This window comes from Camellia sinensis, chromosome 7 (assembly GCF_055761805.1).
Source record: "Camellia sinensis isolate YWXY chromosome 7, ASM5576180v1, whole genome shotgun sequence".
Lineage (NCBI taxonomy): Eukaryota > Viridiplantae > Streptophyta > Magnoliopsida > Ericales > Theaceae > Camellia > Camellia sinensis.
In genome coordinates, this window is record NC_138967.1 from 87,495,046 (window position 1) to 87,567,134 (window position 72,089).

The window sequence follows — 72,089 nt, forward strand, 5'->3', positions numbered from 1 at the left end:
GCTGAACTCTGCTTTCAGGCTTGTTTCAAATTCATCAATCACTTTCTTGAGGAATTCATCATCTTTCTGTTTAATTTCATCAATAATTGCCGGTTCGGCTGAAATAGCGGCTATCAATCCACCCTGTTCACACAACACCACTTCAATTTCAGACTTCTTAAAATCTTGCAAGATCTCTTTCTGTTCAAAAAACAAACAAGCCATACTCCCCTTTCTGTTCAGTAAACAAACAAGCCATACTCCCTGCTGATTTTCTGCTCAAGGCATCAGCAACTGTGTTAGCTTTCCCAGGGTGATACTGAATCTCAAGATCATAGTCTTTTATTAGTTCGAGCCATCTCCTCTCTCACATGTTCAACTCCTTCTTTGTAAAGAAGTATTTCAGACTTTTGTGATCCGTGTAGACTTCACACTTTGCCCCATGCAAATAATGCCGCCAGATTTTCAAAGCAAAAACAACTGCGGCCCATTCTAAATCATGTGTTGGGTAGTTCTTCTCGTGTGGTTTCAATTGTCGGGAGGAGTAAGCAATAACCTTTCCGTTCTGCATTAGTACACAACCCAAACCTTTATAAGATGCATCACTAAAAATTACAAAGTTTTCCGTACCTAAGGGCAATGTCAATACTAGTGCAGTGGTCAGTCTCGTTTTCAGTTCATGAAAGGCAGATTCCCTTTCGTCATTCCATTCAAATGATTGCCCCTTGCGTGTCAACTGGGTAAGAGGTACAGCTATCCTTGAAAAGTTTTTCACAAACCTCCTGTAATAACCGGCTAGGCCCATGAAATTGCGGACCTCTGTTACATTTATCGGTGTAGGCCAATTCACAATTGCCTCTATTTTCTGTGGGTCCACTAAAATCCCCTCTTGTTTGATAACATGCCCTAAGAAAACAACTTCATCCAACCAAAACTCACATTTCTTTAGTTTAGCAAATAATTTCCTTTTCGTAAGTATTTGCAGGACAGTTCTCAAATGATGCTCATGTTCAAGTCTATCTTTAGAGTATATCAAAATGTCATCAATAAAAACCACAACAAATTCGTTAATGTAGGTTTTAAAAATTCGGTTCATTGAGTCCATAAATGCTGCCGGAGCATTAGTCACTCCAAATGGCATAACAAGAAATTCAAAATGACCATACCTTGTTCTGAATGCGGTTTCTCAACATCTTCTGCCTTTACTTTCAACTGATGATACCCAGATCTCAAATCAATTTTGGAAAACACTTGCGAGCCCTGCAACTGGTCAAACAGGTCATCAATACGGGGTAAGGGATATTTATTCTTTATTGTTATCTTGTTCAATTCCCGATAATCGATACACAAACGTAAGGTTCCATCTTTCTTTTTCACAAACAACACTGGTGCTGTAATGCCCTCAAAATAATACATAAAACCCATCACTTTAGACATGCATTAATATAAAAGAAACCAACCATTTCTATTCATCAGAGTAATTCTTACAACTGCATTACATGTTAACAACAAAAGCAAATGCCCTATGGGCTTATAGCTTTCCAAGTTAACACTTGGTTACAAAAAAGAAGAGTGCTAACTTAATACATATTAAGCCCTTGGCTTGAATTTACATGTAATACATCAAAATAAACAAAAAAAAAAGTCTTCAACTCTCATCATCACCCAAGCTATGACCATGGAGGTGGCATACTACCTGTACCTGAAAATAATGTCCCATATAGGGTGAGCCAACGCCCAGTAGAGATATGCTAAACACAGTATGAGCAATAACTAAGATATTGGCAATTGACAAATGATCAATTTTCATAAACCAATTCATAACCCATTTCCATTTCATGACCACTATGTTCATGTTTCATTTCAATTTCCATTTCTTATCCATTTCACAATTTACATCAACGGCTCAGAACCTGGCCAACCACTTATATGAGACAGTGACTCATATTAAACATTTCCCATTTTACAATAGATAAACATACTAGTTGTATCAACATCTCAACAGATAAGCATACAAGCTGTATCCACATTTCAACAGATATGCATATTAGCTATATCAACACTCCCAATGATAAACATATGAGCTGTATCAACACTTCCAAAGATAAGCATATGAGCTATATCAACACATTATCTAACAAGCATATGAGCTGTATCAGTGGAGTCCATCCCTATCTCCTCTCAAACAACATCCGGTTTAGAGGTCTATCCCCTATCTTCCCCAAAACCGTAGAGTATATCCCCTATCTCCTCCCACACACACAACGTATATACACAAAGGTCATATATACAATCAAACAATACATAACGTTAATGTATTCTATCAACCGTCATACTCTATGACATATCCAATTGATTAGTTTTAGTTTGCCTAATCATCATGCATTGTCTACAACAATCAAAACTACCCTCCACCAGTAGCCCAAGCAATTATTTCTAATCAGATAATAAAAGCTCCAACAGATAAAGTATCAATGTTTCAAAAGTGAGCGATTAATAAATCTAACTCCACTATTCTACCATATAATGAACCAATTTCATTATTTCTAACTCAATTCCATATAGCTACAATTTTTCTGAATTAATTATACCAATTAATTTTAAACAACAAATTAAGGCTTTTACCCCCAACTCTCAATAACAACTCAAAGGTTCAAATATGACCAACCAACAACTATATCATCATTTTGAAACCCCAAATACATATTATGAGCCCAAAAATCACAAACCCTCTTTAACACATTTTGAAACCCTAAGTCCCAAAATCAACCATTTAAACAATAAGCTCAAAGTCTATGTTAAAACCCATAAGAGTGAGTAGGAATCCCTATCTCAAATTTGGAGCCCAAGGAAAGAAGATGACGAAACTCAATGTGCTCCAAAACTCGAAATTTTCGGATCAAGGTAAAGCCCTCGACGATCAACCCAACTTTTGTGAAGACCAAAGGTGAGAAAAACACCCTAGCTAGATCAATACTTAGAGAGAAGTTATGGTTTTAGAGAGAGGAGCTCTCAAATGGCTTCTTCGGAAAAGTAAGAGAGAGAAAGAATGAGAAAAAGTGATTTTAAAATGCCCAGCTGCCAACTGATATATGACATTCCCGCTCGAGCGGAGAACACAACGCTCGAGCGCCAAGAACAAAAATTTGGACACGCTTGAGCTCAAGAAGGCCTGCTCGAGCGCCAAGACACAAGAATAAAGCACTTCTGCTCGAGCGCGAAAACCAGTCTGTTCGAGCGTAGATTTCTCCCTCTCAGAACTTATACCCAGAAAGTGCTACCCGCTCGAGCGCCAACAAATCTGCTCGAGCGTAAAGAAACCCGCTCGAGCGTAAAAATCACACCTGTAGAAGTTTTGCAGGGACACGAAATATTGGGGGTGTGCAATCTCCGCTCGAGCGCGAGAAGACCCGCTCGAGCAGACCTCCAAAAAACTGGGCAACAAAGAATTGAAACCAAAACCCAACCAACCTGTAACAACTCTGCCCAATACATCCTAAAACTCAAACAAATGGAATTTAAGGACGACAACAAGATAGATACCACTACCAACTCCACGGAACCGAGTCCGGAATACAACAGAGCAGTAAAGGGACAACCGGGATCGCTATAACCTCCCCCCCTTAAAGAATTTCGTCCCCGAAATTAAACACAAGTTTTTCAAAAACAGGTTTTCTCCATTCTCAACAATATTACAACATAATATTAAACAACCCGACCCATTACCGGTCAATCCCATCTCTTTTCAAGAGGCATTTCACATTACAAGTAACAACCTGTATTATCAACATGCATTCCTTTGAAATTTACCAATTTCAACTCATTTTTCACAATTCCAGAATACATGCAACATTAATATCATGCCTGCTTTTCCACAATATACTTAACATACGCAATGTTAAAGCAAACTTCCATTAACCAAAACATTCACAATGTTTTAAAACTTAAGACACATATAATGTTCTTAAAGTTCAACGATATTACAAAATTACCAATACATGGTTACACATCAACAAACAAGTCCGGACATTTCTCACGGACTTCCAACTCACGTTCCCAAGTGGCTTCCTCCACTCCATGATATTTCCACAAAACCTTTACCAAAGGAATGGTCTTGCCACGCAGGATCCCGCCTATCCAAGACCCAAACCGGTCTCTCCTCATACAAGGCATCCTCATCTACCTCCAAGTCGGTCCAATCTAACACATGGGATGGATCCGGCTCATATTTCCGAAGCATACTCACATGAAACACGTCATGCACTCCGGACAATTGCGGCGGTAAAGCTAAACTGTAAGCAACCTCGCCAATCCTCTCAAGGATCTCAAAGGGGCCGATAAACCGAGGGGATAACTTCCCACTCTTCCCAAACCTCATCAAACCTCGCCTAGGTGATATTTTCAAGAAGACATGATCACCTACCTTAAACGCCAAAGGCCTCCTCCTACGGTCGGCATAACTCTTTTGGCGACTCTGGGCTGTAACAAGCCTCGTACGGATAAGCTCAACTTTCTCCGTCGTCTCCCTAACCAATTCCGGACCCAAAAAAGGTGCATCACCCACCTCGGCCCAACACACTGTAGACCTACACGGTCGGCCATACAAGGCCTCAAACGGTGCCATACTGATGCTAGACTGAAAACTGTTGTTGTAGGTAAACTCCACCAAGGGCAAGTGCCTCTCCCACGTCCCACTAAAGTCGAGGACACAACCTCGAAGCATATCCTCAAGGATCTGAATAGTACGCTCAGACTGCCCGTCAGTCTGAGGGTGATAAGCCATACTAAAGGTCAACCTGGTGCCCAAGGCACTCTGCAAACTCTGCCACAACCTAGCAGTAAAACGAGGATCTCTATCTGAGACGATCGTCACTGGGAACCCATGCAATCTCACTATGTCCCGAATATACAAGTCGACAAGATGATCTACCGAATCTCTCACGCGCATAGGAATGAAGTGCGCCGATTTAGTCAACCGGTCTGCAACCATCCAAATTGCATCACTACCCCGCTGAGTCCTCGGAAGACCTACAACGAAGTCCATAGTGACATGCTCCCACTTCCACTCGGCAATAGGCAAGGGTTGCAACAAACCCGTTGGCCTCTGATGCTCGGCCTTCACTTGCTGGCAAGTAAGGCATTTCGATACGAAAACAGCCACATCTCTCTTCATACCCCGCCACCAAAACTGGCGACCCAAATCCCGATACATCTTAGTGCCTCCCGGATGCACCGCAAGGTGCGAATGATGGAACTCTCGGAGTACTTCCTCTCGGCAAGACTCCGGCACAAACAAACGGTCTCAGTATCTCACACTCTGGTTGGGATACACCGTCAAACCCTTCTTAACTTTCCCACTGGAGATCTTCTCTCGGAAGGACTCCACCTCAAGGTCACCTCTCTGTGCCTCTAACACTCGAGTCACAAGTGTAGGCTGCACAACAATAGAAAACAAAGCCGCAGCCTCAACAGATTCGCCCAGAAGCAAATCAAACTCACCAAGCGCACCCAACATCTCCCATTCCCGGATAGCTATACAAGCTACATCACTAAAGGATTTCCTACTAAGGGCATCGGCCACAACATTGGCCTTTCCTGGGTGATAGTGCAACTCAAAATCATAGTCCTCAATGAACTCCATCCACCTTCTCTACCTCGAATTCAAGTCTCTCTATGTGAACAGATACCTCAAACTCTTGTGGTCCGAGAACTCCTCGAACCTCTTACCATAAAGGTAATGCCTCCAAATCTTCAAGGCAAAGATCACTGCTGCTAACTCTAGGTCGTGTGTAGGGTAATTCTTCTCGTGTATTTTCAACTGACGTGAGCCATAAGCTACCACTTTTCCCTCTTGCATCAACACACAACCTAAACCCTCTCGTGAGGCATCACAATAGACTGCATAACCTAACCCTCTCTCCGGAATAACCAAAACTGGAGCGGTGGTCAATCTAACCTTCAACTCTTGGAACGACTTTTTGCAAGTCTCACTCCACACAAACTTGACCCCTTTCCGCGTCAATCTAGTCAACGGCGAAGCTAGCTTGGAGAAATCTTTCACAAACCGACGGTAATACCCAGCTAATCCCAGAAAACTGCGGATCTCAAACACACTCTTAAGCTATGCCCAATCTTGCACTGCCTCTACCTTGGATGTATCAACAGACACCTCTTCCCCGGATACCACATGGCCTAAGAATTTGACCTCTCCTAGCCAGAACTCACACTTCCCAAACATGGCATATAGCCTATGGGCTCTAAGCAACTCGAGCACCACTCTCAAGTGTTCCTCGTGCTCCTCCTCAGAAGGCGAATAGATAAGAATGTCGTCCATGAAAATGACTACAAATCGATCCAAGAATTCCCAGAAGATCCGGTTCATCAAGTCCATAAAGACTGCCGGTGCATTGGTAAGCCCGAATGGCATCACCAGAAACTCATAATGGCCATACCGCGTACGAAATGTCGTCTTAGGAATATCTTCCTCCCTGACCCTCAACTGGTGGTAACCCGATCTCAAGTCTATCTTAGAGAAACAACGGGAACCCTTCAACTGGTCAAACAGATCATCTATACGGGGCATAGGGTACTTATTCTTAACCATAGCCCGATTCAACTTTCGGTAGTCGATACACAATCTCAAGGCACCATCTTTCTTTTTAGCAAAGAGGGCCGGTGCTCCCCATGGCGAAACACTAGGGCGAACAAAACCCTTGTCTAGCAATTCCTGGAGCTGAATCTTCAACTCACTCAACTCGGCTGGGGCAAAACGATAAGGTGCCATAGAAATCGGCGCTGTGCCGGGCACTAAATCAATAGAGAACTCTACCTCTCGGTGGGGTGGTAAACTAACGAGATCCTCGGGAAAAACATCCGAATACTCACAAACCACCCTTGGCAATACAATCTGGGTCTCATCGCACTCACTATTCAAGAAGCTAGCAAGCAGACCACTAAGCTCATTCCGCCCTCGCGGACCATACATCGGTGGCAACACACTACCAACCTGATCCTCCAAGAAATGGAAACACTCCCCACTTAAGGTACAAACCGTGACCCTCTGGCGGTAGCAATCAATAACAGCCCGATATGACGATAGCCAGTCCATACCCAAAATAACATCAAAAACCTTCATGGGCATGACCACAAATGGAAAAGGAAGCCTATGGTCGGCGACCTCTATATCACAACCTCTAACACCTTGTTTCAAGATCAACTCACCACCAATAGGCGATACCACACATATAGGAGATGCTAACTGTGCTAACTCAAATTCCAAAACAAATGCAAATGCAGCAGACACAAAAGAATGAGATGCACCCGTATCAATCAACACACTAGCAACCGAGTTACAAAACAGAAAGGTACCTCTCACAACTAACGGAGTCGGTACTAGGTCCTGCGCGGTAACAACATACACGCGCCCTGTAGGCCCCTGATCTACCTGCTCACCTCTAGGAGCAAAAGACTGCTGCACTGACTGGGACGACGAAGCTCCCGGATTGGCCCTCAAGGCCTGCACAGACTGAGCTGGCTGATAACTCTGCGTCTGCCTAGAACCAGACACGCCCGAAGTGGCACTCAACTGTGGGCAAAACCTCTTCAGGTGCCCAGGCTGACCACACTGATAGCAAGACAAAGGCTGGCCCCTGCCTTGACTCTGGCCCTGAAGTCTAGTTGAAGAAGAAGCAGCTCGCTGACCCCCACCCTTCTGCGGGCAAACCGAAGACTTGTGACCCAGTTGGCCACACGCAAAACAAGTCAAGCCTCACTGACTACCTCTCCCAGAGCCCGCACTCGGCACCGGAAAGGTCGATCTAGCCACACCACCTTGAGACTGCTGAGGTTTAGAACCCCTCTGTCTCCTACCGTCACCCTGACCATCTTGGCTCCTCTTGGAGCCTCTCTGCCCTTCATCCTCCTCCTGCATCATGAGCTCCATATGAGCTGCAGCATCCACCAAACGTCTATACTCCCGGATAAACGACCCTTCAACCCTCAGCTTGAGTCCACGCCTCAACTTCCGCTCAAACTCAAAGCAACGACGTTCCTCGGACGCCACCAGTTCAGGTGCACACCTGGACAGACGAGTAAAAATAGCTTCAAACTCGGCCACTGACAAGCCCTGCTATTTAAGCTGGCAAAACTGTTCCCTCAGCTTCTCCCTTGCAGCTGAAGATAAAAACTTCTCCTGGAAAGCATTCACAAACGCCTCCCATGCACCACCAACACTGCCCTTCTCGTACTTCCACCATTGACCCGCATCTCCCTTCAGCTGGAAGGATGACAAGGTCACCTTTAAGGTCCCGTCCTCGATGCCAAGCATCTTGAACGTCTTCTCCATCTGTTCCAACCACTCGTCAGCCTTCAATGGCTCCTTTGGATCCCCGACAAACTCGTCCGGATTGGACCGGAAGAATTCCCTCTTCAAGAAGGAAGGCCCTACCTCAACAACCTGGGCCTGAACTGGAGCCTGAACTGGATTCTCAGCTCGAAAAATACCCACAGACTCCCTCAAAGCATCGCCTATCCCTCAGGCTAAAGTGCCCCTAGCCTCCTGACCTGCTGGCTCGGCCACATTGGCCTGGCCAACCCCCTCCTACTGTGTCGGAATATCATCTGGTAAAGGCATCTCCTGCCTACCACGCCTGCCTCGTCTACCACGTCCTCGTCCTGACATCCTAATAAAGGTAACCAAGACCATTAGCACATTCACAAACGTGCCGAAGCTATAACACTCGCGTCCTAATGCATGGACAACTGTAATTCACTCCACGTAAGCATATAAACACATAAGCACTTACGAATTTCATTTCCGGATAATGATAGTCCCAAGGTGTTACTAGAGTTCCGGTTAGAAACAGCATTGATCAAGTGCTTTTCCAACAAGACTCCCAGAAACCCAAGGATCCAATCAACATCCTAGAAACTACATTCCATACCCACATAGTCACATAAGCATGTTATCAATTAAGCACATAGCATATGACACTACATCTAAGTCTTTATCAAGCGAGACAAACCCATTGTGATCCGAATCACTTCCCACGTACCCAAAGTATTCAAACCCGGTACGCTCTGATACCAAGTTGTAACGCCCTCAAAATAATACATAAAACCCATCACTTTAGACATGCATTAATATAAAAGAAACCAACCATTTCTATTCATCAGAGTAATTCTTACAACTGCATTACATGTTAACAACAAAAGCAAATGCCCTATGGGCTTATAGCTTTCCAAGTTAACACTTGGTTACAAAAAAGAAGAGTGCTAACTCAATACATATTAAGCCCTTGGCTTGAATTTACATGTAATACATCAAAATAAACAAAAAAAAGAGTCTTCAACTCTCATCATCACCCAAGCTATGACCTTGGAGGTGGCATACTACTTGTACCTGAAAATAATGTCCCATATAGGGTGAGCCAACGCCCAGTAGAGATATGCTAAACACAGTATGAGCAATAACTAAGATATTAGCAATTGATAAATGTTCAATTTCCATAAACCAATTCATAACCCATTTCCATTTCATGACCACTATGTTCATGTTTCATTTCAATTTCCATTTCTTATCCATTTCACAATTTACATCAACGGCTCAGAACCTGGCCAACCACTTATATGAGACAGTGACTCATATTAAACATTTCCCATTTTACAATAGATAAACATACTAGTTGTATCAACATCTCAACAGATAAGTATACAAGCTGTATCCACATTTCAACAGATATGCATATTAGCTATATCAACACTCCCAATGATAAGCATATGAGCTGTATCAACACTTCCAAAGATAAGCATATGAGCTATATCAACACATTATCTGACAAGCATATGAGCTGTATCAGTGGAGTCCATCCCTATCTCCTCCCAAACAACATCCGGTTTAGAGGTCCATCCTCTATCTTCCCCTAAACCATGGAGTACATCCCCTATCTCCTCCCACACACACAATGTATATACACAAAGGTCATATACACAATCAAACAATACATAACGTTAATGTATTCTATCAACCGTCATACTCTATGACATATCCAATTGATTAGTTTTAGTTTGCCTAATCATCATGCATTGTCTACAACAATCAAAACTACCCTCCACCAGTAGCCCAAGCAATTATTTCTAATCAGATAATAAAAGCTCCAACAGATAAAGTATCAATGTTTCAAAAGTGAGCGATTAATAAATCTAACTCCACTATTCTACCATATAATGAACCAATTTCATTATTTCCAACTCAATTCCATATAGCTACAATTTTTCCGAATTAATTATACCAATTAATTTTAAACAACAAATTAGGGCTTTTACCCCCAACTCTCAATAACAACTCAAAGGTTCAAATATGACCAACCAACAACTATATCATCATTTTGAAACCCCAAATACATATTATGAGCCCAAAAATCACAAACCCTCTTTAACACATTTTGAAACCCTAAGTCCCAAAATCAACCATTTAAACAATAAGCTCAAAGTCTATGTTAAAACCCATAAGAGTGAGTAGGAATCCCTACCTCAAATTTGGAGCCCAAGGAAAGAAGATGACGAAACTCAACGTGCTCCAAAACTCGAAATTTTCGGATGAAGGTAAAGCCCTCGACGATCAACCCAACTTTTGTGAAGACCAAAGGTGAGAAAAACACCCTAGTTAGATCAATACTTAGAGAGAAGTTATGGTTTTAAAGAGAGGAGCTCTCAAATGGCTTCTTCGGAAAAGTAAAAGAGAGAAAGAATGAGAAAAAGTGATTTTAAAATGTCCAGTTGCCAACTGATATACGACATTCCCGCTCGAGCGGAGAACACAACGCTCGAGCGCCAAGAACAAAAATCTGGACACGCTCGAGCTCAAGAAGGCCTGCTCGAGCGCCAAGACACAAGAATAAAGCACTTCCGCTCGAGTGCAAAAACCAGTCTGCTCGAGCATAGATTTTTCCCTCCCAGAACTTATACGCAAAAAGTGCTACCCGCTCGAACGCCAACAAACCTGCTCAAGCTCTACCGCACAAGCGTAAAAATCACACCTGCAGAAGTTTTGCAGGGACACGAAATACCGGGGGTGTGCAATCTCCGCTCGAGCGGACCTCCTAAAACCTGGGCAACAAAGAATTGAAACCAAAGCCCAACCAACCTGTAACAACTCTACCCAATACATCCTAAAACTCAAACAAATGGAATTTAAGGACGACAACAAGATAGATACCACTACCAACTCCACGGAACCGAGTCCGGAATACAACAGAGCAGTAAAGGGACAACCGGGATCGTTATAGGTGCACCCCATGGTGAAGTGCTAGGTCGGATAAACCCTTTGTCAAGCAGGTCTTATAACTGTTATTTTAGTTCTTTCATTTCAGCAGTAGCCATTCTGTAAGGAGTTTTGGAAATAGGCTGGGTGCCTGGCATAATCTCAATTGTAAACTCTATCTCTCTGTCCACCAATTCTCCTGGTAGTTCATTTGGAAACACATTTGAAAATTCTCTAACAATAGGGATACTATTCAATTCAACATTTACAGATTGTTTAGACAATACATAACACAAATAACCCTGGCACCCTTTCCTGATCAGTTTACATGCCTTCATTGCAGATATTAAATAAGGTGGAGGTATTACCATGTTACCTACAAACACAATTTCTTCCTGTTCTGGTGGTCTAAACACAACCCGTTTTGTCACACAATCAATGGTGGCACAATATTTAGTTAACCAATCCATGCCCAAAATTACATCAAAGTGCCTAAAGTTCAAGGGCAACAAATCCACATATAGGACGGCATTCCCAACATGCATGTCACAAAAACGATATACAGATTCACACAATACAGATTCCCTGGATGGAACAGATACACATAGCAGATATGGCAATAATTCTAAAGGTCTACTTAGTCTAGATGCAAATGCACATGTCACAAAAGAGTGTGTTGATCCGGAGTCAATTAACACAAAAGCATCCTGATTACATATAGAAATAGTACCTGAGACAACTGCGTTAGCATTCCGTGTATCGCCCATAACAAGTGCAAAAACTCTCCCTTGCCTCACAGTATCTTCGGTGGTAGTGGATCTCATAGTATTTCTCGATTTTGGGATCGATGCAGTGGAACTAGCAGCTATATTTCCACTGTTCTGGTTACAATCTCTGGCCATATGCCCTTGTTTACCACATTTAAAAAAAGCTCCTGACACACGGTAACAACCCCCATGATGCCTTTTACTACAAATATTACACATAGGAGATGTATCTCGGGAAGAATTCGAAATACTTGAGGAGCCCGTGTTTTGCTTTTTCGAAAATTTCTTCTTCAAGAAGAAGCCTTGCCTTTTATTGCCTTTCCAGTCAGTTGTTGACTTAGTCTATCTAGCTATGTTAGCTTCTGATATTATGGCCCTGTCTAGCACCCCAATATAGGTTTCCAGCTTCAAGACATTCACTCTTTCTAAAATGTAGCTTCGAAGCCCACCTTCAAAATGCCTCACTTTCTTATAATCAGTATCAATCACATATGGTGCAAACCTAGCCAATTCAGTGAATTTGGCTTTATACTCAGCTACAGTCATACTGTCTTGTTTGAGTTCCATGACTCTGATACCTTCCTGTCCTGAACACATTGCGGGAAGTACTTATCATAGAAAACTTCTAGGAATTTCGCTCAGTCAACATCCTTATGATTTTCACGCATTAACATCCACCATCTTCTTGCTTCGTCTTCAAGCATAAAGGTGGCTAGAAGTACTTTCTGTGTCTCCGAACAAGGGAACACTTCAAATAGCTTCTCGATGCCGAGGACCCATGCTTCGGCTTTCAATGGATCTAATCCCCCATGGAACTGTGGTGGTTTCATTTTCTTAAACTCTTTGGTGAGAGCTATTATTCGATCATCATTTTGATTATCTGGCACGGGTGGTGCCGGAGGTGGAGGTGGAGGATGTGGTTGTTGCTACTGTTGTTGCCACTGTTGTTGTTGCCTCAATGTTTCTGCCATTTCCTGAATCAACCTTTCCATTCTATCTATTTTGGCAGTAGAAGACTCCTCTATCTCATCACCTCTTGTTCTCCTCTAGAGAGCATACATATTCAAATAATTTACAATGCAAGCAACTCACAAACTTATAACACATAGTTGTTCACATTAAAACATTTAAGCACATTCTCGATGCTTCCAAATTCATACTTATTACATGAATGCATCCTAAATCTTTTCTAGACGCTTATTGCTCTTTTGGACAAGTGCGTGAGTTATTAACTCATGCTCTGATACCACTCTGTCACGACCCGAACCCGCCCCTATGGGTTAAGGACATAACCGGCCAGTAATCTTGAGATTACCTACAGCCTTAAACCAAACCAGACATAACTCATCAGAGCAAATGGGCCAAACGGAAGCAAAATTTAAAACTTTGTCCACAGAGCTGTGCTTACATGGCACGTTATAACAAACCATACATATACATATTAATAACTCACATAAGAAAATACAGTAACATAAAGTTCTGTGCAGACAGGATCATTCAAGTCTAGGTCAGCCAATCAAAACTATATATAATCATGAACCAAAGTCCTCGCCAACATGACAAAATAAAACAAGATAGCAAAAGGGCGAAGACGTATCTCGTACGTGAGACGCAATGGCTGACTCTTCAAAACCTTGGTTATTCTACACAAACTTCACTGAAGCTGGGTTTGGACCTCTCTTGGCTCACCTACAAACACATGAATGAGCGTGAGCAAAAGCCCAGTGAACAATATCAAATAAAGAAGATGCATTAGAACAACATACATCAGACGGCCTTGGGCCCAATCCGTATTTCTATCTAGTATATATATATATATATAGATCAAGTGACTGCGGTTCCAAACACATCGAACGGCCTCGGGCCCAATCTATTCATGTCAAACTGGCCTTTGGCCCATCTATCTTTCATTCATGTCAAACGACCTTCGGCCCATCCGTTCCTTCATTCATGTCAGACTGGCCTTTGGCCCAACCATTCTTTTGTTCATGTCAAATTGGCCTCTAGCCCATTCATTCTTTCATTCATATCAAACTGGCCTCTGGTCCATTCATTCTTAGCGAATGGCCTTAGGCCCAACCATATGGCATAGCAAACATTTGTCCACAATTCAAATCAACAGACTCATAAAACTTATAGAGAAATAAGCGGTTGGACAAACAACATATCTCAAAATATCTTCATTAAGATATTACTCACAGTGATCGGCTAGATGATTTGCCCTGGAGCTCGACCCTACACATTCCATGAACACAATGGGTCACAAACAATCCAATTTGTTCTTAATTCACATATTCCTCTTTAGGCTTCTTTCTTATTCTTTTAATTCATTCATAATGCTCAATGCATGCCTAAGAGTACTTAGAAGTGAAAGAGAACGGAAAATGAAACACAGAACATCTTTACAAAATTTCTGAAACAGGGGTCCGCGCTCGAGCGTGGACTTCCCCGTTCGAGCGGACCCATGAGGTCTGCAACAGTACTGGTTACATCATTTTTACGCTCGAGCGTGAACTCGGATGCTCGAGCTGAAGGTCATTCTACATAGCTCCCCCGCTCGAGCGTGAACTTCCCCACTCGAGCGAACATCATGTCTGCAAAATATTCTGGGAGCTCGTATTTTACGCTCGAGCTGCGGTTCCCCCGCTCGAGCGGACATCAAGAATTCCAAGTTTTCCAGAACTTGTTCTTGAGCTCAAGCTCGACCTCCAAAGGTTCAAAACTCATAATTTTGGTTCCAAAACATGCAAATACATTATATATCATGAGTATACAAGCAAGATGAGGTCAATTGCTCAAAATCATGGTCCAATTCTTCAAAATAAATCAACATTTCTTGGTATAATCAAGGCTCATGCATTCAAATCTCATATGAGCTCCATATCTCCAATAATCAAACATGCATGTCAAAAATATGGTGCAAATGGTGTTCATTCTCATGAAGCTCAACTAAAACCATGCTTGCATGTATGATTCAACCCATAATCTTTCATAATTCAGATATTACATGCTAGATTATGTAATTTCATAGGAATTCTCTACATGCATGCACACATGGACTTCAATCTCAACTTAATCAACTCAATTCATGATCTAACTCACCATTTAAGCTTCAATTCACAAAATCACAACTCAAACTCATGAATTAAGGGTTGATTACTCACCTAGGAGCTTTAATCTTCCAAACTTATGCTTAATTCTTGAGTGTAGCTTCAAAATTCTCAAGCTTCTTGATCAAACCTTCAATCTCCTACACTCTACCTCTCTAATTCGGTTCTCTCACTCTCTAGAGAGCCAAAATCAGCCAAAATGAAATAAAAGAGAGGAATTGAGTATATAAGGGTCCTTTGTATAGGCTCTCATAAGCACAATTAATTAAGATTAAATAATTGAGCACTTAAGCACCAATTTAATCTATTTAATTTGATCCGAATCAATTTTCAATTAAATTTCACCGTAGGCTCTAAAAATTACGCCCATCACAATGGTGCAGTCAGTTTCGGGTTCCGTGGCCGATAGGGCCTTCAATTTAAATTCCAAGGCAGATAATCAAACAGATATTTCTACGGTGAACATATAGAAATTCAAAACCACATATTTTCACATAAATGGAACACAAAATCATATCACACAGATAATCACATTCATAATAAGGACCAATTAGCATAACACGGAACATGGTTATCACAGTTAAGTTGCTACATCTAAAAATTTTTAATAGATGTTGCAAAAATTCACTCACGATGTTAGGCACTTTCCATTGGTGAAACGGTTTCATGCTCTTACAATGAGGCTAAATAAATAATTTGAGATTCGGGCCTGGACTATCAAAAAATACATGTATGCAAGAACGATTGTGTACTTTTTTGGATGGAGTATGAAAATGAAGACGAGTGTCTTGCTTGCAAAGCGCCAAGATACAGAGTTCGTAAAGGTAAAGATAAAGGTAAAGGTAAAAAATCTCTCTCATGGTTCTGCAATACTTTCCTGTAAAACCAAGGCTACAAAGGCTATTCATATCAAGGAAGACGGCAACTGATATGAAGTGGCACAAGAATAAATGTGTAAAGGAGGAAAATGTATTGCATCATCTGGCTAACTCTGAAGCATGGAAAGATTTTGACAAAAAGCATGAGTCATTCGCCAAAGATCATTGTAATGTTAGGCTCGGACTAGCTAGCGACAGTTTTAACCCGTTTGGAAACATGAGTAACTCATATAGCATATGGCCAGTTTTTCTTGTCCAATATATTTACCACCATGGAAATGTATGAAGGATCCATTTTTTATGATGCATTTGCTTATTCTTGGGCTTAGGGCTCCCGGATTTGACATTGATGTGTTTTTATGGCCATTGATAGATGAATTAAAGGAGTTATAGAAGGAATGGGTAGAGACATACGATGCATCAAATGGCCAAAATTTTTAATTGCGTGCCGCATTATTAAGGACCATCAATGATTTCCCTGCGTATGGTAACCTATCCAGTTGGAGCACCAAAGGGAAATTGGCTTGTCCTTCACGTCAAACACAGTGGTTTAAATATGAAGTGCTCCAATTCTTTGCAAAAACATTGGGTTTTAATTCTATTTTGTGCATTTGATCTGAAATCTCTTTGGCTTGTGGATTCTTTCTCTTTTTGATTTTGACAATTTCCTTTTCTTTTCTTTTTTCTTTTTTTTCTATTTGATGATATAACCCATTTTTGCTCACTATTATTATTTTTATTTTCACTAACATTTTCATTTAAATTAAAACTTTTAAGAAGTAAATGTTGCTTGGTATAAACCATTGTTTAGTTTTGTATGCATTATAAAGTAATACAAATTCTTGGAAGAATTAAAGTTTCAGATTCAATATACGACGAATGAGTATTTCTTCATTCATTTCCATCCAATCAAAAAAAGATTTTTTTTGACTTGGAGTTGAGTGTATCTCAATTTTGCTTTTGGTTTTTTTTTTTTAATATATTTTTTTAATTTTTTATAATTAAATTGTCAGTGTTCATTATCCTCAGCATAGGGATAGCTACATTCTGTAATCTTCCTTGCACTTTTACATTTCCTTGGACTTGTGAAGGGATATTGGTATATAGTGTTCTGCTTTTAGATATGCTACCATTTTTTTCATGAAAACTAAATATTTTTTTCTTCCAATATTTTGTTGCAGATTGTTGATTCAATCATATCTCATGATAGTTTCTTAAATAATTGCTTTATAGAGCATAGTGTTGTTGGGATCTGTTCCCAGATAAACTCCAATGTGCACTTAAAGGCCTGCTCATGATTCATAGATGATTATATTCTTGACCTCATAATTGCAAAATTACATAGACAATTTACACTAACAGATTTTATGTAGAATATAGAAACTTTCTCATTACATCTTATGAAATGGATTTAATTTCTTTACTTTAGTGCAAATATCATTTCATCGTTTAAATATGGTTATTATCTTCTCTGTTGTACGATCATATTTCATTATGTTCTCTAAAATGAGTTGGAACATGATGATGATGCAAGACATGGTAATGCTTGATGCAAACAACTATGAAACCGATGGTGAAATTGCAGCAATGTTAGCTGAGGGAAGAGTTCCAATTGGAATAGGAGAAAATACAAGAATCAAGTACGGACTAACTTAGACTTTTCCACTTCCATTATTTTCCTGGAAAATCGTTTTCTACAACTTTTCCAATCTCTGATGGCCATTTGTAGGGTCTTATGCAGAGAACGAAATTGTCTTGTAAATTTTTTTTTTTAAAAAAAATTAAAAAAAGAAAAGAAAAGAGAAAACATGTCATTCCTCTCAAGTTATATTTCATTCAAGGGTAGTAGCTCAAACCTGTTCCCAAAGCAACTAATCTTAAATGTGATTTGCTAGTGGTATGCCACAAAGGCAATCTAGGAGACGTGGCTTGGGATTTTTTTTTTCATAGAACAGTTCTATCATTTAATTAATAAAAAATAAGTTTCATTTTGTCATGTTTATTTTGTATGTTATTATTCACATGATAAGTCCATATAGGGCCAGCCTTGGGGTAGGTTAAAAAATGAGGGCCTAATCCAACTTCTTCTAGTCTACAATCTTATCTTTGATTAATCATGTCACTAGAAAGATTAAATGGATTAATTATGTTGGCCCCATTCGGCATCACTTACAAGTTAGTTTTCAACCTTATCTATGATATGTTGGCCCCATTTGAATTGAATCTTCTAATGTGATATTGAAATTGTAAGCATATCCATAAAGTGGCACATATGTCACATGTTTTATTTATTATTTAATTATATTATTATGTAATTATTATATATATTTTAATCAGTAAACAATTGGGTAACTAACATAAAATAAAGTGGTTGCATGGGAAGTTACAACTTCCCTGATGGTGAAAAGTTATAAAGAGTTACACTTGGATCATAGGTCCAAGCCTATCTATATATGCCAGTGATAACTATCAAAACACAAACGTTTTTGTGGATAGAATAGGTTTGAAACTCTATTCCTTCCACTTTTTCATATGGTTCTATGAAAGTGTTTTGCAAGTGGTTTTGTTTATATATTCAAGACTCGATCAATCAAAAATAAGATTCAAAGGTTTAAACATCATGGCAGGAGGTATTTTTCTTTTATTAAATTATTTTAGTTCTCACAATTGGTATCAGAGCATCCTTCTATTATGTTATTCAACATTATTGTAATTTTATGGAGGTCAAATCTTGTTCTCACAATTGGTATCAAAGCATCCTTCTATCATGATCCTATGTTTCACTTTGTTTGATGTTACCTGTATATTGTGAAAACATGTTCCCTACTTATTATAATCATGGCTTTGTCTTTATCCTTGATAGCCTAAAACTTTGTTACGTGAACTGTGATGAGTCTTAGAGAAACAAAAACAAGAAATTGTTTTAATATCCATTCGCAGACTTTTCGTCTACTTTTTCATTGTTTGAAATTGATTTAGCCTAATGATCAAAGATATTTGGGTTGGTTTTATTCAAGCACATCTTCCCTATCTTGCTGAGTAAAATTAAAATATATATATATATATATATATATAAAGGGTTTCTGAAACTTGCTGGATTGCTTTTCTCACTATTAAAGATGAATTATTGCTTGATGTATATTAATTAGAGGCAATAGAATTCATCTTATTCTATAATAGTAGTGTTTACATTAATTTAGAAGTGTTCCTATTCTAAATTTGCTATGTTTTGGAAACCTACTGTATGTCATTAAGTATGAGTTTTCATTAATTGACACACATTGAAGACCATTTTGTATAAAGTTTAAAAATTCTCATGCTTTTCTTTGGATTTATTCAGTTAATTTTACAAGGCGTAAAAGACTTAAATTTATTTCTAGATTTTTATAAGGACATGATATTAAGGATATTTTGTTTATTATTGTTGCATGTTTAAATATTGAGTACATTCATTTGAATTTCATACAGTGAACTATTTTAACTTATCCTTTGTAACGCCCCAAAAATAATACCAATAACCCAATTTACACGAGAAGTGAATACAATAGAATTAATATACTTTCATTCATCAGAGTTTGAATCACAAAAGGTATTACATGCGTCATACATTCATAAATACTCATCCTGAATCTACAGCATGTGATACTAGATAATAACAATAAAATAAATGCCCTACGGGCTTACATCTTTCCAAGGCTTGCTTGGTTACAACAAAAGAGAGTCATAAGCTCTTTACATTTCATAGCCCTTGGCTTGAATGAACATATAAACACAAAACACCAAAAAGAAGAGCCTTCAGCTCCTAAATCCTCCCAAGCTACGCTCTTGGAGGAGGCATATCACTGGTACCTGAAAATGGTGTCCTAAATAGGGTGAGCCAAAGCCTAGTAGAAACAGTGTAACACAATATATAAGATTTAACTAAGATATAAGTGTCAAGTATGTATATTCAATACTCATAACCAAAACACATCTTCTTCACGTGACCACACGATGCCAACATTCCCATTTAGATCCATTCCCATTCATTCATTTCAAATTTGTTCACTTCATTTTAATTCATAGGCTAGATTTATAATTCATCGAATAACCCTAACTGAGACTACAACTCAATGGTTTTCAACCAACATAACAAACATATAAACACTTCAATGTTTCCATGTTACGAAAATTTTGTCCGCTGGATCGACACCCATGTATATATATAATTTCGGGACTTCATCTTGGACACTCCGACCAACTTAATTTCAATGTAGTCCATCCCCTATCTCCTCCCAAAATATGGAGTACATCCCATTTCTCCTCTCAAAACATTATACATATACAATATATTTAAAGATACCGTCATATTCAATGACATTCAATTATACATATTCAATGTATTTAACACACTGTCATATTCATTAACATAGTTAAATGATTAGTTTTAATTTACCTAATTCTCATGCAATTTCTATAACAATCATAACCATCCTCCACCGATGGCCCAGTATAGTTATTTCTAAATAGATATACCATCTTTGTAATAGATAATTCATCAAATAATAGGTGAGTGGTTTAACAAATCCAACTACATCATTCATTCATACATTTTCTCAATTTCACATTTCTCATACTAATTCCATTACTTATACAAAATAATTATTCAACACATATTAGGGCAAATTTCCCGCTTTACCAAATATCACTCCCTAGGCTATATTTCATCATTCTAACCCAAGGTAACCTCATATTCAAAACCCCATGTTCATTTATAGAACCCACATAGAAACCCCTCTCTCAATTTGGACCCAAACCCTAACTTGGCCCAAATCACTCCCAAACCACATAATTTATAAATAACAACAAATATCTTGGTTAAAAACCATATTAAGGTGTATAATATCCCTACCTCAAGAGTAAAAGCCCAAAGAGGGAGAAGAAGAAGTTCAAAAATGCACAAAACCAAGCTTTGTTCGGATGGAACAGAAGCCCACAAGATGCTCCACCTTTTTCTCAAAGGAAGTAGGGTAGAGATGTTTAGATCTTGGAGTATTTGTAGAGAGAATTCAAGTTTTAGAGAGAGAAGGAGCCAATTTAGGGTTTTGGGGTGAAATGATATAGAATTTCTGTGTGAAAATGGGCTGCTGAGGACTGATATACGCAAGGCTCGCTCGAGCGAAGGAGTTGTCACTCGAGCTACCAGATATAACAAGCGACCTCGCTCGAGCGCAAGAATCGTCGCTCAAGCGTGGAATATAAATCCCCAAAAGTTTTGCAGACAGAAGACCGTCGCTCGAGCACAAGAGTCCTTGCTTGAGCGAACAACGACACCCTCCCAAAACATTTGCAGGTCTGAACCAAGAACTGGGAGATCACAAATCTCGCTTGAGCGCAGGAGTTGTTGCTCGAGCGACCAAACACAAAAGGATGTCCTTGTTCGAGCGCAAGCAGCTTCGCTCAAGTGAAGGGACCAAAATCTGGACAACAACAATCTAGTCTAACTAGCAACCAACCTGTCCCAAACATGCCCAAGACATTCCAATACTCCAACTCAAAGGGTAGAAGGAAGAAAAGACATGTATAATAACATTCAAACCATGAAACCCGGGTCTAGAATGCAACAATAGTCGGGTCAAAACCGAGATCGCCATATCCTTTACAATGTAATATCATGTTACATGTATTAAGATTATTTATGCTATTAAAATTTATGTGAAATAAGAGCATGTATACACTATGTGTTAGACTTATGGAATTTATTTTGGTCCAACTTTTTCTAGTATAACGTTGAATTACATGTGTTGGGCCTTGGGATTTTTCATGTGATATTACTCTGATTCCATGTATTAACATTATGTGCATTAAAAGGTTATGTACTGGTTCTGATCATAAGGATTTGCTCACATTAATAAATTATGCCATAATTAAAAAAAAAATTATTCTATTTTAAGAGTAGCCACAGAATCTTAAGATATAAAAAATGTAGTGATCATCAGTATTTTGATCACATAAAGGTAAAAATTAATTTGACAATTTTGTATTGCAATTATGTTTTATAAATAATTTCTCTGTTCCATCGGAAAGTAGTTATCTATGAAATTTAATTGGAATAAGATAATGATTTGGGTATTAAAGGGATTGGACGCTCTGAACCCACAGGTATGAGTTTTCTTTTCCTTGAATATTTTGGAATTCATTAGTCTTATTATAAAGTAATAGCAAATCTAATATAGTTTATGACCTCTGCCCACAAGGAGGTTTAGATTTGTTACTGAATTTGACATTGGTTGATTTAGACTATAGTTATTGTTTCAAAACATTAATGATGTTCTTGGTAATTGCAATGATTTCTACATCTATACTGTCTAATGAGGCTTTCGTATTCCATTCTTGAACGGCGATAATTTTTCAGACTGGAAGGACAAAATCCTTTTGACATTAGGGTGCATGGCAATGGCTCTGTTTGGTGTAATTGGGAGAAGGTGATTATAGATTATGACTTAACAAATTATAGATTATAGCTTTGAACATAAGTTGTTAACATGTTTGATGCAGCTGTGAGATTATATATTTAATCAGTAGAGTAGTGTTTGGTTGAATAAGCTGTAAAATAGTTTTTTGTTGTGTAATGTCCTTTTTACCCTTATAAGATATAAAATTTGTGATTTTATTTACAATACCTTTTTTTTTTCTTTTTATTCATTTTATTTTATTCTATTTTCTTTTTCTCCTTATTTTCTTTTCTATTCTTTCTTTTTTTTCTTTTCTCTTCTGTCTTTTTTTTTTCTTCTTCTCTTCTTTTCTCTTATTTCTTTGTTAATTTTGTTTAATTTATTAATTCATAATAATTAATATCAATTAATATTCATGTATTTATATTAATGTTGTGATTTTATTAGTATCAATCAGCAACAATTGTTAATTTTTCCTTTTCTTCAATTTTAATTTAAAAAAAAATTGTGATTCTTTTTTATTAATTTTTTTTTCATTAGAATACCAATTAATAATATAAAAAAATTTATTTTTTAATTTATTAATTCATTACAAAATATACCAATTTTATTAATTTATTAATTTTTTTTAAACAAAACCTAGCTACTGCTACTGGTGGCTAGGGTTTCACATCGCAGATCGCGATCGCGATGGCAACAAACAACGCGATGGTGGTGGAATGAGGATCATTCTGGTTTGAGATCGCAGATGCGGTGGTGAGCTCTAATTCGTCACCGTTAGACTATCTCACAATGCCTGCAAGAGCATAAAAGGTCGATCATCACGTCGTCAATGGCGGTGGTTAAGGTTAGGGTTGTCGATCGTGACGCTAGGGCATTGCCCCTCTGGATTGTGAGAGAAAGAGAGAGAGAGATAGAGAGAGAGAACAACTCAAAATCCTAGCCGAAAATCTTAGACACGGCACAATGCTGGAGAGAGAAAGAGAGAGCTCTGGTTCACCGGAAAAGAGAGCTTTTGTTCATCATCAATTGCGATAAGGGATGGCGGGGCGACGACGAAAGCGACGAACAGAGAGAGGAGAGGGTTTCTTGATCATAACGGAGAGAGGAGAACCTCACCGGAAATCACGATCACCCACCAAAAATTGCCTCTCTCTCTCTCTCTCTCTCTCTCTCTCTCTCTGAGTCTCAATGAACAGTAAAGAGAAGATTAGGATTAATATATATACAGCGGTATAAGAGTAAATACCTTCAAATACTAAGGATATTTAAGTAATTTTGAAGCCCTCTTCCGCATAATCCACATGTGGAAGCGGCTGGGAGCTGCTTCTAATTTTCAAACGAATTTACCTTTAAAAAAAAAGCTATAGAAGTTGAACTTGTTGCCTTTAAGTTTAACCAAACAGTCTGTAATAGCTTTTAAAAAGCCAAAAGCTATAATCTGCTCAAAGTAAGCCAGACCAAACAGGCCCAATATAGCGATCCTGGTTTTCCCTTCCTTATTTACTGTAATCCGGACTCGGTTCCGTTGATAGTTGTTGTTGTCTTTATTTCATTTCTGTTCTTTAACTCTTTGTATTTGAGTTTAGAATTGTCTTGGGCGTGTTTCGAACAGATTGGTTGAGCTTTTGTCCCAACTCTTGTTGCCCAGATTTTTAGTGATCTGCTCGAGCGGGTCTTCTTGTGCTCGAGCGGAGTTTGCATACCTTCAGTAAATTGTCCGTCTGCAAAAATACTGCAGATGTGTTTTTCACGATCGAGCGGATTTCCTTATGCTCGAGCGGGTATTCGATGTCTGTAAAAATACTGGAAGAGTGTAATCTACGCTCAAGCGGGTGTTCCTTTGCGCTTGAGCGGGTGGAGTTTTGCAGTTGTGTCTTGGCACTCGAGCGGGTCATACGTATATCAGTTGGCAACTGGGTCATTTCAGATCACTTTTTTAACTTTCACTCTCTCTCTTACTTTTCAAAAACCTATTTTGAGAGCTTCTCTCACTACATTTCACCTTCTCTCTAAGGTTTGATCTAGTTTGAGTGATCTTCTACCTTAGTTCCTTTGCATAAAGTGTAGAGCTTGGCTTGGGCTACCTATCAATCCGAAAATCTTGGGATTTGGAGCACTTTCGATTTTCTTCACCTTCTCCTTTGGGCTTCGAATTTGAGGTAGGGATAACTATTCATATTTATGGTCTTTGACATAAACTTGTGTTCATTTTGATGTAATGTTGTAGTTGGGAAAGTTTGGGAGTTAGGGTTTCAAACCTTAAAATATGAAAAGAGGGTTTTTCGTTCAATTGAACTACATATGTGTATTTGAGCCTTAAAATGAAGTTATTTGAGGTCTATTGATGATATTTGGACCTTTGGGTCAATATTGGGAGAAATGGGAAAAAATGCCATATTTGGGTTATATTGGGTCATTTGTGTAATTAATGACTTTCGTTGTGAAATAGTGAAATTGGGAAGTTATGAGACAGAATGGTGGGGTTGGATTGATTAATCACTCACTTTTGAAAATATTGATAACTTATCTGTTGATGTATTTATTATCTGTTTAGAAATAATTACTTTGGGCTATCGGTGGAGGATAGTCTTGCTTTGGGCTATCGGTGCATGATGATTAGGTGAATTAAAACTAATCGGTTGAATATCTCTTTGAATACGATGGTTGGAATAATACATCGAATTTGTGTATTGATTGATCATGTATATGATAATTGTTTATATACATTGTATTGTGTGGGAGGAGATAGGGGATATACTCCACGGTTTGGGAGGAGATAGGGGATGGACTCCTAAACCGGATATTATTTGGGAGGAGATAGGGGATGGACTCCATTGATACAACAAATCTATGTATCTATTGTGAAGTATGGAAATGTTTTAACATGAAATTGATACAGCAAATACGTGTATCTATTATGAAGTATGGAAGTGTTTGTTATGAATTTTAATTCATTTGAGTTGTTGATATTGGAAAGGTTTTTAACATGAGCCGTAGTCTCATGGGAATTGTTTGGCCAGGTTCTGAGCCTTGTTTATAAATCGAAATTTGTTAAGTAAAATGAACATGGACATATTTGTCATGGGGTTGGATGGTGTTGTAAGTTGGTTGACCAGTGTTCACATTTATCGAATGCTCATGTTTTAGTCATTGTTTATATTATGTTTAGCATATCTCTATTGGGCGTTGGCTCACCCTACATGGGACATCATTTTCAGGTGCGGGTGATATGCCGCCTCAAGGACTTAGCTTGGAAGGTTTTAGAAGCTAAAGGCTTACTTTTGTAATTATTTTGTGTATTACATGTAATTCAAGCCAAGGGCTTATTTTGTGTTTTGAGTTAGTACTCTTTTTTTGTAACCAAGTGTTGGCTTGGAAAGTTGTAAGCCCGTAGGGTATTTACTTTTGTTGTCAACATGTAATACCTTTAGATTAAATACTCTGATGAATGGAAATATGTTTATTTCTCCTATGTTTATGGATGTCACGAATGTTTAGTTTATGGGTTTATTTTGAGGGCGTTACACCCAATGTGTGTTAACTGTGCTAGTGGTTTGGCATTGACACTAATTTTTGGATTTGGTCAGCCCAATAACACTATTATGAAGACAAAAGTGATTGTGGCTGGCTAAAAAATTAGCCACTGACATTAGCACACCCACTAGTAGCTAATTTTATATTGGTTATGGTGTGCTAGTGTCAGTGGCTAATTTTTTAGCCTGCCATAATCACTTTTGTCTACACAATGGAAGTGTTAATGGCCAAACCCAAAAATTAGTGTCAATGGCTAAACTATTGGCCACAGTTAACACACACGTGGCCAGCAGAGAGAGAGAAAGAGAGAGGGGCTAACCCTTTTCAATTATTATTTATTTTATTTATTGTTTATATATATATACACTCTTAACACACATCTTAACACATACTTTAATATATTTATTACACCACCATTCAATTTCTAAAATTAACAAACTCTTAACATATATTTTTAAATTCCACTTTTATCATTTTTATTATATAACAAACCATTTTTTAGTTACTCTAGTGTAATGTTCTAACAACACCCTTATTTTTTATGCATTATTATGAGTGGGTCCAAAAGACCAACGATTTTCAACGTGATAGGACTGGCAGAGTTCAATCAAAACGACTTCGTGCACTTCATTTTACTGGTTAGACCATTCTACCCCTCAACTTTTCTCAAAACTCTTCAACTGTTGATTTTCAACTGATCAAAATAAATCTCCAAGTGGGTCCCAATGCTCTTATCCACAGCAGATCTTATCTATCACTCTCGATTTCTCTCTCTCCGACCGTCCATGGCTTGTTTCTCTGCAACTCAGCTCTACTCTCTTTCGTGGAGGTTCTCTGTTAAACCTAGACCACAAAACCTTAAGGCCATGTTTGTTTGGGCGGACTGGATTAGCATTCCCATGACTAATAGTCCTAGGACTACCAATCCGTTGGATTATGTATCATATCTTAACTAATAGTCAAGTTTAAAATAATTAATCCGTAATTTAATTGTTTAACCAAACATTGGATTAATCATTTTATTGGACTATTAGTCCAATCCCAAGCTCATGTCCACCCAAACAAACATGGCCTAAGAGTGTGTTTGTTTTGAAGGATTATTTCATGGGATTAGACTATTAGTTTAGACTAATAGTTCATTGTTTGGTTCAATTTTTTTGCTCTAGATTATTAGTCCCGCTGGACTATTAATCCCATATGAGGGATTATTGTATCCTAAGGGGAGGGATGAGATTATTTCCATGGGATTGGTATCCCCATAGGACTAATGTGTAAAATGTCCATTTTACCCTCATGCTATTACTTAATAAACAATTGGAAAAGGGTAAAATAGTTGTTTAAAAATCTTAAAATTATTTTTTTAGTGTAGTTAATTTAAAATCGTATATTAAATAAAAATGATAAATTATAAATTATAAATTAAAATTAATTAAAAATAATAAATTAAATTTAATTAAAAATAATAAATTAAAAAATTATATATAATTTTAATAGTGTTGTTAAAAATTTAAATTTATATATTAAATAAAATTATTTTTTTAGTGTTGTTAATTTAAAATTATATATTAAATAAAAATAAAAATTATAAATTTAATTTAATTGAAAACAATAAATTAAAAATTATAGCCTTATAAATTAAAATTTTTAGTGTTGTTAGATTATAAATTATAGATTATAAATTTAAAATTATATATTAAATAAAAATTATAAATTAAAAGGGTAAAATAGTTTTTTGAACATTTATCCTTATTCAATTCGTCCAACCAAATATTGGATTCACTAAAAATAATTTAATCCAGACATCTAATCCTATGACTAAACAAACATAAGATACAAATCCAGTCCAACCAAATAGTCCGAAGACAATATATTCCAGGACTCACAGTCCGATGGATTACAATCCTCCCTTATCTAGTCCATCCAAACAAATACACCCTAAGGGAGTGTTTGATTTGATGGATTAGAATATGGGATTATGTTTATTAATCCGTGGACCCAATTATTCTATGTTTATTTTAACATTTTAATTTAAGATTATTAATCTAATGAATAATTAATCCAATAAATTTGTAGAATTATGAATAATAAGATAGGAGTAAGATTATTAATTCAATAAATAATTTATCCTATTAATTCAATTAAATAATAAATACACACTAATTTAATAGAATTATTAATACCTCCCTTTTATCCCATTAATACCTCACTATTAATCTGGTCACGTACTCGCTCATGGTTCGTTAACTATAGAAATCGGACTCTCAGCCCTCTATCCACTTTTCAATCACAGGCCTTTACAAACTTCACTTGATTCTTCATGTGTTGGAATCGAAGCTGATATCTTAGAGAGGGCTTCGACTATCCGAGAACTATGTGAAGATCACATTCTAGATCATATATTGCGCAGGCAAGTTTTCTTTCATTTTCCTTTTTCTGGCAATTTAATGGGTCTGTTTGGTTCTAGAGAAAATTCGGGAAAGGAAAAGGGAAAGCAATATGAGCTCTTTCTTCTATTTTTTAAGTACTAATCAAGTTTTGTTCTTGATTTACTAATCAAAACAATTGAAACCATAAGTTTTGAGGGTAATCATTTCCTTTTCTTGGAAAACAATGGGTCTTGCCTAAAAATAAAATACCTGAGAAAACGTAGGAAAAGAAAAGGTAAAGCAATATTACGTCTTCTGATTTTCAACAGCTAATTAAGGCTTGTAAATCAAAACACAAAACATGCAGCGGATAAAATGTTTAGATCATACCTTCTTGATGATAGAACCTCGTGGATAAATCACGTGCTTCCAGAAACTGATAAACCAACCCAGCAGTGAAGTGATATCACAGATTGAATATCACCCACACAAATCACAGTGCAAAGGACTTGATTGTTGTTTTTGGGAGAGAGTCAGTATATGGGTAGAAACAGATCATACGTTGTTTTTCTCTTAATCACCCATAACCATATATCAGATATATAATATATTATTATTATCTATCCATATCAGTTAAAACTGATAATATCTGTATCCTGAGTGGTTATCCTAAATAGGTTTGAATTCAATTTCAAAACCTATTTGGATAAGGTTCAAATTCAAATTCAAATTCAAATGGTCATGCCACATGGGCGCCCATTACTAACATCTCCCACTCGCACATGAGTTGGCATGACACTGCCACATCTCTATCTCAATCTCCTCAAAAATGAACAATCTCATACTAGCCAATATACCGTGCGACCGTTGAGAACACCTGCATGTGGGAGCTCTATACTAGAAACTCAATATGAGTTAGCATAGAGACATCAACCCAAAAAGAACAGAAATAGTGTCTCATGTACCCAGACCCATCTAGCTACATCAGTCCAAAAACATCTCTAATCCCTCAAAGAGCATGTTTGACTCTCCTAGGTCCCGCATTATATTCACACCCAATCAGCATCCTATAAAGAGCGATGTGAGTTGTCGACAGTGAATATAGAGCAGAGATGTAGAACTAGATGATCTTCCCTTCACCCTTATATCATTCAATTTAAAATTGACCGCTTTCCCAGTAATGTCCCTTAAAGCCGAATCATACATGACCGCAGGCAACATACCAAAGTAGCTGAACATCAACTCCTCATCTTATGACATAGTCAAAGGTCACAAAAAGGCACAAAGTGAAGTCATTTAGGAAAAAATGACTTTTAGGACTCACACGGTGAAGAAGCAGGGATCCATTCTTTCACCTCGCTAACGGGTCGATAAGCACATGCAGTATGAATGCATGTTATAGTGGAGTTACTCTTCCAAAGAGTGATGTTAAACTCACACACCATACAGATCTTAGTCTAGTCGCTCTTAAGCGCACGAGTCGCTTCCTAGTGTCTAACTCGAATTCTCTATTTGCTCGCCTCTCAGGCATCAAATGAGATCTCGCATCTGGCTATCCATAACAGACATATCATGGAAAAGTGGGTACTCTCATATCCATGGTCGGTCTCTAACAAGACCTCATCTTGGCTCCAACCAAGGCGACATAGCTAGTGGATAATTTTAGCTTCTAGTCTCATCCTTACTCGCTACCTAGCGCTAAGGGCGATTGCTCGTGTGAGTGAGCCAATCTTGCCTGCTAACATCAATTTAATTATTTTGTGTATGCTAATTCACAGACCATTACTAAAAGTAGTAAACATAAATGTGTAATAGAAACAAGTATGAATACTAATGGCATAAATATCCCCAAAAATGAGTTCAACTGAATACACATAAAAAATATCACCACCTACGTAGTCCTAAAGCCCTAACATGAGTAAGATAAACATCTCTAGCAATGGGCTTAGTCAAAGGGTCCGCAACCATGCGACTCGTAGGGATGTGCTCCAGGATCACTTCTTTCTGCGCCAAAATGTCTCTGATAAAGTTGAACCTCACATCAATGTGTTTGGTTCTACCATGGTATTTAGGATCCTTAGCGTAAGCGAGTGCAGCCATGCTGTCACAATGGATAGTCACAGGGTCTGAAGTGTGTGTGACAACATCCAAATGCTGAAGGAACCTCCTCAACCATACGGTTTCCTGAACGGCAGATGAACAAGCCACAAACTCAGCCTCCATAGTCGATAAGGCGATACAGGATTGCTTCTTACTGCTCCAAGAAATAGCACCATCGCTAAGCATGAAAGCATATCCTGAAGTAGACTTACGCTCATCTAGGTCTCCTCCCCAGTCAGCATCACAATAGCCAACTAGATGTAGATCTGAACTCTGGTAGCAAAGTGTGTAATCTGCAGTTCCTTTAAGATATCGTAATATCCTCTTAACTGCTTTCCAATGAGCTGGTCCTGGGTTGGATTGGTAACGACTCACCAATCCGACTACATAACAAATGTCAGGACGTGTACACATCATAGCATACATCAAGCTTCCAACAGCATTTGCATAGGGAACACGGGCCATCTTTTCATTTTCTTCTTGAGTCTTAGGACCCATATCAAGGCTTAGGCTCTCGCCTTTTGCAACAGGAGTGTCAATGGGTTTGCAGCTCTGCATCTGGAACCGCTCTAGAATAGTCTTAATGTAAGTCTCTTGAGACAAACCAAGAAGTCTCCTAGAGCGATCCCTAAGGATCTTAACACCGAGCACATAGCTCGCCTCACCCATGTCCTTCATTTCAAATGTAGAGAACAACCACATTTTAGTGGCGACAATCATCTCCTTGTCATTTCCAGCCAATAATATGTCATCTACATATAATGACAATATCAGAAAAATGTCCTTGGACCGCTTAACGTACACACAGTGATCTTCATCAATCATCATAAACCCATTCGAAACAATGGCTCGATGAAATCTCAGATTCCACTGTCTGGATGATTGTTTTAAGCCATAAATAGATCGTTGAAGCTTGCAAACTTTGCGCTCCTGACCTACTGTCACAAAGCCTTCTGGTTGATCCATATAGATCTCTTCATCCAATTCTCCATTGAGAAATGCAGTTTTAACGTCCATCTGATATAGCTCTAAGTCCAACTGAGCTACTATGGCCAGGATTAGGCGAATAGAGGCAAACCTTACAACTGGTGAAAAAGTTTCCTCATAGTCCACACCCTCTCGTTGGGTGTAACCTTTCGCCACTAGGCGAGCCTTATACCTTTCTATGGAACCATCCGCCTTGCGCTTGATTTTGAGAACCCATTTGTTCCCAATAGTCTTGCGCCCTAGCGGCAAATCAACCAAGTCCCAGACATGATTTTTCTTCATAGACTCTATTTCTTCATCCATTGCAGTACTCCATTCTTTACTAGCAGGGGATGAGAGAGCCTCTTTGAGATTCTTAGGCTCCATCTCATCACTCGGAGCAATCATGAATGCTTCCCCTTCAATCTCAAAACGACGACGGGGTATAGCTCCATGTTTGCTTCTACGTAGTTGAGAATCCTGAGATTCCTCATCCATTGGATCTAATCCATGGGTAGGTAGATCGCTCCCACTATCCCTAGGAGCTTGAGGAATTATTTCCTCATTCTCTACTAAGCTACTAGGTGCGCCTTCAAGTGGATCCTCCATCTCGTAGAATTCTACTTCTCTAGTTACCTCACCTCTGCTAGGGAAATCCTCCTCTAGGAAATCTACATCTCGCGACTCAATTTCAGTCACACTTCCATCCGGATGCTCCCCAATAAACACATAGCCCTTAGAATGCTCACTATAGCGAATGAAGATACACTTCTTTCTTCTAGGGCCCAACTTCCCAAACTTATGAGAAGCGTTGTGTATGTAAGCTGCCGAACCCCAAGGCCGCAAATTGCCCAAGTCAGGCTTTTTGCCAGTCCACATCTCATATGGGGTGGAAGGAACTGATTTGGAGGGCACACGGTTAAGGACGTAGGCAGCAGTCAACAAAGCATCTCCCCAATAAGAAATTGGAAGATTAGCTTGCGCCATCATTGATCTAACCATGTCAAGCAATGTGCGATTCCTTCTCTCCGCTACACCATTTTGTTCCGGAGTCCTAGGAATTGTCAATTGCCTGATAACTCCTTTTTCCTCACAGAGCACTTTAAATTGCTCAGATAGATACTCACGTCCTCGGTCAGTCCTTAGAGCTTTAATGTTCTTGTCTAATTGATTCTCAACCTCATTAACATACCGTCTAAAGCAATCCAATGCTTCTGACTTGTGAGAAATCAGATAGACATGACCAAAACGCGTGCAATCATCTATAAATGTGATGAAATAAGGGGCTCCATGCCTTGCCCTCACATTCATTGGTCCACATATATCAGAATGAATAAGTTGCAATGGGATAGATGCCCTTATGGCTTTCCCAAATGGTTTCCTTGTTGCCTTTCCAGCAAGACAGTGCTCACAAGTAGGCAAAGTAACTCTAGCGAGTGGGCCTAAAAGACCTTCTCTAGCCAATCTAGTCATCCTGTCTTGCCCTATGTGGCCTAATCTAGCATGCCATCTCATAGAATCATTATCACAAAAAGATGCAATATTAGAAATAGAGCCATTGGCATTTTTATTAATACTAGAATCATCCACATCCAAAACTAAAAAACCATCTGAAAGATAACAAAAACCATAAAAAATTGTTCCCAAATAAATGCTAACACCATTATTCTCAAAACAAAAACTAAAACCAAGGCTCATCATGCTAATAACTAAAACTAAGTTTTGCCGAATATCCGGAGCATAAAGAACATCATGAAGATACAAGGTGCGCCCTCGTCGCATTTCCAGCTTGAATGTGCCAATGCCAAGCACCTCCACACTGGACTCGTTCCCCATGTAAACTTTTCTGCTCCCAGCAGGTACTCGGCGATACTCAACGAACCCTACTCTGTCCCTCGCGATGTGGTCTGTTGCTCCGGAGTCTACAACCCAAAAATGAGGAGAATGAGCAATCAATGCTTGACTAGACACAAAGCATTGAATGCAAGAAATTAAGTAAGGAAGTACCTTCTTCTGCTCAGGGCAATCCCGAGCGAAGTGTCCTTCTTTGTTACAGTTAAAGCATGTCAATTTAGCATTTGCCTTCTTACCACCTCTCTTGCCCCTACGCTTGAAATTTCTAGCGCTATTGGGCTTAAGCGCAGCCGCTGCTTGCTTCTTAGGGGCACCTTTTGCTTTTCCACGTTTGAACTGAGAAGTCCTACGTGAGCTTGACTCAACCACCATAGCAGAACCATCAGACTTAGCCGCCTCAAGGCGCTCAGCCTCTAGCTCCAAATGACACGATATGTCTTCGAATGTTTTCACACTCTCATTATGCATCATGTTCTGCTTCATCTGCTCCCAAGAATTTGGCAGAGAGCGTATCACAGCCTGTACTTGCTGCTCTTGAGTCAAATTATGCCCAGCAGCCGCAAGCTCACGTATCATGGCTGACATGACTCTCAAATGCTGCTTCATCGAGTGATGTGCCCTTTTCTGATATGAGTCAAACTTCATAGTCAGCCCACGTAGCTTTGCCAAAGAGGTAATACCAAACTTTTGCTTGAGAGCTTCCCACATCTCAAATGCAGTCAGGCAATGCTCAAACTCACTAATCAAGTCGTTGTGCATGCTGCTCAACATAGTAAAGCGCGCACACCGATCTTTGTTACGCCAAGTCTGAAAGGCTTCAAGATCACGACGATGTTGAGCTGTATTGCCCTGCTCTGGCTCAACCATCACTTGTTCAAGTGTGGTCAACACTTCTTGCTCATTGAGGAGGTATTGGATCTTACGGCGCCATATATCATAATTTTCGCCATCCAATTTCTCTTCCTTAGTTAAGTCTGCCACCACTGTCTTAGCAGCCATTTCTACATACAGAGTAAATAAATGCGCAGGGGATATTAATGATAGCAACACAAAACAAAATATTTTGCAGCAAAAAGAATCTAAATTAAATAATGCTCGTAATCATCTCTTGCGCCTCTAGTGATAATTATCAAAAATTTAATTTCATTCCATGCGCAAAAAAAACAATCAAACAATCTCCCACTACTTATGGCATATACAAAGCATGATAAATTCCATACAATAGCATCTCAATATAAATTTACAAACAATTCATGCTATATTTATTTAATGATGGAATTCAAATAAATAAATAAATAAATAATCATGCTTCTTTAATTGCAACAGATTAAAAACCAAAAAAAAAAATGTTGTATTCAATATTCAGATTATGCCATAATTAAAGTGTACATCATTTTTTAATTTTTTTGGAATTTTAAATAACTAAGAAACACACATAAAATTAGAAATAAAAAAATCCAGAAACTGATAAACAGAAACAATATTTAGATTATGCCATAATTAAAATGTACATCATTCTGAAATATTCTGAAATTTTTCTGAAATATTCTGGAATTTTAAATGACTAATAAATACACATAAAATTAGAAATAAAAAAATCCAGAAACTGATAAAATGAGACAATATTACCAGTAAATAATAAAAGCTTTCAGAAGTCTACAATAAATATTTCAACCCCAGAAAATTATTTATGCAATACCAGAAGCATTTTAAAGCATAAAACATGAATTATTAACACAGAAAAAATATTTTATATTTTCTGAAAATTTTCAAAATTTTACAGAATGTAGAAAAATTAATTCTGAGTTTAACAATACAAGCCACGCATAAAACAGATATGTAATGAATTAATTATGACCATTTAACGCGATTCAGAATTAAAAACAAAACAAACAGTGCCTAACACGCCAGCAGCCAAGCCAGTCGAGCCGGCGGAGGAAAACGGCACGGCTCAGCACGCGGCTCGGCGAGCGGCCCAGATCACGGCTCGGCGCGCGGCTCAGCCCGCGGCTCAGAGCGCGGCGCGCGTGCGTGGCTAGCACAGCTGACGCGCGCGTGAGGGCGCGTGCAGGCGCGTCGGTAGAGCATCTGGAGCGTGGGTGCGCGTGGGTGCGCGTGGGAGCGCGTGGAAACGGCGCACGTCGTCAGGTGGCGCGTGCAGACCACGCGCCGCCTTTCAGGGTGTTTTCTGGTTCGATTTTTGTACTGCCGGACTCCTTTTTTCAAAATAAAACTATTTATGGTTTGAAAAAAGACATTAATGAACATAAAAAATTTATTTATGCTCCTAATCTGATAAAAATAATTTTTTTTTTCTCCTCTACAAATATTCATGTGTATAATGTATACATATACATATAAAGTATGCACATGATTAAAGGAAACACGAAAATATCCATAAACTACGCTCTGATACCAATGTAAATCAAAACACAAAACATGTAGCGGATAAAATGTTTAGATCATACCTTCTTGATGATAGAACCTCGTGGATAAATCACGTGCTTCTAGAAACTGATAAACCAACCCAGCAATGAAGTGATATCACAGATTGAATATCACCCACACAAATCACAGTGCAAAGGACTTGATTGTTGTTTTTGGGAGAGAGTCAGTATATGGGTAGAAACAGATCATACGTTGTTTTTCTCTTAATCACCCATAACCATATATCAGATATATAATATATTATTATTATCTATCCATATCAGTTAAAACTGATAATATCTGTATCCTGAGTGGTTATCTTAAATAGGTTTGAATTCAATTTCAAAACCTATTTGGATAAGGTTCAAATTCAAATTCAAATGGTCATGCCACATGGGCGCCCATTACTAACAAGGCTTGCTCTATATTTGCTAATCAAAACAATTGAAACTATGAGATCTGAGTGTAACAATGTTCCTTTTCTTCTAGTTCTCATACTTTCTCAACAACCAAACTGTGTAATCAAGTATTTTTCTTTTTCTTTTCTCATTTAACTGATTGGTATTGAAGTAGATGATGAATATATTGACCAATGATTGGTTTAAATGCAAGTTTTGGTTTTATGGTTTTCTGGATTGCTTTTATTGTCTTTGTTTTGTGTGTGATGATTAACACACTAGGATTGCAGAAATGTACAATACAGGTCTTTGTGAAATGTGCTGAAAATGGATCGTATGAAGGATACTGATCAGAGTTGGTTTAATTTGATGTAGGGTGGAAGAGGTTGGATTTGTTGTGCCTATAGATGTGCAGCGAAAAGCTTTGCTGATTATGCTTTTTGGGCGTGATTGCATAATTCACGCTCAGGTTAATTTGTGCTTCAAGTTACATTCACAAACTTTCTATCTGTCAAATTAGCTTACCATATTACAAACAAACTCATGCTTGGCCTAATTTTGTAAATCCCATTTTCTGGATACACTGTATCACATATAAAAAGTATACCATAGTTAGTTACTCTTCAAACTTGTCTTCCGTCAGTAATCTTCTGCTGAAAGGAATATAATGACACACATGGTTAATGAAATCTGATGATACTGAGTGCTCCGGATGGAATGGGTTAGGTTGATCCACGCTTCTCAAATCATTGCCCGAGCGTCGTACCCACGGAAAGACCTGTACAAGAGTTCAACGGGGAACGGGTAGTCCCCCAGCAAACCCTCCCACGATCAAGTTAGAGAAAGGAGAGGCTGATCAAATGTAGAAATAGAATGGTGATAGAGAACTTAACATTCTCCTTCTCCTTGTCGTTGAAGCTTGCTTATATCCTTTGTTCATCATTTCCTTGTCCATTCCGAGTTCTCATGTTGGTCGAAAGTCTATGTTCTAGCTTACCTTGTTCATGGTGAAGTTGTTCTGTTACGACGTGAAGGGTTATCGTAATAAATGCTGCAGGGAAACTCATTAATGGCTGATGTGTGGTGCACTAACTCTGCAGGATCTTTGTCTGCTGATGTGGCTGGTTCTTCACTCGTCAAGTGTTTAGATGTCATTAGTGCTTAGTGTAACGTTGGGCTTCAAGAATGTTGGGTTTTAGTATTTGAATCATGGACTGGGGCTTAAGTGGTGGGCCATGTCCTTTATGGGCCCACCTATGTCAGTAGTCCCTCATTTCCAAGTGCAGCTTTAGTCTAACGAAGGGAATAATGAAGAAAACAGGATGTTGTGAGAGGTCGACGGGGAGAAGACCGACTGGGATGTGGGTTGACCGCGCGGGTTGGCTGAGTGGAGGGACTGACCGTGAGGAGAACCGATCGCGATCGTGGCTGAGTGGAGGGACCGACCGCGAGGAGGGCCGACCGCGAAGGGTGGACGAGTGGAGGGACTGACCGCGAAGGGTGACTGAGTGGGAAGGTTGAAGTGGCGGCGCGCGGGGCTCGAGGAGCGGCGAGGCACGTGGTGAAGTGAAGTGGAATAGACAGGGTAGGGGAAGGAGGCAGTGGATCGTGGTCCTACACATGGCGGAATCCCATGGTGGGGAAGGCAATGTGTTTAACAGGAAATGAAGGGATAGGGTAAAAGACAGGTTTGGAATTTATTTTTTTTTTAAATTTTCAAACTGGCGAAATTTAATCTTGACCCTTGGAATATAGGCAAACTGTAGACGTTTGGAGTTATTCTCTTTACCTATCTTTTTGCAAAAAACCAACACACCCCAGAGGTAAACTCGTTTGTTTTTAGTGATACACCTCTGCAACACTTTGTGAACTTCCTTGTGCCTGCGTCCGAATCAATACGCAGATACGTATGAGAAATGGCCCAAGAGGAAGTGCCAGCTGTAAGGCTTGACTCGTTAAGTGATGACAATGCGGTGGAGTTGGCGGAACAGTATCGGGTGGAGTGAATGGAAGGTAGGGTAGTTAGTCAAGTGGTGCGGGCTCGCCCTATGACAATGATCGCAGCCGCGAGGCCCATTAGTCAAGCAGAACCAGACCATTGGCACACCAAGCCAGACAGATCCACATTTACGGCGGAAGAGTTAGGGGGAATAAGAAGGAAGTACCAAATTCCCTCAAAAATAGGGTTGAGACTGCCCACATCCAAGGAGAGGGTGTCGGATGTGCGACCGGACAAATTTAGCCTATACGAGGTAGCGCTGCGAGGGGGTTTGAGGCTACCTCTCCTCCAAATAGTGGTGGACGTGCTAAATAAGTTAGAAGTGGCGCCAGGGCAGTTGATGCCGAACGCCTGGAAGATAGTAGTGGCCTGTGCGAGTGCCTGGCAGCAGGCGACCGGAGGGACGACAATGACAGTGGAGGAGTTCTTCTACTGGTACAAGGCGTCCGATCAGCATGAGACGTGGGTGACTCTGCAAGCAGTGGCAGGCTGAGGCTTGGTGGCGGGCCTGCCATCTTCGGTGAAGGGGTGGAGGCCGAGATGGTTCTTCGTGTTGGTGAATGGTGGGGCAGGAGTTCGCACATCATGGAAAGTTCCCACGAAATCGGTGGAGCCAAAGTTAGGAGTGGAGGCCGAAGATAGAGTAAAGAAGGTGAGGGAGTGGAGGGAGGAGAATGGAGTGAGGTGGGACGAGCTGGTCCTTCCTTCAACATTGTTTGCCCTGAACTTGGGACCGCAACCATTCGAAGAGGATCTGGCGAGGGAGGAAATGGAGGTGCGGAGGAAGGCAGAGAAGAAGGAGGAGAGGAGGTTGTTCGCCAGGGCAGAAAAATACAAGGAGTCGCAATTGGGGCCTGCCCCAAAGCTGGTGATGAGGGAGCGGATTCGACCGTGTCCCAAGCCGGTCGGTGACAAAGACCTAACTGGCTTCACCCCTCTGCCGCCCCCAGTAGACTCGCTGAAAGTGAAGGGCAAGTAGGAGGTGAAGGCGGTTGTGAAGAAACCAAGAAAAAAGATGGGGGAAAAGATGCCCCTATTTTGGAAAAGATGAAGGCTGGGGGGGAGGCTGCCCCTGTTGGGAAGGAGTTGAAGGAGATGAGGGCAGAGGAGGCCCCAGAGAAGGAGAAGTTAAAGGAAGGCGCAGAAGAAGAGACCACCCAAGTGGCTAAGGAAAAGTTGGGCCTAAGTGCCCCCATGGTGCCGATGGTAGCGGCTGCACCAGAAGTAAGCTCAAGCCCCGCGAGGGGAAGGCAGGGATCGACAAGCCAGTGACAAGTGCCACGCTGGCAACCTCCTTGTACCACACGCGCGTGCTGGCAGGTCGCTCGACAGAAGGGGAGGGGGCTAAGGCCGCAGCTGATCGCTTTGTTGGAGTGGTGGAAGATGCGGCGATGCGCTCGACGGTGCGTTTGTCGGAGGTTGACCTGTTGAGAGGGTTTTACTCAGCCCAAATGGAGGCAGCGACTCTGGCGACCACCCTGAAGAACAAGGCGTCGCGCGCTAAGGTGGACGTGGAGCCGCTGAGGGCCCAATTGGAAGGGGCTAAATTGGAGCTCCAGAATCTAAGGGCGGAGACAGTGGGTTGGAGGAAGACCGCCAGAAGTGCGTGTGCCAAGGGTTTGGAGTATGCGCAAAGGGCGAAGGTCATGGAAGTGTTGGCGGTGGTGCATAAGAACGCGGCTGAGTGAGCTAGTGTTGAGCTCGTCGCAACCAAGTCAGAGCTTGAAGCGGAGCACCACAAGGTGATCTCACTTGAGTTCCAATTGGCGGGTGAGCAAAAGAAACTAGGGGAGGCCCAGAGAGCCTGCACCATTGCCCATGAAAGATGGGATGAAGCCATGTCTAGCAACGAAGATCTGGTTAAGGACAAGGAAGAGGCCGATAATCGGATTGCGGCGTTGGAGAAGGAACTGGCGGAGGAAAGGGCAAAGTTGGCATTTGAGAGGGCAGCGTACCCTGACTTGTGTATGGTGGCGGTGGAACAATTCAAGGGGTTCACTGACTTCCAGATGGCCATAGATGCTACGATCGAGAGCAGCCTGGCGAAGGAGGGTAGTGGGGGGGGGGGTTGGGCCATCGGGAGCAGCCGTTGGAGGCAGAAACGAAGAGGAAGTTATCCAGAGCTTCCAGCGGTCAGATTTTTATAAGCATGAAATGGCAGAGTTCTGGGACAGCGGCTGGAAGACCTTCAAACATAAAGCGGAAGAGCTGTTCCCAGACATGAACTTTAGCCGCATGTAGATAAGCGAAGACGACGTTGTCCAAACCCCCCTGGACGAGGGGGTTGAGGAAGAAGATCTGGTCTCTATTGAGGAGGACTGATCTATGTAAAAATTTTGGTTTTGTTTTGTTTTGTTTTGTTTTTTTTTTTGTTTTTTTTTTACATGTAATTTCTGCAGCAAGTTGTATGTAACCGTAAGTTTTGTAAATAAAATGAGTTTTCGTTTGTATCATTGTTAAGATTCATATACTGTGTTGGATTATTTCTACTAGGTTTTAGCTCACCCTAGGTGGGAAAACCATTTTCAGGTACTATTGATATGCCTCCGTCAAGGCAATAGCTTAGAAGGACTTGGAAGCAAGAGCTTCATTTTGGTTGTTTGGTTATATTTTTTTGTACAAGCCTAAGGCTTCAACTATATTGGATTTAAATCTATTTTATTGTAACCAAACACTATCTTGGAAATCTGTAAGGCCTTAGAGCATTTCTTGTTTGTTTAACTTTCATTCTATTTCTCTATCATGTAACATATGCTATAGATTCAGGGTTAGACTTGTGAATGTATACCTGCATATGTTACCCTCCTATACAAGTAATTGGGATTATTGGAAAATAATTATTTCATCATGTGTTGTTATGTAATTAATATTGCGAATGGTTTATAGTAATTATTTCGGGATGTTAGAAAAACAATACCATGGCCCATTGTTTAATAGGCCCTTACTTGGGGGATATAATACAATGGCTCATTGAATATAGAAACACAAAGATATATGATGTTTGACCCATGTGGTCACATTGAATATAGAATATGGAATGACCCTTGTGGTCCCATTGATTAACCCGTGTGGTCCCATTGTCATTGATGCATTGTTACTCTATTGGATGTACTACGTAAATTGATTGAAATGACTATTGATATTGAGACTCGAATAGAATTGGAATTGCTATTTGAAATGTTACCGAACTACATTCATATAACATGCTTATGTGATTATATGCATATGGGATTTAATTTCTAAGATATTGATTGGGTTAACAAGTTTCTAGAAGCCCTGTTAGAAGAGCACTTGATCACTGCTATTTCTAACTGGAACTCTGGCAACATCGTGAAAAGATCATTATCTAGAAAGAAAATTTGTATGTATTTATGTGAATATGTGCTTATGTAGAGTGAATTACTGTTGTCCATCATATTTGTAAAGTGAATTACTTATCTAGAGTGAATTACCTTTATTAGGATGTCAGGACGTGGACATGGTGGTCATAGGCATGGCAGTCCTAGACGGTAGGAGGTGCTGTTACTGGATGAAATTTCGGCGCATGAAAAAGGGGTTGGTCAGGCCAATGTAGCCGACCTAGTAGGTCAGCAGGCTATAGGCGCTTTGGCCCGTGAAATGGCCGGAGCTTTGCGGGAATCCATGAACATTCTCAGGGCTAAGAATCAAGTCTAGGCGTAAGTTGCTGAAATGGGGCCGTCATTCTTGAAAAAGGAGTTCTTCCGGTCTAATCCGGATGAGTTTTTGGGTGATTTGAAGGAGCCACTGAAGGCGAATGAGTGGTTAGAATGGATGGTGAAGACATTTGAGATGCTTGGCATCGAAGATGATAGGTTGAGGGTGACCTTGGCGTCCTTCAGTTGAAGGGAGATGTGGGTCAATGGTGAAAGTATGCGTGTAGGCGCATTGGGGTGACTTGGAAGGCCTTTGTCAACGTCTCCCGAGACAAGTTTTTGCCTCCCACTGCTAGGGAGAAGTTAAGAAATCAGTTTTTGAAGCTCAAGTAGCTTAGCTTACACTCAAGGTAGAGTCACCTGTTGGTGGTAAGGTTGTTTTGGACCAGGGGTGTTGGGGTTGTGATATAGAAGTTGTCAGTCGCCGACTTCCTTTTTCATTTGCATTGATTGATATGTCGAGTTTTGATGTTATACTGGGTATGGATTGGTTGTCATCCTATCAAGCTGTTATAGATTCCTACTATCAGAAGGTTACTGTATGTACCTCGGGTGGTAATTGTTTTTATTTCTTGGGAGATCGAGTTGATGGAGTCTTGTTGCCAATGTGTGATCCGCGTGGTTGGGGCGAGCTTAGTCTCATTCTTGCTACATTTTTGGATGTTAAGAGTAATGTGGTCCGAGTTAAGTTGTCGAGGGTAGTTTGTGAATACCCAAAGTTCTTTCTCGAGGACCTCACTAGTTTGCCACCTCATCGTAAGATAGAGTTCTGTATTGACTTAGTGCTTGGTACGACACCAATTTCCATGACACCGTATAGATTTGCTTCTACCGAGTTGAGTGATATGAAGGTTCAACTCCAAGAATTGTTAGATAAGGGTTTTATCAGCCCTAGTACTTTGCCTTGGAGAGCACCAGCTCTCTTTACCAAGAAGAATGATGGCACATTACTACTTTTTATTGACTACCAAAGGTTGAACCAGGTAACTGTTAAGAACAAGTACCCAATGCCTCGTATAGATGATTTGTTTGACCAGTTAAAGAGGTCTTCTTGTTTTTTTAAGATAGACCTGAGATCGGGTTATTGCTAATTGAGAGTGAAGGAGGAGGATATCCAGAAACGGCATTCCGTATGCGCGGCCATTACGAGTTCCTAGTAATGCCTTTTGGGTTAACTAACGCACCGGCCATGTTTATGGATTTGATGAATCAAAACTTCCGTGAGTTCTTAGACCGCTTTGTAATCTTCTTTGTTGATGACATCTTGATTTACTCACCCACTAAGGAGGAGCACAAGGAATACTTGTGAGTTGTGCTTGAGTTTCTTAGAGCCCAGAAGTTATATGCTAAGTTCGGGAAGTGTGAATTCTGGTTGAAAGAAGTGAAGTTCTTAGGCCATATGGTATCTGAGGAAGGGGTGACTGTAGATTCCTCTAAGATCGAGGTAGTGCAAGATTGGGAACAACCTAAGAATGCCTTTGAGATTCGTAGTTTCTTGGGGCTAGTGGGGTATTACCGTCGTTTTGTGAAAGATTTCTCTATTTAGCATCACCGTTGACTAGATTGATGAGGAAGGGAATGAAGTTTGTGTCGAATGAGACATGTGAGAAGTCATTCCAAGAACTTAAGGTTAGGCTTACCATTGCTTCAGTGTTGATTACTCCAGAGAGGGGTTTGGGCTATTCTGTGTATTATGATGTTTCACGGGAAGGTTTGGGTTGTGTTTTGATGCAAGAGGAGAAGGTAGTAGCTTATGGCTCACGTTAATTGAAAACACATGAGAAGAACTATCCTACCCATGACTTAGAACTAGCAGCCGTGATCTTTTCTATGAAAATTTGGAGGCATTACCTTTACGGTGAGAAGTTTGAGGTGTTTCTTTTATCATAAGAGTTTGAAGTATCTATTCTCACAGAATGATCTGAATTTGAGGCAAAAGAGGTGGATGGAGTATATGGAGGATTACAATTTTGAGTTGCATTATCATCCGTGAAAAGCCAATGTAGTGGCTGATGCCTTGCGTAGAAAGTCCTTTAGCAGTGTAGCGAGTATAGCCATCCAGGAATGGGAGATGTTGAGTGTTATTAGTGAGTTTGAATTGCATCACGGCGAGTCCATTGAGTCGGCAACTTTCTTTTCGGTAGTTACGTAAGCTACACTTGTGAGACAAGTTATAGAAGCATAGAGGGGTGACCTTAAGGTAGAAACCCTCCGGGAGAAGATATCTAGTGGGAAGGTAAAGAAGGGCTTGAACTTGTATTCTGACTCGAGTGTTAGATATCTTGACCGTCTTTTTGTGCCAAAGTCTTGCCGAGAGGAGGTACTCCAAGAGTTTCACCATTCACTCCTTGCAGTGCACCCAAGAGGCATAAAGATGTATCACGACCTTAGTCCCCAGTTTTGGTGGAAGGGGATGAAGAAAGATATAGTCATGTTTGTGTCGAGGTGCTTTACTTGTCAACAAGTGAAAGCCGAACATCAGAGGCCAGCGGGTTTGTCGCAATCTTTGCCTATAGATGAGTGGAAGTAGGAGCATGTCACGATAGATTTTGTTGTGGGTCTTCCGACGACTCAACGAGGCAATGATGCCATATGGGTTGTAGTTAATTGATTGACTAAGTCAACTCACTTCGTACCTATGTGCACGTGTGCACGAGTGACTTGGTAGATTTCCTCACTGACTTGTATGCCAAGGACATTATTCAACTTCATGGGGTCCTGGTGACGATTGTCACGGATAGAGATCTATGTTTCATGGCTCGGTGGTGGCAGAACCTGTAGAATGCCTTGGGCACTAGGTTACTTTTAGTACCACATATCATCCTCAGACTGACAGGCAGTCAAAGTGTACTATTCGGATCCTTGAGGATATGTTTCGAGGTTGTGTTCTTGAATTTAAGAGGTCATAGGAGAGGCACTTGCCTTTAGTGGAGTATGTCCATAACAATAGCTTACAGTCGAGTATTGGTATGGCACCGTTTGAGGTCTTGTACGGTCGACCGTGTAGATCTCCTGTGTGTTAGGCCGAGGTGGGTGATGCACCTATGATAGGTCTAGAGTTAGTTCGGGTAAAGAAAGTTGCACTTATCTATAAGAGGTTGGTTATGGCTCAGAGTCGTCAAAAGAGCTATGCCGATCGTAGGACGAGATTGTTATCCTTTGAGGTGAGAGATCACGTCACTTAGATAGGGTTTGATGAGGTTTGGGAAGAGCTTGAAGTTATCTCCTAGATTCATTGGGCCTTTTGATATCCTAAAGCGGATTAGGGAGGTAGCTTATCGTTTGGCCTTGCCGCCACAACTTTTCGGGATTCATGACGTGTTTCATATCTGTATGCTCCAGAAGTATGAGTCAGATTCATCACATGTGTTGGATTAGACAGAGTTACAGGTAGACAAGGATGCCTCATATGAGGAGAGACCGGTTAGAGTTTAGATACTCGAGACCAAGTTTTGCGAGGCAAGAAAATTCCTTTGGTAAAAGTGTTGTGGCGACACCACGGGGTTGAGGAGGCCACTTGGGAGCTTGAGGCAGAAGTCCATGAGAAATATCCAAACCTATTTGTTGATGTTTGAACATGTATTGAAAACTTTGTTATGTTAATGTAATATAAACATTATATATGTTTTGGAAATGTGAATTGTATATTCAATATTGAAAACTCATTTATCATGTTGATGAGAATAGATGACCCGTGGATGGGTTATGGTGATGAATTTGAATTACTATGATTGTTGTAATTGGTTTAAACATGGTTTTAATGTTTGGTTTAAAATTTAGGGGACAGAATTCCTCAAGGGGGGAGGTTATAGCGATTATGGTTTAGACGCATTTGATGTTTTGGATCCGAGATTTATTTCCTTATATATTTATTCTTATCTTATTTCCCTTTATTTCTCTTTGAGTTTGGCTATTGGAATGTGTTGGTTACATTTGGAACAGGATGGTAGCTTGTTTTTCAAATTGTCATTGCCCAGAATTTTGTTGCTTCGCTCGAGCGACGCTTCTTGCGCTCGAGTGATCTTTATGAACTTTCAGTACTTTTGCAGGTCTGCAAAACTACTGGGAGGTGATATCCTTTGCTCGAGCAAAGCTTCTTGCACTCGAGAGGTATTGGCTCGTGCTGCCCTTCTTGAGCTTAAGCGGTGGTCTTCTGTCTGTAAAACTTATGGGAGTTGATATTCTTCGCTCGAGCGAAGCTTCTTATGCTTGAGCGGTGCAACTTATTGTGTCTGGTAACTAAAGAAACACTTTTTGCACTCGAATGATTTGTGCGTATATCAGTTCGTAAAGAGCCACTTCTGAGTCACTTTTTCATCTCTCTCTTTGAACTTTTCAAAATCCTATTTTCTTCCATTCTCTCTCTCTAAAACTCATCTATTTCACTCAAATCTACCTAGATCCGTCAATCTTTTCACTCGTGTTCTTTTGTTAAAACGGTAGAGCTCGACAAGGGCTTCGTTCTAATCGGAACAAAGTTGACTTTCGGCATCTTTAAGTTTCCTACACACTTTGTCTCTCTCTTGCCTTATAAACTTGAGGTATGGATTCTTCGCACTTTTGACGAGTTTTAACTTATTATTTGCTATTTCTAAACAATATTGTGATTTTGGGGATTTTTGAAACAAACCTAGGGTTTTAGGTTAAAGATCAAAATAGGAGTTTTCAAATGGATTCTTGAAAATGATTATGGTGTTGAAAATAAAGGTGAGTTGTGAGGAAATTGTTGATTTTGATACTTGGGATTGGTTTTGGAAGAAAAAAGGGTTTTTGCCCTAAAAGTCTCAAATGTTGGTTTTATATAAATAATGAAATTGATGTTGAAAAAGTGGAATTGGGTTGATATTGATGAGAATTGTGGAGTTTGATATGTATTGCCACTCACATCTTGAAAATTTGAAAAGTTTATCTTTATTGAGAATTGTGTATCTGTTTAGAAATATCTATTTTGGGCTATCGGTGCAGGATAACTATGATTGTTGTAAAAATTGCAAGAGAATTAGGAGAATTGAAACTATTTTCTCATCCATTTGCATCGGGCATTATTTCATATTTATACATTGAAAATTTTTATCGTCGGGGAAAAATGGTGAATCTAGGAAGTATATGTTGACTCATTGAAATAAGTTAGCCTAAGTGTTCATGGTGAAAGTCCTAAAAACCACGCACATACATGAGTGTCGATCCCGCAGGCAAAATATCCATGAAATTGCAATAATAGTGCTTGTATAGCCTATGTTTACATGGGTGCCGGTTTACAATATCCCACGGACGAAATTTCTGTGAAATGTTGTATTTGTTTTGAAACTCCTAAAGCGTGATTCATTGCCTTGTTTTCTATTGTGAAGGAAATGAGTTATGAACTATGATATAAATCTAGCATTGCATGGTTTTGGAAAGAGCTGTAAAATATTTTGGCACGAGCATTGCATGTGCATTCATCTTATATCTTTGTTAAGACTTATATACTGTGTTGAATTATTTCTACTGGGTTTTGGCTCACCCTATGTGGGAAAATTATTTTCAGGTACTAATGATATGCCTTCGCCAAGGGAATAGCTTGGGAAGACTTGGAAGCAAGAGCTTTATTTTGGTTATTTTGTTGTATTTATTTTGTACAAGCCTAGGGTTTTAACTATATTGGATTTAAATCTATTTTATTGTAACCAAGCACTATCTTGGAAATCTGTAAGCTCTTAGGCCATTTCTTATTTGTTTAACTTTCATCCTATTTCTCTATCATGTAACATATGCTATAGATTTAGGGTTGACTTGTAAATGTATACCTGAATATATTACCCTTTTGTACAAGTAATTAGGATTAATGGAAGATAATTATTTCATCATATGTTGTTATGTAATTAATATTGTGGATGGTTTATAGTAATTATTTCGGGGCGTTACAGAAACAATACCATCGCCCATTGTTTAATAAGCCCTTGCCTGGAGGATATAATAAAATAGCCCATTGAATATAGAAACACAGAGATCTCTGATGTTAGATCCACATGGTCACATTGAATATGAAATATCGAATGACCCTTGTGGTCCCATTGTCATTGATGCATCGTTACTCTATTGGATATACCACATAAATTGATTGAAATGGCTATTGATATCGAGACTCGAATAGAATTGGAATTATTATTTGAAATGTTACCAAACTTCATTCATATAACCCTCTTTATTCTGTTATTACTCACTGGGTCCTAACTCACTATTTATACGTATATATAGGTAAGCTAAACGAGCATCAAGGTTAAAGAAAGCCCCAAAGTCTGTCCTTTTGTCAACCTTTTGTTGAGCTTTCGAAATGAAGCAATCAATGGCTCGAGCGGAGCCAAGCAAGCCAAAACCCCTTTTTGTTATGATATTTTGTTTTATACTTTTGTTTTTACTACTGGGGGTTGTTTTAGATTTTAAAGCTATGGATATTTGAAATGTGTAATAAATGTTGAAAGTCTATTGTGATGAATGAATGCACATATGTAAAGAATGAATGTATAATTATGCTATGAAGATATTTTCATATATGCACAGCTCAATAGATTAGCTTTATGTCTTAAATTGCTTCCGCTAAGTCCCGTAAATAATACTAAGATTGATTTTGTTAATAGAGGCCGTAAGTAATCTGAGATTACTGACTGATCATAACGTTAAACCTATAAAGACGAATTTGGATTGTGACATGTAGCGTGTGTGAACATACATTAGCAGCCAAGGTTTTCAAAATTGACAACTAACCTTTGCTTGGGATGAAAAGTCTTTCTTGCATTCACCTTCTAGGAAAGTAATATATAACTTTTCTAAATAAAGAGGCCACATGGTTACCATAATTTTGAAATTACTTCCATGTCACAGTTTGTTTATTAGGTAAAAGTGTTAGAGCATCTCCAATGCACTAGGCATATAATACTTGTTAGTTAAAATGCCTAGTGTGATTCACTTTTTTCAATTCCAATGCACTAGGCATATGATTAGGCATTTTGCCTCAACTCATATTCACTAGCTACATGTAGCTAGCCTTCAACGCTAGGCAAAATGTATTCAATCATTAGGATCATTTCCCTCCATCTTTGTTGTTGACGTGGCATTCTATAAAATTAATAGTATTTCGATAAATAGCTAAAATAAAGAGCATGGTTGGAGTAAAAACATAAAACAGTTGATAGGCAAAATAAAATATATACTTTATAGTAATATTCAGATAGGTAAAATGCCTACTACCGTTGGAGATGCTCTTACTTGATAATATATATATACATATATATATATATATATATATGAATAATAAAATTTACTAAACTAATATAATAGTGACATATGAGATAATATACAAAGATATAATTCATAAATATAGTCTTCTTAATAAATAATAATAATAATAATAATAATAATAATAATAATCGAATTTTCAGATAATCAAATTTTTTTAGTTTACTTAAACTATTTCTACCCCGGTAAAGTATAAATAATAGTTGTATCAAACACTTGTAAGTAATATAAAGTTACACCAAACAGGACCGGTAGTGAAGATATTCTCAAAAACCAGAATCAAGATTTACAAGTCACAAGAATGCCATGGATGTACTCCATATTATCAAGAAATTGCACAATACCCATTCGACGTGAACCACAAGAGAGAGACACCATTTCAACCCAACCACAAATTATGTCCACCAAACCATCACAAAAGACACTTGAAGCCAACAAAAAATCTCAGTAATCATAAAGCCATAGAGTTCTTTAAGCTGCAGAGTTGTCGTAACAGCAAGTCCCAGGAAAAATAGCAGGAGGCATCATATATATATATATATGCATATCAAATCTTCATCATCCCCATCAGCTCTAGATTTTATCGAGCTTTTCTGCCTTTACAACAGGATTGGCTTTTGCTATAGCATCCTGTGCAGTGCCACGGTAATCAAAAGGGCAGTCGTGTTTGTCCCAGTAGCGATGCGATCCACAAAAGAGGTCACCACAATGACATTTAAACCCGGTTAAGCCAACCCGTTTCTTGCAAGTGGTGCACCTATTAGGACCCTTCTTCGGCTTTGGCTCACTGGTCTCCTCAGAGCCAGATGCCGGAGTTGGTGGCAAAGAAATAGTCTTTGGCTCCAATGAATCCACTTGCATGCCCACACTGAATCCACCTGATCCGTTAACTATGTTGTTAATGGATGATGCAGCAAGTTTAGCCTGTTCTTGTTTCACTGTCAAGTCCTTGTGACACTTGGAACACATGTTCATGGTTGCTGCACTTCCAAAGAAGCCACAGTTGTTGATGCACAAAATAGGACCTTCGGGAGGAGGTTGGCATCCAGTCTCATCATGCTCCATTTTTTCACCTCTCCTGCACAAAATATACTTGAAAATCTACAAACTGGAAATGAAATTGCTACTCGTCCACTAAAAAAAATCAACTTGAAATTCTACAATGTGAAGGTATGTTGAGCATGAGACAATGTCTGAAAATCAGAATGAGAATGGAAGTGACTACGCTGAGGGACGGACTATTCTAATTTCTAAGACTTAATTGTACAAATTTGTATGGTTCTCAAATGTATTTTAATCTGGTGGTGGTTCAAAAAATAGTGAAACTAATACACTTATGGTGTCATATAAACTGCCAGAACCTCAAAACTGACCATGTAAATAATAGACAATAAGTGAACCATGATTGCAGAAACTCTTCGACATAACCTCCCATAGGTAACTCTTATATAGCCTTTCATACGTGCTTTTATCTAATATTTCACAAGCTAAATTTTCGATCTTAGAGCTCTTCACAATTTGTTATAAAATGTGCCATATGGCCCCTATCTATTGGGCATACACTAGATAAAATTGGGTCACTATGGTCATTTACACAATCTACAAAACCTAAAATTCCCACCATAAACTGGAATGAAAACCAATTGTTACACCATAAACAAGACCAAGGAATCATGGACACCAAAATAGGTGCCATGTTTGCCGTGTCCAACATGTGTAGACATAGTCACGATGTGGACATGGGTTTAAGGGAACATGAGTGACGGGAACTTTACTATCTTCTTCCAGATATTCTATCTTGGAGACACTACTTTTCCTATAGGGAGAAGAAGACAAAGGAAGCAAAAAAGAAGACGAAGAAAAACTCTCATATAGGTTTCAAGAATCAAAACTAAGTCTCCTGGTTTACCATTCAAATTACAATACCTAAACTTCTCTATGAAGTTGTAAGCTAGAATACCACGACAGCAAAGCCATTGTAAAGGTACCCACCTAACTTTCTCATATTAAGCTAAAATGGATATATACTTCATCTAACCTTGAGACTGTTCCGATTTTATGACTCTTAAAAGTCAAGAACACAGCAGACAAACACAGCCACAAAATATTTTTAAAAAAAATATTTCCAAAAACAAGTTTTATTAAACTTGAATTTTTCTTCTATAGCTTTATGAATTTGCAGCAGCCCTACCAGTGGTTACATTACAAGAATGGTAGTTTATTATTGGATAATCAGATGGTAATATCACTAGGGGTGATAAACGAACCAAATAGCTCGAGTTCGACTCGTTAAAAGCTCGTTCGAACTCAGTTCGTTAAGTAAACAAGCCAAACTAATTTTCAAATCAAGTTTGACCAATCAATTGCTTGTTTGGCTCAGTGCAACAAGCCTAAAATTATATAAAAATACAAAACTATTTGAGCTCGGCTCGACAAAATCTTGTTTGAGGTTGGCTTGAAAATATAAGGAACCAAGCTTGAACAAATGTTGTTTCGTTTATCACTCCTAAATACGAGATGTCAGTGATAACACAGTATCACAATTACATTCAATTTATACTCAAAAAGCTGCCAGATGTACTCTTCTGTTAAGATTGGGAAGTAATTATATTGCTTTTAAGAGCAAAAGGTGAACCAAATTTACTGTCAAAAGCAGTAGTCTATACTATTGGAATCCCTACCCCCAAACAATGCCCAAATACATCAATCTTCCCAAGCTTCAATTAAACCTAACTAAACAAACCCTTCAATCATATTTATGCTCAAAAGAAATATACAACACAATTCTCACAAAACCCCCAAATTGTAAAACACGTTAACCAAAATTGTTCAAACCCATCAACAGAAATCCAAATCACTAATTTCAATCATCCACACAAAACACATTAGGACCTCCCAAAATTACGCTGACCTGTTCATTAAGACGACAAACAAACCGTTTCAAAATGAACCCCCTTTTGAACAATCTTGGACGTCAAATCGCATTAGAAGACTCCTGTTTTCATCGAAAAGATCAAAATTACAATCAATAAAAAATATTTAGAAAAAAAAAACAGAGAGAGAGAGAGAGATCCACGACAATATCTGTATACGGACTAGCACAAATGTGCATATATACATAAGATAGATATACATATATATATAGAGAGAGAGAGAGAGAGAGAGAGAGACAGAGAGAGAGAGAGAGAGAGAGAGAATACAAGGGAGGGTGAGCTCGTATTTGCGAATACGTAGAGAGAGAGCTCTGCACTCTCTTCGATTTCTGCAGAGAGACACAGAGAGTATATACTATACAATACACGCACCCAATTTCCTCTCCCCACAGCCACTTTCTATCTACATACAATAGTAGAAAATCATATATATATATATATATATATACATACGTAATTTTTTAAAAGGCTTAGGCCTTGTTTGGTTTACCTTTGAAAAAAAAAAAAATTTTGAAATATGCTCCGCAAACACATTTTGGAGAGTAATTAAACCAAACAGATTTTTTTAAAAAAGTTCTTCAAAATGTGGTTGGTTGACTTTTTTTAGAATAACTTTTGAAACATGTTTGCAAACACATTTTCAAAAAAAATTCTTAGAAATCTGTTTGGATGGTTTTTTTGAGGAAAAAAAAAATACAAACACCTCGAATTAAATAAAAAAAAAATCTACAAAAATGTAAAAAATGAACAATAGAGTTGCCATTTCTGTATGTAATTATTTTTTGTCATTATTATACATAATTGTCAAAAAAAATCTTGGAAAAAGAGTTTAAATTTTTTTTTGATTTGTTTGGTTGTATATTTTGGAAATAGTTTTGGAGTGTAGGAGTTTGAGATGATTTGATATTTTGTTACAGTTGAATAGATGTATGTGAGAGAAAAAGTAATTGAAAATGAGAGATAAAAGAGAAAAAGTGATTAATTGATATATAGGAGATAGAAAATGATTTTCAAGTTTTTTTTTTTCCAAAATTATTAAACCAAATGAAATTTTAGAAAATTTTCTCCAAATTTATTTATAAAAAACAACCCAAACAAGTATTTTCACAAAAGTGGCCCACGTATTGTAAGACCACTTTTGGTATTAAAAAAAAAAAAAATCAAAAATTATTTTAGAGAGTATATTTGAAAAAAGACAAACTAAATAAGTTTTTATACTTTTTTTTATCTTAAAAATTGCTCTCCAAATACAAACCAAACACACCCTTATTTTTTAAATATATACATATATATATATATATATGTATATATATATATGTTAATATGTTTTTTTCATTTAAGTTTTACATAAATTTAATTTCAATTATAATAATTAATTTTATATGAATTCTATTTGAGAAATATATATTTTTCATCGTATGTTTAGTTTGTAGTTGTCAAATTTAGTTTATATAGTCAATATTTTAATTTAATTATTACGATATTTGAAAAAATAAATATTTCAATATGCAAATAATAAATAAGGTGAAATGTGCTTAATTATGTGCATCGCAAATGTCAAATTAATTTTCTTTTATATTTTATATTTTTTTATCTATCTTATTGATGTCTTAATATTAATATATATTTAATTTTTTCTTTAACATGAAATTATTTATTACAAAATGCATAATATGTATAAATAACTCAAAAAGAATATTACAGGAAAAAAATTAATACTCTACATAATTAATTAATTTATTTTCTTCTTAATTTAATCACAACATATTTACAATTAACTTTTTAAATAAATTTTGTATTGTTCTATTTCTACATATTTTTATTTTCTAAATAAATATAAATATAAAATTAAATAATTAAAATCATTTTTAGTTTTATATTATTAATTCTCTTTGTAATTTAACTATTATTTTTCATATCAAAGTAAGTGTTTATTTTACTATCTTATAATTTAATATATATCATATAAAATCGTGATATGATAATTACACTTTTATAATATAATAGAACTAAAATTATGAAAATAAACAAATAATTTAACTGAATTTGTTATATATAAGTATTCGGATAACATTTTTATAGAACGATAAGGTTAAAATTATTAAAATAAATAATTTAAATTTAAATTTTATTTTAAATTAAAATTAGTATTATTATTTTGTAACACATATCATAACATAAAATATCATTACATTAATTAAAATTAAATTCTTTGTGAATTTATATTAAAAATTATATTTCTAGAAGTGATTTAAATACACATGCATAGTCCATTTTGATATTAATTTATTAAAATAATGGAACTCAATACTTTTTTTTTTGGAGGGGGAGGGGGGGGGGTTAAGGTTTTGGATGATAAATTGACAAATGTCAAATGACAAATAGTGTGAAGTATTATTTCCAAGAATAATGATTCAACGAAAATAATTGTATATATTTAAGGCACCTATTGATGTTTCATGAATAATTTTTAAATAAATTTTTTGAATTTATAATATTACTAATAATGCACCTTCATGGATTCTGCCAGAAAAATATGCAAAAATAATTTGGTTAAAATAAAATTTTTGCGATTATTATGATGTATCACATAATTAATCAAAACCGTTTGAGAACTGAAATTATTAAGGTGCCACTACATTGTGCCAGTTGATCAAGCCAATCCAGAAGTGGTATTGCCAACAACAGCGAAGGTCAGTGTGGTTGGAGAGGATGGCCCAAGCCAAGGTTTGGATGATCTAATGGAGCTAAAGGAAGACTTAGACAATCTGTAGTTCTACGACGAGCAAGATCAGGGGGACGTGCAGATTGACTGGTTTGATCAGAATGGGTCAACAGACAACTCCAGGTGGCTTAGTGATGAGCCTGACAAGGAGGAGGAAACTCAACCAAAACCTAAAGAAAAAAAAGCAAGAATGATTGCAGTGGCCGAAATGGCCGAAGAGAAGGGGAAATTATCGGAGAGCACCGGTATCAAGAATTTAGCTCAAGAACTAGGCACAGTTAGTACCGCGGATACTGAACAGGAAGCCGCATTGAAGCGGCTTGTGCAAGAAAGGGATCAAGACAAACAGGAAGCTAGAAAAGCCCAACACCCTGCAGTGGACACTTCTGATAAGGGAATGATTAGAACGGAGCCGGACAACTGTTTGTCGGCTGCCGGAGGTGCATGGTTAGAGGACGATGATCTGCTTTTGGCTCACACCAATGAAGATTGGGGTGAAGACCTGCCAGACAACACCTGGTACTTTGAAGAGGTTGACCACGTGATGAGGAGTGGGCAGTATTTCAAGCCCCCACATTTGGACCAAGCTGAAGCCTCCGGGAAAGATAAAGAGGTTGAGAAGCAGAAGGAAAAATAGTTGGAAGAAGTGGCGGTGCTAAAACAACTGAAGAAAATCCAGGCTGATATTTTAATTTGGGGTCTTTTTATGGCTTCTCGAGTACATTGACAGGCTGTGCTGTCAACGATAGACAGGGCCAAATTGTCCATTGATATGACTCCTAAACAGCTTGTCGAGTTGGTTTTCCCCGGAGGCGCTACGCCAACTTTAACCTTCTCAGACAAGGAACTACCACCGGAAGGCTCAGCACACAACAAACCTCTATACATATCAGTGGAGTATAGAGAAAAGTAGGTGCCAGTGGTATTGGTCAACACCGGGTCAGCAATCAATGGTTGCCCATCTCACACAACTTACGTCATTGGCCTAAAACCAACAGATTTCGTACCTACAGCCTAGGTGATTCGGGCGTATGATAATACGAGTAGAGAGGTAGTGGGTACAGTACAGATCAGAGTTCAAGTGGGCCCAGCTCAACAGGATATTGAGTTCCATGTCCTGGATGTGCCGACCACTTTCAATCTATTGCTAGGGAAACCTTGGTTGCATCAGGTGAAATCTGTCTCTTTTACCCTCCACCAAATGCTGAAATACCTCCATAGGAAGGGGGTGGCTATTGTGTTCGAAAATTCATCTATACATCCTCCGCCAGAGGTAACTACACTTGTGCTGGAAATTGTTCATGGCAAGGAGGATGTATTCCTTTCAGGGTTCACTCTAGCTGAGGCCCAAGTAGTGCAAACCATCTTGGCATCAGATTCGTGCTTGTATGTCAGTGCCCAATCAATCTATTTGATGAACAAGCTCCAACATATTACAGGAATAGGGTTGGGAAAAAGTGGCCAAAAAGGCGTCACAGCATTGACCGATGTACCACATAACCCACATGCCTTTGGTCTTGGCTATACGCCCACCAAAGAGGATTGGGTTAGGAAAGCAAAAGAGATGGCCGGCAGAGCCAAAGCTAAGCAGACCAGGAAGCGTTATGAGCTTGTGTACAGACCAATTTGAGGGACCCTAAATGGTCATTTTGTTCGAGAGGGTGAAGATTTCCCATTTTGCAATTTCCCTGAACCCTGGTTCAACTCTAAGAAGCAGCAGGTTCCTGGCTTCAAAATTTTCTTTGACTTGCAGTTGCAAGATAGTGATACAGAAGAAAAGGCTAAACTGACTGCTGAAGTTGAGCGGAGCATAGAAAGTGACCCAAACAGCAGCAAGCTTGAAGTAGGGGCAACATTCGCATGTCTCCTTTCGGATCCTCTAATCGACTCAGAGAGCTTGGGAGATAACCTGACTATCTCCATGATGTGGAACCAATCGGGTGTGAACCCTTCTAGCAGTATTTTGGATGTATCTGACGAACCATCTCTTGTTTGGCAGCTGGAGGAGGGCTGCCTGTCTAGTAGTTCTGAGTCGGGTAATGAACCAAAATCTGATTCCATAGAGTTTGTGGAGTCGAGATCTGATTCTCGTTCTTCTAAGTCCGAATCCGGTATTCCTGGGGTTGATAACCCGAATGCCAAGGTCTTATCCAGGTCATTCTTTTCTTTTACTTTTGAGTCAGTTGTAACCAAAAAGCTGAATGAGCTGGACCTTTTGAATGAGAATGTCGTTGTAGAATTTGAGTATTTCTCTGTGCCGTTTTGTTTATTGCATTGATTTGGACTTTTGAAATTTTAATGAAAACGAAGAGGAAGGAATTTCTCTAGTTTTGAAAATTTTGATTAATTGGGAAGGAGGAGAGGTTTGCAAAACCCCTTGCTGATGAAATCAATTCTTTTAATGTGGGTACTGAGAAGGATCCGTATCTCGTCTAGATCGGGCCCACGTTGTCTTCGGAGGAGCGCGAGCGCTTAGTCGCTTTATTAAAAGATTTCAAAGATGTTTTCGCATGGTCCTATGAAGACATGCCTGGAATCGATCTTGAGATTGTACAGCATCGGATCCCTCTCGACCCCGGGGCCCGACCTATCAAGCAGAAATTGTGGAGAATACTCCCGAATTGGGCTTTGAAGATTAAGGAAGAGGTCACCAAGAAGATAGACGTAGGGTTCTTGCTAGTATCTGAGTATCTAAGTGGTTGGCCAACATCATCCCAGTGCCGAAGAAAGATGGTAGAATTCGAGTGTGTGGACTTCAGAGATCTGAACAGAGCCAGTCCGAAGGACGACTTCCCTTTGCCATACATTGATGAATTGGTGGACTTCACCACAGGTCATGCGTTGTTTTCCTTCATGGATGGATTTTCTGGGTATAACCAGATTCTGATGGTACTGTAGACGCGCCCCTGGGGCTTTGCTGCTACAGTTCGGACCCAAATGTCACGGTTCTTAATCTGATCTTGCGAAGTGTAATGCAAGACTGATAAATCACCAAAGAGTCCAAATCCAGCAAATCGTTTTGGAAAACAGATTTTTAAGAAAGAAGTGCCAAACATGGACTGCTTTGCCAGATACAGAGTCGACACCTAAATATTTTGTTTTTGGGGAATTTAGGAAACCCTTACTCGTTGCCTAAGGCCACATGTCCGTCATCACCAAAGTTGCCTCGGCTCGGGAACTTGGGTACGATTGGGGAAGGTCATCTATGAGCACTCTCGCTCGCCCTATCCGAAGATCGGCCTGTACTAAGTATGATATCGAGTTTTTGAAAACACATGCGCTCTTATTCCGGTTAATTAGCTAGAATTACTATGTGATGCGCACAACAAAATAAGTATAGACTAGATCGCCTAATTTGGAACAAAGCATCGCATATCCGTTTGTTTGAAAACGGTTTGAAGTTTGCTACTCGCGAGTAGGCTAAAATGCGGATTTCGATGAATTGTCTTAATTCAAGTAATCCAACCTTCACCCACAGACATTCAGGCAGTTATATCATATAAGCAAATAGCCTCATGGCAAGCATGCTTTCGTGTTAACACTCACATATATGCAAGATGCTAAAGCATAAACACTTACAGTGTACTCCGAGCCAAAACAAGAAACTAGTTAGTAATCATGCACGATCCTAGTTCATGTCAACAATGGCTAATGCAACATATGCAAAATGCAATTAATATAGGCTCGGCTATTGTCACGACCCCAAACCGCCCCTAGTAGTTTGGTGCCGTGATGGCCAGTAATCCGTAATTACCGAAGGCCAACTTTCAAAAGTTGAACACAATCAGAGTATAGATATAGAGGGCTCACAAATGCGGAAGCAATAAATCAAAACACAAGTGGTCCATAAGAGCAGTGCATAAGTCTAATGAAATAGCATACATCTTTACAACTTTACAAATCGGATACAACAAGGTAAAATATGTATTACATCTTGATCAAAAGGCTTCTTGAGCCGACATATACAAAATACAGTGAATACAAGCCAAGAAGCATGATTTTCAAGATTCGCCGACATAAAAGAATGACATCGCCGACGTGAATACAAAACAAGCCGACATAATCATGGATCCAAAACAAGCTTTCAAAAACACATTCTAGGCGTCGCCGACGTCCTGCTCATCACCTACATATATATAGAGAGGGTGAGCTTGGATACTCAGTGAATGGTACTAGTAATAAAGGGTTTGCATGAATATAGCCGAAGTCTTTCAAAACGAAACATGCCAAAAACCATACGAATATTAGCCGAGATTCTTTCAGAGCAAATGTCACGCCCTCAAAAATAAACCCATTATATATATCATTGATATGCATTAATTAAGGAAAACACTTTAATAATTCATTATAATATCCATCAGAGTCTTACTAAACAAAAGCATTACATGTAACATCAAAGTAAATGCCCTACCGGCTTACATCTTTCCAAGCCAACACTTGGACACAAAATATGAGTTCTAACTCAAATATAAATAAAGCCCTAGGCTTGAGTGTTTACATGTACTAACAACAAAAAAAAAAAACAAATAACTAAAAACAGTCTTCAAAATCCAAGTCCTTCCAAGCTAAGTCCTTGGAAGTAGCTTATCACCTGAACCTGAAAATGATGTTCCCATATAGGGTGAGCCACAGCCCAGTAAAAATATACTAAACCACATATAAGCAATGAATAAAGCAATAGCATTCAACAGATGGTTAACCAAGATAATCAATTATTCCATTTTACAGTCTCATGACACTATTGTCTAAGACACGTTTTACTTTCCAACTTTATCAACATGGCTCAGAACCTGGCCAAACTTACAATAGTGAATTATATATATCATAATCACATCCTTCCAATATCAACCAACAAATGAGACATAAGCTCAAATCAAAACACTTCATACTTCCAGATTGATACACATTTTAGTGTTGTATCAATAAAAACACTTCTATATAAATAAGCACACGTAAAAGTGATGCTAATGGAGTCCATCCCCTATCTCCTCCCAAACAAAATCCGGTTTAGAGGTCCATCCCCTATCTTCCCCTAAACCGTGGAGTACATCCCTTATCTCCTCCCACACAAAACAATGTATGCAAATGCAATGCTCAATCAATACACGTATTTTCTGTATCAATGCAATAATCAAAATTAATGACTTAACCAATGTGATTAGTTTCAGTTATTCCTAATCCACATGCAATGTCTACAACAATTACGACTATCCTCCACTGATAGCCCAAAACAGTTATTTCTAGTCTGGAAATAAATATATCAACAATTCAATGGGCGAGTGATTTACATTATCCAACTACACCATTTAAGCAATAAATTTCCCAATTTCATGAATTTAACCAAATTCCCCAATTCCCTTAAATTAATTATTCAAATTAATTAATTTAAACAACTAGGGTTTTCCCAAAATTATCAAAGTAACCCCAACTTATCAAAATACCAAAACTTAGAACAAAACTTATAAAATGGAGTAGGAAATCCCTACCTCGAAGAAAACAACCCAAATGGAGAAGACAGAGATGAATACCCAAATACCAAAGTGCTCCAAATCGCCAAATGTTCAGATTAAATGGAAGCCTTCGACTCACTCTATCTTTTTAATGAAGGATCTAGGGTAGAAACACACCCTAAGTGGATCAAATCTAAGAGAGAAGGTGTGTAGAGGGAGAGAGAACTCGTAACTAGGGTTTTGGAATATGAAAGTGCAAGAAAAACAGATCTGAAACACGCTGCTGCCTATTTAAACCTGACAGGCTCACTCGAGCGAAGACTTGGTCGCTCGAGCGACCAGACACAGAAAAACTACGCTCGAGCCAAGAAAGCCTTGCTCGAGTCAACAACCCAAAAGCTCGCTCGAGCGAAAGAAATATCGCTTGAGCGAAGAACTCAAACCCTCAGGTCTGTAACCAGACATACGCTCGAGCGAAGGAACTATCGCTCGAGCGAAGAATGAACTAACTCGCTCGAGCGAAGAGAAGCTCGCTCGAGCCAAGAATGCAAAGCTACTGGTCCAAACCAGACGCAAACTCTCGCTCGAGCTACCAAACCCCAGCTCGAGCGAAGAACCAAAAGAACATCTCGCTCGAGCGACAAACTCCTCGCTCGAGCGAAGATCCAAAATTCTGGACAGCAACACTTGGTTTCTAAACCCTACCAACCTGAAACAAACCTGCCCAAACACATCCTATAATTCCAAATGAGAAAATAAGGGACAACAACAACAACAATTATACAATGACAGAATCTACGGAACCTAAGTCCGGATACAATAATCAAACGGGAAAAGATCGGGGTCGCTATAACCTCCCCCCCTTCAAAGAATTTCGTCTCCGAAATTAAGCATAAGTTTTTGAAAACAGATTCTTTTTCTTTTTTTTTTTTTTTTTTTTTTTGACAATTCATTAGTAAACATCTTGACCCAAAACTGATCATTTCATCTCTTTATCAAGAGGCATCTCACAATATATAAATATAACAACATATATTTCAACCTGTATCATTATTATGCATTATTCCACTCAAGGTTAACAATTCCCATATCATATTCAATCGCATGATATATACAACCCATTCAACAGTGTACTTAACAGATGCAATGTTACACTAAACTTCTATAATGAAGCAAGTTTCAAGATACACCCATTTACCAACACAAACTCAATGTTTTACAACTTAAGACATATATAAAGCTCTTAAATTCAACCATATAACAGAATCTAATTATAAGATTACAATTCAATAAACATGTCCGGAAATTCCTGGCGGACTTCCAATTCACGTTCCCAAGTGGCTTCCTCTACTCCGTGATGTTTCCACAAAACTTTGACCAAAGGGATGGTTTTGCCTCGCAAAACTTGATCCCGCCTATCCAAGACCCGTACCGGTCTCTCCTCATACGAGACATCCTCATCCACCACTAAATCAGTCCAATCCAACACATATGATGGATCTGGCTCATACTTCCGAAGCATACTCACATGAAAAACGTCATGTACTCTGGACAGCTGCGGCGGCAAAGCTAAACGATAAGCAGCCTCGCCAATCCTCTCAAGGATCTCAAACGGACCAATAAACCGAGGGGACAACTTCCCGCTCTTCCCAAACCTCATCAAACCCCGTCTAGGTGATATCTTCAGAAAGACATGATCACCCACCTCAAACACCAAAGGTCTCCTCCTACGGTCGACATAAGATTTCTGACGACTCTGTGCTGTAACAAGTCTCTTACGATAAGCTCAACTTTCTCCGTCGTTTCCCTCACCAACTCCAGACCCAACAGAGGTGCATCACCCACCTCGGCCCAAAAAACAGGAGATCTACACGGTCGGCCATACAAGGCCTCAAACGGTGCCATACCGATACTAGACTGGAAACTGTTATTGTAGGCAAACTCCACCAACGGCAAGTGCCTCTCCCACGACCCACTAAAGTCTAGAACACAACCCCGAAGCATATCCTCAAGGATCTGAATAGTACGCTCGGACTGCCCGTCAGTCTAAAGATGATAAGCCGTGCTAAAGGTCAACTTAGTGCCTAAGGCACTCTGCAAACTCTGCCACAACCTGGCAGTAAAACGAGGATCTCTATCTGAGACAATCGTCACTGGAATCCCATGTAACCTCACTATGTCCCGAATGTACAAGTCGGCAAGATGATCTACCGAATCTCTCACGCGCATCGGAATGAAGTGCGCCGACTTAGTCAACCGGTCTACAACCACCCAAATAGCATCACTACCCCGCTGAGTCCTCGGAAGACCCACAACGAAGTCCATAGTGACGTGCTCCCACTTCCACTCGGCAATAGGCAAGGGTTGCAACAAACCCGCTGGCCTCTGATGTTCGGCCTTCACTTGCTGACAAGTAAGGCACTTAGATACGAAAGCTGCCACATCTCTCTTCATACCCCGCCACCAAAACTGGCGACCTAAATCCCGATACATCTTAGTGCCTCCCGGATGCACCGCAAGGCGTGAATAATGAAAATCTCGGAGTACCTCCTCTCGACAAGACTCTGGCACAAACAGACGGTCTCGGTATCTCACACTCAGGTCGGGATACACCGTCAAACCTTTCTCAACCTTCCCATCGGAAATCTTCTCACGGAGGGTTTCTACCTCAAGGTCACCCCTCTGAGCCTCTAACACTCGAGTCACGAGTGTCGGCTGTACAACAACAGAAAACAAGGCCGCAGCCTCAATGGATTCGCCCAGAAGTAAATTAAACTCCCCAAGTGCACCCAACATCTCCCATTCTTGGATGGCTATACTAGCTATGACACCAACAGGTTTTCTACTAAGGGCATCGGCCACCACATTGGCCTTTCCCGGATGATAATGCAACTCAAAGTCATAATCCTCTATAAATTCCACCCACCTCCTCTGCCTCAAGTTCAAATCTTTCTGTGTAAACAAATATTTCAGACTCTTATGATCCGAGAATACCTCAAATCTCTCACCATAAAGATAATGCCTCCAAATCTTCAAGGCAAATATCACAGCTGCTAACTCTAGATCATGCGTAGGGTAGTTCTGCTAGTGAGTTTTCAACTGACGTGAGCCATAGGCAACTACTTTCCCTTCTTGCATTAACACACAACCCAGACCCTCTCGTGAGGCGTCACAGTAGACTGTATAACCCAACCCTCTCTCTGGAATAATCAATACTGGAGCGGTGGTCAGTCTAACTTTCAACTCCTGGAACAACTTTTCACAAGTCTCACTCCATACAAATTTGACTCCCTTCCGAGTCAATCTAGTCAAAGGCGAAGCTAATCTGGAGAAATCTTTCACAAACCGACGATAATACCCAGCTAATCCCAGAAAACTACGGATCTCAAACACACTCTTAGGCTGTGCCCAATCTTGCACCGCCTCAGTCTTGGATGTATCAACAGACACTCCTTCCCCAGAAACGACATGGCCTAAGAATTTGACCTCTTCTAGCCAGAACTCACACTTCCCAAACTTAGCATAAAGCTTATGGGCTCTAAGTAACTCTAGCACCACTCTCAAGTGTTCCTTGTGCTTCTCCTCAGAAGGTGAATAAATAAGGATGTCGTCCACAAAAACGACTACAAAACGATCTAAAAATTCTCGGAATATCCGGTTCATCAAATCCATAAAAACTGCCGGTGCATTGGTGAGCCCAAATGGCATCACCAGAAACTCATAGTGGCCATACCTCGTACGGAATGCCGTTTTCGGAATATCCTCCTCCCTGACTCTTAACTGATGATAACCCGATCTTAAGTCTATCTTTGAGAAACAACGGGAACCCTTCAACTGATCGAACAGATCATCTATACGAGGCATAAGGTACTTATTCTTAACCGTAGCCCGATTCAATTTCCGGTAATCTATACAAAGTCTCAAAGCACCACCTTTCTTTTTAACAAAGAGGGCCGGTGCTCCCCACGGCGAAACACTAGGACGTATAAAACCCTTGTCTAGTAACTCCTGGAGCTGAATTTTTAACTCAACTAACTCGGCTGGGGCAAAACGATAAAGTGCCATAGAAATCGGCGCCGTGCCGGGCACTAGGTCAATAGAGAATTCAATCTCTCGATACGGCGGCAAACCAACAAGATCCTCGGGAAAGACGTCCGAGTACTCACAAACCACCCTTGGCAACACAATCTGAGTCTCATCATCTTCACTAATCGAAAGGTTGGCAAGTAGACCACTAAGCTCACTCCGTCCTCGCGGAATATACCCCGGTGGCAACACATCACCAACCCGGTCCCCCAGAAAATGAAAATACTCTTCGCTCACGGTACAACAAGTGACCCTCTGGCGGTAGCAATCAATAACTGCCCGGTAAGACGATAACCAGTCCATACCCAAAATGACATCGAAACCCCTCATAGGCATAACTACAAAGGAAAATGGGATTCTATGATAATCAACCTCTATATCACAACCCCTAACGCCTTGTTTCAAAATCAATTCACCCCCAAGAGGTGACACTACACAAATAGGAGATACTAACTGTGCTAACTCCAACTCCAAAACAGATGCAAATGCAGCAGACACAAAGGAATGGGATGCACCCGTATCAATCAAAACATTAGCAACCGAGTTACAAAACAAGAAGGTACCTCTCACAACTGATGGTGCCGGTACAAGATCCTGCGCGGTAACAGCATATACGCGCCCAGACGACCTCTGATCAACCTGCTCAACCCTAGGAGCATAAGATTGCTGCACTGACTGGGACGATGAAGCCCCCTGATTGGCCCTCGAGGCCTGACCCGACTGAGCTGGCTGCTGACCCTGAATCTGCCTCAAACCAGATGCACCAGGTGTGCCACCCAACTGAGGGCAATACCTCTTCATATGCCCTGGCTGACCACACTGATAACACGAGAGTGGCTGACCTCTACCCTGACTTTGGCTCTGAGATCGAGCCGAAGATGATGCTGCTCTCTGCACTCCTCCCCTCTGAGGACAAACTGGAGACTTGTGGCCCAGCTGGCCACACTTGAAACAGGTAATGTCTCCCTGACTGCCTTTCCCCGAACTAGCACTCGGCACAGGAAAAGTCGATCTAGAAAAGTTACCCTGAGACTGCTGGGGATTAAAACCCTTCTGTCTCCTACCATCACTCTGACCATCCTGACTCCTCTTGGAGCCCTTCTGTCCTTCCTCCTCCTCCTGCATCATGATTTCCATGTGGGCTGCAGCATCAACCATACGCCCATAATCCCGAATCATAGTACCCCCAACTCTCAGCTTGAGGCCACGCCTCAACTTCTTCTCAAACTCGATACAACGGCGTTCCTCAGACGCCACCAACTTAGGTGCAAACCTGGACAAGCTAGTAAATGCAGCCTCAAACTCGGCCACTGAAGAACTCGACTGCTTAAGCTGGCAGAACTAGTCTCTCAGCTTCTCTCTAACTGCTGGAGATAAGAACTTCTCCTGGAAAGCATTTACAAAAGCCTCCCATGTACCTCCTATACGACCCTTAGTAAACTTCCACCACTGACCCGCATCCCCCTTCAACTGGAAAGATGCCAAGGTCACTTTCAACCCCTCGTCTTCGATGCCAAGCATCTCAAACGTCTTCGTTGTCTGTTCGAGCCATTCATCTGCCTTAAGCGGCTCTTTAGGATCACCCACAAATTCATCCGGATTAGACCGGAAGAACTCCCTCTTCAGAAAGGAAGGTCCTGCATCCGCAACAACAACCTGAGCTTGATTCTCAGCTCTGAGAATGCCTACTGACTCCCTGAATGCCCCTGCTATCTCTCGAGCTAGAGCGCCCATAGCCTGCTGGCCTACTGGCTCGGCCACATTGGCCTGGCCAATTCCCTCCTGAACTGCCGGAATCTCCTCTGGCACAGGCACCTCCTGCCTACCCGGCCTACCACGCCTACCGCGTCCTCGTCCTCGTCCTGACATCCTAATAAAGGAAACAAAGACATTAGCACATTAATAAATGTGCCGAAGCTAAAGACTCGCGTCCTAATGCATTGGACAACAGTAATTCATTCCACGTAAGCACATAATTACATAAGCACCTACGAATTTCATTCCCGGATAATGATAGTCCCAATGCGTTACTATAGTTCCGGTTGGAAGCAGCAGTGATCAAGTGCCTTTCCAACAAGACTACTAGAAACTCAAGGGTCCAATCAACATCCTAGGAACTACATTCCATACCCACATAATCACATAAACATGTTATCACATAAACATACAACATTACACTAAGTCTCTATCAAACGAGACGAACCCAATGTGATACTAATCACTTCCCACGTACCCAAAGTATTCAAACCCGGTACGCTTTGATACCAAGTTGTCACGCCCTCAAAAATAAACCCATTATATATATCATTGATATGCATTAATTAAGGAAAACACTTTAATAATTCATTATAATATCCATCAGAGTCTTACTAAACAAAAGCATTACATGTAACATCAAAGTAAATGCCCTACCGGCTTACATCTTTCCAAGCCAACACTTGGACACAAAATATGAGTTCTAACTCAAATATAAATAAAGCCCTAGGCTTGAGTGTTTACATGTACTAACAACAAAAAAAAAACAAATAACTAAAAACAGTCTTCAAAATCCAAGTCCTTCCAAGCTAAGTCCTTGGAAGTAGCTTATCACCTGAACCTGAAAATGATGTTCCCATATAGGGTGAGCCACAGCCCAGTAAAAATATACTAAACCACATATAAGCAATGAATAAAGCAATAGCATTCAACAGATGGTTAACCAAGATAATCAATTATTCCATTTTACAGTCTCATGACACTATTGTCTAAGACACGTTTTACTTTCCAACTTTATCAACATGGCTCAGAACCTGGCCAAACTTACAATAGTGAATTATATATATCATAATCACATCCTTCCAATATCAACCAACAAATGAGACACAAGCTCAAATCAAAACACTTCATACTTCCAGATTGATACACATTTTAGTGCTGTATCAATAAAAACACTTCTATATAAATAAGCACACGTAAAAGTGATGCTAATGGAGTCCATCCCCTATCTCCTCCCAAACAAAATCCGGTTTAGAGGTCCATCTCCTATCTTCCCCTAAACCATGGAGTACATCCCCTATCTCCTCCCACACAAAACAATGTATGCAAATGCAATGCCCAATCAATACACGTATTTTCTGTATCAATGCAATAATCAAAATTAATGACTTAACCAATGTGATTAGTTTCAGTTATTCCTAATCCACATGCAATGTCTACAACAATCACGACTATCCTCCACCGATAGCCCAAAACAGTTATTTCTAGTCTGGAAATAAATATATCAACAATTCAATGGGCGAGTGATTTACATTATCCAACTACACCATTTAAGCAATAAATTTCCCAATTTCATGAATTTAACCAAATTTCCCAATTCCCTTAAATTAATTATTCAAATTAATTAATTTAAACAACTAGGGTTTTCCCAAAATTATCAAAGTAACCCCAACTTATCAAAATACCAAAACTTAGAACAAAACTTATAAAATGGAGTAGGAAATCCCTACCTCGAAGAAAACAACCCAAATGGAGAAGACAGAGATGAATACCCAAATACCAAAGTGCTCCAAATCGCCAAATGTTTAGATTAAATGGAAGCCCTCGACTCACTCTATCTTTTTAATGAAGGATCTAGGGTAGAAACACACCCTAAGTGGATCAAATCTAAGAGAGAAAGTGTGTAGAGGGAGAGAGAACTCGTAACTAGGGTTTTGGAATATGAAAGTGTAAGAAAAACAGATCTAAAACACGCTGCTGCCTATTTAAACCTGACAGGCTCGCTCGAGCGAAGACTTGGTCGCTCGAGCGACCAGACACAGAAAAACTACGCTCGAGCCAAGAAAGCCTTGCTCGAGCCAACAACCTAAAAGCTCGCTTGAGCGACAGAAATATCGCTTGAGCGAAGAACTCAAACCCTCAGGTCTGTAACCAGACACACGCTCGAGCGAAGGAACTATCGCTCGAGCGAAGAATGAACTAACTCGCTCGAGCGAAGAGAAGCTCGCTCGAGCCAAGAATGCAAAGCTACTGGTCCAAACCAGACGCAAACTCTCGCTCGAGCTACCAAACCCCGGCTCGAGCGAAGAACCAAAACAACATCTCGCTCGAGCGACAAACTCCTCGCTCGAGCGAAGATCCAAAATTCTGGACAGCAACACTTGGTTTCTAAACCCTACCAACCTGAAACAAACCTGCCCAAACACATCCTATAATTCCAAATGAGAAAATAAGGGACAACAACAACAACAATTATACAATGACAGAATCTACGGAACCTAAGTCCGGATACAATAATCAAACGGGAAAAGACCGGGGTCGCTATAGCAAAACACATCAAACTTTATCAAAACAAGGGATGAACCGTATTCATCTATCAAAGTCTTACAAGTCTCAAGGGATACTTACTGACATCGGCAAAACCCAAATCAAGCTTTCCGAACAAACAAATCCACGCGGTAAACCGTCAGTGGCAAAACAAAGACTGCACGATCCGTAATCAATTAGTCGAAGGTACTGCGAAAGTTTATAGTCCTCTAGCACAAGGGACTTGTGTTACTTAAGCCCGTAGCTCTTTTTAACACGATGGTCTTGTGTTACTTAGGCCCGTAGCCCGCTTTAACATGATAGGACTTGTGTTACTTAGGCCCGTAGCCCGCTTTAACACAGTAGTCTTTCCAAGAAAGGACCATATCCTTTTATACTTAGTGCTACGAAAGTTTAGAGCCCTCCAGCACGAGGGACTTTTCAAGAATGACATCAAAACAAGGCTTATACTTGATACATCAAAACAGAGCTATTCATTCATGCTTAACAAACACTTTCGTCAAAACAAAGCAAAGCAAGATTTATCAAAACAGTATAACATAGCCTTATTAAAAATACCACTCACATAGATCTCCTTGGTTGTAGGCTCAAAGCAAAGATCAAGGACCTACAATCACATGGCAATCACATTCTCAAAACAAGCTTTATATGCATGTAAATGATCTCGGCATTCTCACCAAATCCAAGTCAATAACAAAGCAAAACATGTTGGGAGTTTAAACACTGCTCCCGTCTCATGAAAATACACTGGGTACCAACCAGGTCTTTGCCGAGGTCCCACACCTCCTTGCCGAGGTGTGGTCCCGATGGCCTCATTCAAAAACAAAGTCGGGAAAAAACCTGGGTTTCCCTTTGAAGAACATGAAGAATATGATCATGAGGAAGATGAATGCAAGATCATAACTTGTTACAAAAATCTGAGATTTCATGCCATGAGTTCAAAACATGGACCTGGGTACCCATACAAGAAGATCATGCAAGAACAAACACAAAACATGGTTTTTGCTCCAAACTTTCGGATCAAAACGAGACTTTCTTCAAAAACACATGAATACTATCTTTCTCTTCCGAAACCAACTTCAGGTCGATGCATGACATGCAAAACAAATCCGATCATGCAATGCAACTAGATGATCAATAACAACAATCGGAGTAGATCAAGATTCTAACCTCAAAACTCGAACTCAACGGTGCAAACCTCGAAGATCAAGCTTGGAAGATCTATTCTCACTCAAGAACTTCTCCTTCCTTCTCTAGAGCTTCTCTCTCTAAAGGCAAAGATTTGAGACAAAATGATTTGTTTCTAGGTCTGCCGGCTGTCTTAACGATCAGCTCGGACACGTGGCGCTACCGGGTTGGTTCAACTCAAAAGGTGATTGATTGATAAGACAAGTCTATGACAAAGCGTATGCAACAAGCTAAGGCAAGACACATCGGCAAGAAATGACATCGGCTAAAGTCAAAGCTTCGTCAACAGGGTAACAAAGACATCGGCTAGGGAGGACGACACTTGACTAAGCTGTGCGACACCTTGGCCGGGGTGTGCCACACCTCGGTCTAGGCCATACCTGCCCAAGGACAAGGATCACTAAGTGCAAAACATCTCGGCAAACATGCCCGAGGTGAAGATGGAGGTCGACCAAGTGGTTCCAAGGCAGCTCTAGGTACAAAGGTTTAGAGGTGAACTAAGCTCAAGATGACCTCGGCTACACACCAAGCAAGGAACAAAATCATGCAGGCAATACTTTAATAAAACAAAGCAAGGCAAAACTTGCAAAACAACAAAACAAGACAAGATCATGCATGAATGTATGCAAGTATGACAAGAGTAAGGTGAGGGTTGTTACAGCTATCCTAAGAATAGCATATGAGATGTGACAATTTAATACACGTATTCAAGTTGGAATTGAAATACTATGCGGTTAGTATGATGCGCCGAGCCCGGTGCATGTAATACAGATGAATGATGCAAACATGCGAGCATAAGGATGCTAATTGAAACATGACCTAAAACTAACCATTGAAAGTAGGTAAGTAAAAGGGAGAAAGACATGGGGTTGGAAGACATTCACACACTCACGCATACTTATTACAAAATTCGCCCTCTCGACGGAGGGTCCGAAAAAATAATACAAATTAACTAACTAACAAGCTAATTAATTAATTACAAAACCAAATCGAAATAAATAACTATTCTAAGTTATTAAAACACCGAAATGGCCTTGCGACGAGGAATGAATGCATGCTCGGACGACTTCGCTCGGAAACTCATCGCCATGCCACATGTTGCCTCTGTTTGCATTGCTCTGCATCTCTGGAAACTGCACAAGTCTTAAGGATGCTTCTAAACCACTCCCTGAGTGTTGTGGGAGATCACCGGCCAAACTATAGGGCCACCGACCATGGAAAATTGGTCACCGACCACAAATGAGGCTCTCGGCCAAAAATTTGCAGCCGGTCGGCACTAAAGATGGCTGACTGGCCATCCCTTCCTGCAGAATGTTGTTTTGCTGCAGCAAAGGACAAACAGAGCATGGCAATGCATTTTCAAGGCAATGTTTGCACAACCACCCACCCTATCATGTTACAAACTGAAGGGAGTATTGTTCTCGACCCTCAGACCATCAATCACGTATTTCGATGCGTGACGGCCAAAGGAGCCAAGTGTGCAATTTTGATATCAAATGAAATGCACAAAAACACATAAGAGGCCCCAACCTCTATCATGATTGATCAGGAGGCAAGGGATGCATGCACAATGCTATGCAACCTAAGCATGCAAGCAAGCATGCAAACAACTCAAGCATGATACAAATCTAATGCAACATGAGCATGCAAGCATACAATATGCAATAGGCATATAACCTAAATATGCAAACATGCATAGCATGTAACAACATGCAAAATGAAACAAGCATGCTACAACATGGTAAGATGGACTTAAACCAAGATAGACAGACCTCAAACATGCCCAAATCAGTGGCCAAAATGCTATGGCAATGAGGACAAAAACACACACAAACATGCATGCCAATTGGCCTAACACTTAAGCATAGTAGAGCAACTCTTAAGAACACTTAAAAGAGGATAAACATGGACATATGAAAAACATGTTAAGCTCTGAAAATATGTTAGAAAAGGTGCCAAACTAACCGAACAAAGCAAGTATAACATGTAAGGAAGCCTAAAGCTTAAGGCCAGCCGAGGGGTCCAAACCAAGGCCATGCAAGATAAGCCCCAAAGGGCCAAGGGGACCTAAAATAGTCCCAAGGCAGGTCCAAGCAAGACCAAAAACATGCTCGAAACTAGCCAACGCAAGCTTGAACAGAATGCCAAAAACATGAGGCATGCAAGGCTACAAAAGGGGTGTTACACTACACCTATCAAAACCAAACATGGCATGACTTAAGCAATGAAAAACAGAGTTAAGGCATAGTAAAACAAGCCCAAAAACCCACTTAGATGACATCCCAAAGACCTAAGCATGGAGGCATACACAATGGCCCATTCATGAGGCATAAAACATTAACTCTTTAAAACATTAAAGGAGTGCCAAATGTAAGTAAACA

General features: G+C 39.6%; 1 protein-coding gene and 1 long non-coding RNA gene across 3 annotated transcripts; one reads left to right on the plus strand and one right to left on the minus strand.

Annotated features, from left to right (window-relative positions):
* Positions 1-28,208: 28,208 nt before the first annotated feature.
* LOC145795188 (uncharacterized) lies at positions 28,209-47,595 on the plus strand. The gene is made up of 3 exons (XR_014335599.1): positions 28,209-28,372; positions 36,452-36,545; positions 47,277-47,595. It is a non-coding gene; the product is annotated as an uncharacterized LOC145795188 (long non-coding RNA).
* A 1,632-nt stretch (positions 47,596-49,227) lies between these two features.
* On the minus strand, positions 49,228-52,389 carry LOC114269525 (zinc finger A20 and AN1 domain-containing stress-associated protein 8). 2 transcript variants are annotated; one of them, XM_028210853.2, is made up of 3 exons: positions 52,225-52,389; positions 51,936-52,019; positions 49,228-50,102 (listed from the first exon to the last, which is right to left on the minus strand). In XM_028210853.2, the coding sequence occupies exons 2-3, from the start codon at positions 51,941-51,943 to the stop codon at positions 49,598-49,600; spliced, it is 513 nt and encodes a 170-aa protein (XP_028066654.1). In that variant the 5' UTR covers positions 51,944-52,019; positions 52,225-52,389; the 3' UTR covers positions 49,228-49,597. The 2 variants fall into 2 exon arrangements, with proteins under 2 accessions (XP_028066654.1, XP_028066655.1); XM_028210854.2 differs by lacking the exon at positions 51,936-52,019 and having other exon boundaries at positions 52,225-52,366.
* Positions 52,390-72,089: the final 19,700 nt, after the last annotated feature.